This window comes from Dipodomys ordii, unplaced genomic scaffold, assembly GCF_000151885.1.
Source record: "Dipodomys ordii isolate 6190 unplaced genomic scaffold, Dord_2.0 Scaffold4, whole genome shotgun sequence".
NCBI lineage: Eukaryota > Metazoa > Chordata > Mammalia > Rodentia > Heteromyidae > Dipodomys > Dipodomys ordii.
Genome location: NW_012267220.1, coordinates 25815214 through 25887302, shown reverse-complemented (window position 1 = coordinate 25887302; position 72089 = coordinate 25815214). Strand labels below are relative to the sequence as shown.

Genomic DNA, 72089 nt, shown 5'->3' with positions numbered 1-72089 from the left:
TGATATAAATGCCTACCTTAGTGCAGTGGACAGTTACTATATATCCTTTCTCTGGAATACTATACATTTCTTGCCATTAGGTTTACAGAGCATTTTTTAAGATGTGAAAATCATATTAATGATTTGAAAGTTTTTGAAATTAATAAACATTAAAGTATTAAAAATAATATATGGGATAACTGAGATAATAAAACACTTAACTTACAAAAAGACCAGAAAAAATGCACTCAGTTGTTACCCATGATAAACTTTAGGACTGAAGATACATCTCAGTGGAAGAGTTTTTGCCCAGCATGCATGGAATTCTAGGTTTCTTACAGCGTGTGCGCGCGCACACACACACACACACACACACACACACGCACATCTCAGTGGAAGAGTTTTTGCCCAGCATGCATGGAATTCTAGATTTCTTACAGCGTGCGCGCGCACACACGCGCACACGCGCGCGCACACGCACTGTCCCTGAACTTTTTTTCTCAAGGCTAGTGTTCTACCACTTGAGTCACAGTTAGGACCTTTTAGATCGTCAGTTGGAGATAAAGTCTCACAGACTTTGCTGTCTGGGCTGGCTTCAAACAATGATCTTCAGATTTCAGCCTCCTGAGTAGCTACTATTACAGTGTGAGACACTGGTATCCAGCTATAGTCATCAGTTTTATTTTATTTCAGATCTTTTTCTGAGCATTTGCTTCTGTATGGTGACTTTCTAATTTCCTCTGATTTGTAGGTTTTTTGTTTGTTTTGCTTTTTGTGTGTATGTGGAGGAAATAGGGAAGAGAATTGGAATAGCAATACTGACAACAAACACAGTGGCTTTTACATGCTAAGCAAGCCCTCTACCATTGAGATGTACTCTCAGCTATTCATGGTTGATTTTAAATGACAATCTTCCATATCTGCCTCCCTGAGGAATGGGGCACTGGCCCTTTAAATCCTCTAAGTCTCTGAGACATAAGAGCAATATTAAAAAAAAACAAAAACAAAAAAACAGATCACCTGTTTGCACCTGTTATAAGTAATCAGTGACCAGAACACATTCTCCTTAGGTTTACTTAGCCCATTCTTCTTTAAGTGGTGTGCAAGTTGCTTTTGGAGCACATGCACACCCAGCTGCTATGGTGCTACAGGAGTGGAAAAAATACCTGCCAAATGGGCTAAGTACAATATGCTATCTAAACCTTGCCCTGGAAATTCCAAAATAGTTACAACAGACAGACTCTTCTGTTGTAGGGAGCCATATTTATGATGTGTACTACTCCATCTTTCCCCAGAATCAGTTTTGAACTAGTTTTGGAACTTTTCTGAAATTCTAAACTATTGAGAGTTGAAAAATGAGTCTTATAGAATTTCAAGATTTTAACAGGTCAGTTGTTAAAAAAAATTGTAGCTTTTGGGGATGGGAAGATAGCTCAGTGGTAGAGTGCTTGCCTTGCATGCATGAGGCCCTGGGTTTGATTCCTCAGCACCACATAAGCAGTAAAAGCAGAAAGTGGTGCTATGGCTCAAGTGGTAGAACACTAGCCTTGAGCTGAAGAGCTAAGGGACAATGCCCAGGCCCAGAATTCAGGCCCACGACGGTCAAAAAGAAATTGTAGCTTTAGAAGGCCAAATAAAATCACAGTAGGTAGGCAGTATCCTTCCCTTGGAGAAGGAAAACCAAGATGTTCATATAACCTCTATAAAATTAATAGTATATAACATAATTGCTTATTTTTATCTCAAGTATATCATTACTTAAGCATAATTTGTTTTTATATTTAATGGATATAATCTGGTGCCTATGGCTCATGTCCGTAATCCTAGCTACTCAGGAGGCTACAACCTGAGGATTGCAGTTCAAAGGTGGCCCATTCAGGAAGGTCCATGAGTCTCTTTATTTCCAGCTAACCACTCAAAAGGCAGAAGTAGAACTCAAGTGATGGAACACTAGCCTTGAGTGAAAAAGCTAAAGAACAACCCCATGGGCTGGGAATGTAGCTTAGTAGTAGAGTGCTTGTCTAGCATGCATGAAGCCCTGGGTTCAATTCCTCAGTACCACATAAACAGAAAAAGCCAGAAATGACTCTGTGGTTTAAGTGATAGAGTACCAGCCTTGAGCACAAATAGGCTCAGGGACAGAGCCCAGGAGCAGTCAAAAATAAAAAAGAACAGCACCCAGTCCCCAAGGTTAAGTCCCAGTACTAACTAGCACAATAATAATAATAATAATAATAAATAATATACTGAGTTTTAGAAAATTTGGTACAGAATAAAAACCTTCCAAAATCCCTATGATAATCATAGTCTTTTATATCTATATTTAGTCTTTTTTTTTATCATTCTGTGCCAGTGATCTGGCTGATCTCAAGTCCAGATGCTATCCCTTAGCTTTGCACTCAAGATTGACACTACCACTTGAGTCACACCACCACTTTCAACTTTTTGTGGGTTAATTGGAGAGAAGAGTCTCACAGACTTTTCTTTCTGGGCTGGTTTCAAACTACAGTCCTCAGAGTAGCTAGGATTACAGGCATGAACCACTGGTGCCAGGATTTTATATTTTGTCTTCTCATCATATAAACAGATGTGCATGTGTAATGTGCTCTATGTATCATGTACCTTGCTTTTATGGGGACTATTAAAATTTATATTTTACATGCCATTAAATAAATTCTCTAAACAACAAGGTCCTATTGTATTGCCTAGGCTGGCCTTGAAGTCCTGTATTCAAGAGTCCCTTCTTCCTTTGTCTCTCAAGTAACTGGGACTGTAAGACTACATTGTATTTCTCCTTTTGGATGGTTACACAGTGTTCCACTATACGCCTCTACTATGAATTTGCCTCACAAGTTTGGAGGTTTTGTGTTTGCTTTTCAGCCAGTCTCACTGTGTGGTTCAGGCATGTCTTAAGCTCTCGATTTTGGTTCCTATTAACTCGCTTTGCTGGGATAACAAGTGTCATACGTGGCTCAACCTCAAACACATTTTTTTTCTGTCAGTCATGGAGCTCAAACTCATATCCTGGGTGCTGTCCCTGAGCTCTTTTACTAAAGGCTAGCACTCTACCGCTAGCACTAGCCACAGCACTACTTCTAGTTTTCTGGTGGTTAATTGGAGATGAGTCTCACAACCTTTCCTGGCTTTATTTGCAATAACTAGTATATGTCTGAGACAAGCAGAAAAGGTCAGATAAGTTGATGTTAGGTGAAATGAACCCCAAGATAAGTATTCAGATGTTTTTGCTTTCATGCAGTTGTTCCTAACATATTTATAAGATGATTTCTTTCGGGCTGGGATGTAGCTCAGTGGCAAAGTGCTTGCCTAACTAGTGCAACGTCCTGGGTTTGATCCCCAGTACCAAAAAAGAAAAGACAAAAAAAAAAAAAGATGATTTCTTTGTTGCTTTGTATGTCCCTCCCCCACGGTATAACCCCTGTTTTCACTGTAGTTGATGTTGGTATAATTTGTGGATGGAAGGGAAAAAAACAAATCGTTTAAATAGGGATACAGGTGGACCCATTGCAACAATGAGATGTACAAATCGTTATGTCGAAAAATGAACTTTACAACTTTGGTGGGGGGGGGAGAAGGGATGGGAAGGGGAAACAAAGGAGGAGGCAACCATACTTGATAAGAAATGTACTCATTATCTTGCCTATGTAATTGTAACCCCCTCTGTATGGTATTTTTACAATTAAAAAAATAAAAATAAAAAAACTTTCCTGGTTTTGAACCAGATCTCATACTCCTGAAGAGATATGATTGTAGGTGTGAGCTACCAGCACCCAGCTTGGAACACATTTTTAATGTTTGGATCTAAGTTTGGTTTGGTTTGATTTGATTTTGGTCATCTTTGTATAAGTAGTTTTTCACATATATGTATGAGTACATGCTAAGATATAGAAAGAACCCAGGGACACATTCATTCTAATAACCGCAGGCTGCCCTACCATTGAACTACCTTGGCTCCTATTTGCTAAGAATTGTTTTGTTTCATTTCATTTCATTTCATTTTTTTCCAGTCCTGGGGCTTGAATTCAGGGTCTGGGCACTGTCCCTGAGCTGCTTTTGCTCAAGGCTAGCATTGTACCACTTGAGCCACAATGCCACTCCTGGCCTTTTCTGTTTATGTGGTACTAAGGAGTAGAACCCAGGGCTTCATGCATGATAGGCAAGCACTCTACAACTAAGCCACATTTTCAGCCCCTAACGATTTTTTTATTCATAGGTGTCAAATTACAGTCAAGAATAATGTATATTTTTACAGCTTGTGCTATGTAATGCCCAGTTGTTCTGTAAAAAGCTTTTACTAGTTAACAGTTCTATCACACCTTCACTACATCTGTGTATTATCCTCTTTTAAAGACTGTGAGGGCTGGGAATGTGGCTCAGTGGTAGAGTGCTTGCCTTGCATGCACGTGCTGCTGTGTTGGTTTCCGCATCACCACATAAGCAGAAAAAGCTGGGAGTGGCGCTGGGGCTCAAGTAGTAGAGTGTTACTCTTGAGCTGAAGAGCAGAAGGACAGTGGCCAGGCCCAGAGTTCAGACCCCGTGACTGACAAAAAAAACAAAAAGAAAAAAAAGGTTAACTTGCTTGGTAGTTACTTTGGTTTGCAGATTTTAAAAAGAATTTAATTTTTTCTTCTACCATGTATTGGTTAATTATAGTTGGTGTAACTTTGAAATGATAATTACAATCATGTATGTAGTAGTGAGGAATCAAACCCAGGGCCTCATGAATGCTAGACAAGCACTCTACCACTATGCCACATTCCATACTGTACAGAGGAGTTACAATTACATGGGCAGGATAATGCGTACACATACTTCTGGGCTTTGATGTTTTTCTGTTTGTTTTTCCTTTTGTCTTGTGTTTAAAAGGCATCTTAATATATGGAATTGCAAACCACCTATTCCATTTTCTATTTCTCACACACATTTTAAAATAATTTTCTGGGCTATTACTTGTATAGTCTTCCATACAGGTTTTTACACTAAAATATCTGAAAGTAGATTTTTTAAAAAAAAATTGTATTAGAATTACGCTAGCCCCAGTTTAATTTAGAAGAGAAGTGATAAAAATCACCATGTTATATCATCCCATTAATTTGGAACATTAACAGTGTTAGCATTTTGTTGTTTGAAGCATGAGGATCTGAAAAATATTATGCTGAATTTTTTTTCAGGTTCTCTTTGGAAAAGTGAAGAAAGTTCAGCCTTCTGTGGATAAAAACAAAGTTTCTTTGGATCCTTCTCCTAACTTTGATTGCCATATGTCAAAAACTGTACCTTCTGTGAAAGATACCATTGAGCTACAAGCCTACAACTCTGCAGTATGTTAATATCGAGGCTTTTTATTTGGAAATCATATGCTTAGTGCAGTAATCATTTTTATTTGAATATTCCATAAATTAATTACTAGTTTGTCTTTCAAGCAAAGTTTCACTTCAAGGCGACTATGGTAAACTTAAAAATTGCCAAGAGTACATTGAGATTGTTTCACTATGAAAAATGAGACATAAGATGATAGATAACATTAATTAGTTTGACTTAATCATCCATATAGTACTTTTTTGTCAAAATACCACATGTACTCCATAAATATATACCATTATGATTAATCAGTTAAAATAGGCTGTTCTGAGGCAATATCATTGGCTCTTTATACTTTGGAAAAGGAGCAAAAGAAAACTTTATAGATTAGGCATTTGGTGAGACAGCGTTTTCTGATCATATTTGGCTAAGATATTTTGTAGCTTTTTAATTTTTCCACGGAGGATTATGTCTTTTATACATGAGTAAATGAAGATAAATCTTATATAAATATCTATATATACTTCTATATATAAAAAGTACTAAGATGTTATAATTTTTTTCTACCAAGTTCAATATAATGGTCAGAGCATATGTAAAACATTTAACTTTGAATAGAAAATATTTAAAAGAATACATGAAGGGATGACATTGTCCAAAAAGAAACATGCTCTTTACCTAACTTATATAACTAACTTATGTAATAAAAAATAAAATTTAAAAGAAAAAAATACATGATGTCTGCATTTTGTAACATTGGTAGCCTACCAAGAATAAGTACTGTGGTCAGGGTAGGGGAGGAATTTTATATATATTTGACAAAACTAGTGTTGAAAAGTATAGGAGATTCATTGAAGTAGATAAAAAAACACATAACATTGTGCAGTTTTATCATTATTGAAATAGTTTATCAAGTCTTAACTGCCAAAATTCATCATCATTAATTTTCTTTTTAATTTTTAGGTATACTTCTATGAATATGATATCTATTCAAAGCCAGTAGATAAGCCAAGGCAGTGTCTACCTTATGCAGTGGTAACAGTAAAATTTATTGGTCAAAAAATAGATAATGGACACCTTACAACATCTTTAAAAGTCCTGACACCCAGACTCACTCAAAGACCTGGTAAGATTCATATCTTACTCTACTTCAGAAATATTTGTGCTGCTCTTGAATTTTCTGAATATTCTTTTCTAATAATGTCACTGATCTCTAAGCAAGATAGTGTGTTTTGCATTCAGTGTTGGTATTGAAAGATATAGAGTAATTCCTGCTATTACTGTAGCATATGAGTCTTTCCTGCTTTTCATTTGCTTATCTACTCATCTGGTGTGATATTTTTACCTCATCTGTATTTTCATGTATCTTCTTTTTTTTTTTTTTTGGTCGTGAGGCTTGAACTCTGGGCCTGGGTGCTATCCCTCAGCTCTTCAGCTCAAGGCAATCGCTCTACCACTTGAGCCACAGTGCTGCTTCCGGCTTTTTCTGTTTCTGTGGTGCTGAGAAATTGAACCCAGGGCCTCATGCATGCAAGCCAAGCACTCTGCCACTGATCCATCTTCCCAGCCCCTATCTTCATCTTTTGTGTATAGAGGTTTCCTTTTGAATATCTTCTGCAGTGCTTTAGTGGTCATAAATCACTTGTTTTTGTTCATCACAGAAGGGTTTTAGCTTTCATTTATGAATGATAGGTTTGCTAAATAGAGTTATCTAGGATACTAGTTACTTCAGCACTTAAAATATCTCATTCCATTCCTGCTTCAACAGTTTCTGTTGAGAAATCTGCTGTTATTCTGATGGACTTGACTTTATAGGTTGCTTGCCACTTCTACTTGTATCATCTCTTAAATTTGTATGTCTTTTGAAAAAAAGATAGTATGTTTTACCTATTTTCCATTTGTGGATCTATGATTACCCTCAATGCTTTTTTTATTTTTTTGTCAGTCATGGTGATTGAACTCAGGGTCTGGGTGCTGTTGTTGAGCTAAGCTCTTTTGCTTAAGACTAGTGCTCTACCACTTTAGTTTTCTGGTTGTTAACTGGTAGTAACAGAGTCACAGATTTTCCTTTCCAGGCTGGCTCTGAACTGGGATCTTCAGATTTCAGCCTCCTCAGTAGCTAGGATTACAGGCATGAGACACCAGTGCCTGGTTCAAATGCTTCTTTTTTTTTTTTTTAAACTCTGCTGATGATTGAACTAGGGCCTCACACTTGAGTCACATCACCAGCCTCTTTTTTTGTATTTGTTATTTTCAGGCTGTCTAGGCCAGCCTGGGTTTTGATCCTCCTACTTGTGCTTCCTTGTACACAGGTGTGCACCACCTTGCCCAGCCATTAGTTTAGATGAAATCTCATCACTTTTTTTGTTATACCCAGGCTGATCTTGAAGCCCTGCTGTCTGCCTCACAAGTATCTAAGATTATAAGAGTTAGCCGCTACGGCCAGAGTTTTTTTTTTTACTTACTTTGATCAATATGTGTTCTATAATTCTTCTATGTTGATAAGTATATCAACAGTTTATTCATTTTTAGGAGTAGATAAGGGAGTATACTGTTCTATATAGATTTAGATATACATGTACACATATGTATAGATGTATATAGATGCATATATGTATACATATAAGTACTTTTTATGTTTTTTTTAATATTACGGAGCCAGCATTGCTGTTTGAACTCAGGATATCATGCTTGCTAGGAAGGCATTTCTACCATTTGGGCAAAGTTTTGAGGATTTAAGCTCTGTATTTCCTTTGTTTAAGTTGTTAAGTATTTTATTCCTTTTGATGCTATCATAAATAGAATTATTTTCTTAATTTCATTTGTGTATTCATAACAATATGATTAAATTTTGTGTATTGAGCTCTGATACTTTGTAACCTTCCTGAGATCATTATTAGTAATCATCTTGTTAGTGTATTGCTTGAATGTCCTGTATACAAGCTCATGTCATCTATATAGTTTTATTTTTTCTTTTCAACCTGGATGCCTTTTATTTATTCATTTTTATTAGTTTTGCTTTCTTTTTGCATAATTGCCTTAGCTAGTATTTTGAGTGAGATACTGAATTAGTGAAAGCACTTACCTTTATCTTATTCCTGAATTTAGGGTAAATGAGCCATTCTTTTTACCAGTAAGCATAATGGCAATTGTTACAGATTTGCCCTTTATTGTGTGAATCAGGTCCTTTTGTTCCTAGTGTATCATGTAATTTTTATCATGAAAAAACATTGGATTTTGTTAAATGTGTTCTTTGTGTCTCTTGAGATAAACGTGTGGGTTTGGGTTTTTATTTTATTAATGTGGTGAAATAAATTGATGTTCAGAAAGTAAGCTTTTCATTCCTGAGATGATCCCATCCAGTCATGGTATATAATTCATCTCATATGTTGCTGGAATCTGAAGTTTGCTTGCTGCAATTTTGTTAAGGATTTATGTGTCTATAAGAGATTACTGGTTTATAGTTTTCTTGTTCCACATGTTGCGTACAATGTACCTTGACCTGTCTGTCATGTATTTAGTTTTCTTGAGATACCTTTGTCTGGTTTTGGTGTCTGGATAATATTAATTTCATAGGATGTTGAGAAATATTTTTTATGTGTTTGGAAGAATTGGTACTAATCCTTCTTTGAATATTTGATAGACTTTACAAGTAAAGGCTTTCTTTTTTTCTTTTTTTTTTTGGGTCCAGTTGTGGGGCCTGAACTCTGGGCCTGGGCGCTGTCCCTCAGCTTTTCAGCTCAAGGCTAGCGCTCTACCACTTGAGCCACAGCGCCACTTCCGGCTTTTTTCTTTTTGCTTACGTGGTGCTGAGGAATCAAACCCAGGGCCTCAGGCATGCAAGGCAAGCGCTTTACCACTGAGCCACCTTCCCAGCCCATCTTTTTTTCTTTTTTTTAAATAAGTTTATTTTGAAAATACTGTACAGAGGGGTTACAATCATATGAGCAAGGTAATGAGTACATTTCTTATCAAACATTGTTGCTTCCTCCTTTGTTTTTCCCCTACCATCCCTTCCCTCCCATCTCCACCACTACATTCCCCCCCTCCCCCTCCCCCAGTAAAGACTTTCTGAGCTAGTATTTTTTTTCAGTGATGTGTTAATAACTAATTCAGTTTCTTCACTATATGTGGGTGATTGTTGGTTTTCTGTTTCTTCATGCATCAATTTTTGTATTTTCTGTTTTTTAGCAATCTTATCCATTTTATTTCACTTACCTAATTTGTTAGAAAAACAATAGTTTATAATATTCCTTTATATCCTTTTTTTCCCCCATAAGGTCAATAGTAATAGCCTCCCTCTCATTCCTGACTCTTAAATTTGAGTCTTTTCTCTTTCTTTTGGTCAGCCTGGATAAAAGCCTGTCAGTTTTACTTACTTAAAGAACAAACTCTCAGTTTGTGCTTTTTCTGTCATATTATCTGTTTCAGTAATTTTTTACCTAATTTTTATTTTCTTTCTTCTGCTTGCCTTTTCTTTTTCTAGTGTCAGAGGGTTTAGGAGGTTAGGTTACATTTTTAGATCTTAATGCAGATAATTTTCAAGCATGAAATTTCATGAACTAAGCATTGATTTTAGTCACCTCCTCCAATAAGTTTGGCTCTATTGTACCTTCATTTTTATTCATATGAAAGTATTTTATTTTTGTTTCAATGTCTCTGTTTTTGACACATTCATTTTTAGAACTGTCATTTCTTAGTATTTAAGAATATCATAGGTTTCTTTATCAATTTCTCAGTTATTCCATTTTGGTTAAATATATAGTTTGAATTTTATTTTTGCTTATGAAGTATTGGTTCATAGCCTAACATAGGATCTTTCCTGGCTGATGTTGGTGTGCACTTGAAAAAAAAATAGGTGTAAGCTGGGTACTGGTGGCTCATGCCTATAGCCTATAGTCCTAGATATTCAGAAGGCTCAGATCTGAGGATCATACTTCAAAGCCAGGTTGGGCAAGAAAGAACATGAGACTCTATTTCCAATTAACCACCAAATCTAGAAGTGAACCTATGGTTCAAGTGCTAGCCTTGAGGGGAAAAAAAGGTTCAGAAACAGCACCTAGGCCTTTAGTTCAAGCTCCAGGCCCAAGTACAAAAAAGTATTTTCCTCCCAAAGGTTATAAAAAATATTCATATGCCCTGCTAGTAATCTTATGAGTTTTTTTGGTGGTTTTTTGCATTTGTTGTTGTTTTGTTTTGTCTTTTGCCAATCCTGGGGCTTGAACTCAGGGCCTGGGCACTGTCCCTGAGCTTTTTTTGCTCAAGGCTAGTGCTCTACCACTTGAGCCACAGTGCTACTTTAGGCTTTTTTCTGTTTATGTGGTACTGAGGAATTGAACCCAGGGCTTCCTGCATGCTAGGCAAGCACTCCACCACTAAGCCACATTCCCAGCCCATGAGTTCGTTTAATAGTGTATTTGATTTTTATATAAGGAAACATGGGATCTGTATATTGTTTTATTACCATATTCCTACTATTAAGTATACTCTTCTACTATAGGTTACTATAATTAATAATACACAGTTAAATGTAAAATTTTTGTTAAATTTTTTATTTTTAAATAATTGTACAAATGGTTTTCAATTTAACATGTCAAATTTGCAAGTACAATGTATCTTTATATATATATACAGAATTTAGAAATCTTCTACATAGGTATTTACTGTGTAAAATAACTTTGTGGTACTGCAGTGATAAGTTTATAGCTTCATATATTTCATAAATCTTTTTTTTTTCTTTGGGTCCGGTCCTGGGGCCTGAACTCTGGGCCTGGGCACTGTCACTCAGCTCTTCAGCTCAAGGCTAGCGCTCTACCACTTCAGCTACAATGCTACTTCTGCTTTTTTCTTTTTGCTTATGTGGTGCTGAGAAATTGAACCCAGAGCCACAGACATGGAAGGCAAGCGCTCTACCACTGAGCCACCTTCCCAGCCCCATATTTCATAAATCTTGCAATGTTTTTATCATTGGTTTCTGTTAATACCATCCTAGTATTGAATATTTTCCAGGCATTTTTATGATAAATTGTTGTTTATTAGTTGAATATGCATTTTATAATTCCCTTATGAAATACATTTTTATAAATCTAGAAAAAATTTGCTTATATTATCTAGTGTTTATTTACATACACAAATGTGGTACATCCCTAATCTAAAATATAAAATGCTGGGGCTGGGAAGGTGGCTCAGTGGTAGAGTGATTGCCTCGCATGCTTGAGGCCCTGGGTTCAATTCCTCAGCACCACATAAGCAGAAAAAGCTGGAAGTGGCGCTGTGGCTCAAGTGATACAGTGTTGGCCTTGAGCTGAAGAGTTCAGGGACAGCACCCAGGCCCAGAGTTCAGGCCCCACGACTGACAAAAAATAAAATATAAAATGCTGAAAAGTTGGAGATTTCTGGAACCTCCTATCCCTTTATCTCATACTTTATTTTTACCTGGTAGAGGGAAATGAAATAAAGTGTAATAACAGACCAGAGACAGTTTTGTCTACTAAAATATAGATGCTGCTATTAGGATATCAGAATTTTGCAAATTAATACAAAAAGGACTAGTATTTGAGAAAAAATGTTTTCCTATTTAATATTTGTTAGAATACATTTTTTTCTTGATAGTAGTGTGGTTTCAACTCAGGGCTTCATATTCCTAGACAGGCATTAGCACTTGAGACATACCTCCAGCCCTTTTTGCTCTGGTCATTCTTTTTTTTTTTTTTTGGGGTCCGGTCGTGGGGCCTGAACTCTGGGCCTGGGCGCTGTCCCTCAGCTCTTCAGCTCAAGGCTAACGCTCTACCACTTGAGCCACAGCGCCACTTCCGGCTTTTTGCTTATGTGGTTGAGGAATCGAACCCAGGGCCTCATGCATGCAAGGCAAATGCTCTACCACTGAGCCACCTTCCCAGCTCCTTGCTCTGGTCATTCTTAAGATAGGGGCCTCACTTTTTTTTGCAGAGGCTAGTCTGAACTACAGTCCTCCTAGTTACATTTCCCACCATAATTTGGATGACAGATGTGAAACAATATCTAGCTATTGTTGAAATAATATTTTACAAACTTTTTTTTTCCTGTTGTGGGGCTTGCAATCAGGGCCTGGACTCTGTCCCTGAGCTCTTTTGCTCAAGGCTACCACTTTCTACCACTTTGATCCATAGAGCCACTTCAGGTTTTCTGGTGGTTAATTGGAGATAAAAGACTCACGGACTTTTTTGCCTGGGCTGGCTTTGAACAGCGATGTTCATATCTCATCCTCCTGAGTAGCTAGAATTACAGGCATGAGCCAGCACTGCCCCGGCCTCACCAACTTTTTATCTAGTTAGCCTTGAACCACATGTATACATGTATTACATGTATAACACCCACACTTAACTACAGAAATCACTTTTTATAACAAATACTTTTAGTAAAGTTTAGACTAGGGTGAGGGGAGTTTCACACTGCATTATTTGTACTTTATTCTTATTCATTGTCTTATATCTGCTTTTCTATTAAGAGCTCATTTAGCCAGGCCCCAGTGGCTCACATCTGTAATCCTAACTTCAGGGACCTGAGTTCTGAGGATCACAACTCAAAGGTAGCCCAGGACAAAAAGTCTGTGGGACCTTATGTTGTTGTGTTGGTCATGGGACTTGAACTCTGGGCCTGGGCACTGTCCCTGGGCTCTTCAGCTCATGGCTGGCATTCTGCACTTTGAGCATAGTGTCACTTCCAGTTTTCTATTGGTTAATTGGAGATGAGTCTCACAGACTCTCCTACCTGGCTTTGAACCACAGTCCTCAGATCTCAGCTTCCTGAATAGTTAGGATTACAGGCAAGAGCTACTAGTGCCTATGAGACTCTTATCTCCAATAAACTACTCAGGAAAACCATAGTGGCACTGTGGATGAAGTGGTAGAGTGATAACTTTGAGCACAAAGAGTCCCAGGGATACCACCCAGGTCTAGAGTTCAAGCCCCAGGACCAGCCAAAAAGAAAAAAACTCATTTTAATTACAGCTTAGTTATTAGATGAACTTTCAGTTGAAATCAATTTTCTTGTGTTAAGAAATTGTATAAACAGCCAGGTGTCAGTGACTCATGCCTATAATCCTAGCTGCTCAGGAGGCTGAGATCTGGGGGGGGCACAGTTTGAAGCCAGCCCAGGCAGAGAAGTCCATGTGAGACTTTTACCTCCAATTAACCACTAAAACCAGAAGTGGCACTGTGGCCCAAGTGATAGAGCACCAACCTTGAGCACAAAGAGGCTCAAGGACAATGCCCAGGCCCTGAGTTCAAGCCCCACAACTGACAAAAGAAAGGAAATTGTATAAACATTTCTTTTTTGTATTATTTCCACAGAAAGAACATGCTCTCTGAATAACTGTACAGTGGCCAAAAGAATTGGAAAAGGAAAAGATGCTACTGTCATTTTTGAGCACTTTGGAAAACCTGTAGATCCATTTGTTGATGAAAGCTGCTTATACAGTACATTAAATTCAGACATAAATCTTCCCAACTCAGATCCTTCTAATTCCTATGGAAATGTGCAAAATGGAAATATTTCTAATTTTGACACATATAGTGGACAATCAGAGAACAGTTCAGAAATCAGAGACACTTCTCAAGTACCTGATTCAAGTCTGTCTTTTATGCCCAGAGAAAGTGGTAATGAAGACCTTTTGTTAAATTTGACATACCTTAAAAGTATTTTAAGTAGTATTTCTACACCTGTTCTTCCACAAAATAATACTGCCTCAAGTACAGTTATTACTTCAAAACTCATTAAAGACCCACGATTGATGAAGAGAGAAGAAAGCATGGGAAAGCAGAGTAATATTACAGGCTTAAGTGATGGTGTACCAATTGATAGAAATTTAGATCACGTTAGTTCAGAAATAAACCTGTCATCTATACCAACAGTTTCTGCCTCATCTGAAGTTGTACCTAGTGGTGATACTATTCTTGCTAATTGTCTGGATACTTCTTGTTTCACATGTTCTTTTGAAGGTTCACAATCTCAGGCTCGCAGCATGATGTCAGAGAACTATGATTGTATACCATCTAATAAGAATGTCATAGTAGAACAGTATAGCGATCAAGGAAAAATTTATTTCCCAATTTCTTTGTCAAATGTAGTTTCAGAAGTTGAGAACCAAAATCACAGTGAGGAGAAAGCACAGAGAACCAAAGAGAGAAGCACACAAAACAATGAATCATATAACTATTATAAATCAGTGAATACTTGTACAAGAGAATCTAAGGATCACATCTCTCAGGAATCACAGGCTTATAATTTCATTACTATGCATCAGATTGGTCATCAGATATCCACAGTTGCCCCACTCCAAAAGAAAGGAAGCATAGATGAATACATTGAGAACACTGGAAAAATAAGAACCTTCATTGACTCAGAAGATAGTTCCAAACATGAAGGAAGACAAACCTGGTGGAATGAAACTAATAATTATCTTACTAATGAAACAAAAATCAGTCCAATTGATAATTGCCTTTCATTGCCCCAAGAATACAAGGAGGATGAGAGGCTTGATTCGTTAGTGGACAACCATGAAAATACATTAATAACTGAAGAAGTAGAACTGTCAAAATCTCCCATCTCTACCAAAAAAGATAAGGATAAAGTAGATGACCTAGCATTGCAGTTAGAAAGTAATAGTACTCCAAGTATAGAATGCCATTCCCCAAAGCATCTTCAACACTTTTTAGAGTATGACAGTGGGATTCATCAAAGTTTTACCATTGCTCAAAAGCTGATAGAACTGAAATTGGAAGAAAGAGATCAAAATTGTTTTAATATTATTACGGATGCTATCCAGGAAGCAAAAGACATTCCCCAGATGAAAGAACTACTTGTTGATACAGTTATTTCATCTGCAGTTGAAACTGCTCTTGACAGTTCAGAACGTAGCACAACTGAAGAATGTATGTCTGTCCAGAAGAAAACTGAAAATGAGACAGTGTCATTAGAAAACATTCAAAAAGACTGCAACGAAACTCTTAATATTGAAAATGAATACCAGGATCATATTCTCTTTTGTAATGCTAACTTAAATGATGACATATACCTGAATATTAAATTTATAGAACAAGGCGATAATGATAAAGAAAATCAAAATGAAGCTAGAGAAGAATATGTTTCATGTTCAGAAAACAATATAGAGCTGTTATATGAGAGTGAGAAGCAGGGTTTTCATACACACAATTTTTTCACTAATATTAGTAAGAAGGTAGAGAATAAAAACTACCAAGTAGAAATGTCAAGTCCTAAAGAATTTTCTGCATTTAATTTGATTTGGAGAAAAAGAGGTATATCAGCAGAAACTGGTTTACTAAAGAACAAAGATGATGTAATAAAACAAAAAGATACACAAAATATTGGAAAAAATGTAGAGAATTTGGCTTTCACAACAGTTTCTGAAAATTCAACTGCTTCATTAGATGTCTCAAATGCTGCAGTACAAGTAACTAGTACTACTATTTCTACATTAAGCACAAATCATGAAGATCACCAGAAATTCCTGTTGAATGAAACTTGTATTTCTAAGAGTCCCGATTTTGGTCTGTTTGTAACACATAAGGCTTCTGATTGTGAAATTTATATGGATAAAGGTAATTCACAAGATTCCTTTTATCCAGCAGTGGATGAGAACTTATTTCTTCAAAATTTTGAATTGGAAAGTGAGATTGAAATAGAAACAGAAGAGTATGATGATGCTTTTCTATTTCAACAAGGTATACATAGCCATGGAAATGTTCTTTATGATGAGATTGAAGATGCATATGAGATACTGAAGTCTCGTATTGACTGGGAAGGTCTCTTTGGAAGCAGTTTTGAAGAGCTAGAGGCTTCCTTCACAAGAGAAAATAGTGAGCAGCCTTATTTAAAGAAAAATGGTTGTGTTTATTCCTCTACCCCAAAAGCCACAAGGGAGCTCCTGAATCCAGTTCTCCCAGATCTACAAATTAGAATTACTAATAACTTATTTAGGCCAGGATTTAATCATACTGATGATTCTCTTACAATTAATGATAATTTTTACAAATGTATAAATGAAGTTACAAAACCAGAAATATATGAAGAAAGAACTCCAGGATTTGAAATGTATTCCCAGTCTTTGGATGAAAATTCAAGTTACTCCTGTGAAAATAAACTTGATGATTTAATGCAAGATTCAAGACTTGCAAGTAAATTTCAAATCTCTTATTCATCTAACTTGAGTCACAGCATTCATGTGAATCATGCAACAGAAAAACCAAACAGTGAATTTTTGTCTACTGAACATTCTAACATCATACCAGTAATTGAGAACAAATGTTCCTCTACAAATTCAAAAAATTATGACTTTACTGATACTAGAAATAAAGGCATGGAATCAAGAATTAGCAAAAGAAAGCTAGCAAATAAAGATTTACGACACCATGAAATTTGTGGTAAAAAGAAGAGGCAAACTAGCCAAGACTCATCTGAACATTTCTCTTTATTATCCCAAGGACGAATTAAAACATTTTCACGGTCAGAAAGGAATATTAGGAATGTCCTGGATATCCTAAATAGTGAAGCATCTTTATGTAAAAGCAAACGTCTTTCCAGGAAACTAGACAAAGCTGTTCTTCATTTAAAAAAAGCTCATCGAAGAGTTCATACATCTTTACAACTTATATCTAAAGTGGGAGAAATAAAAAAGGGCCCATTACCGAAAGCATATGCAATAATTTGCAATAATTTCTGGGAGAGTTGTGACCTTGAAGGTTATAGTTCTGAAAGAAGGTTGTATTCTAAGCACTTTTTCTCCAAAAGGAAATGTGACAAACAGGGAGAAAAAAGAGCTATAGGATTTGACACTGATAAATCATTAGTCCGGATGTCAAAGCACAGGTCTAATAAAACAAATGGAGACAGAATCCTGGAGTGCTTTTCAAAGAAAAGAGTGGCCAGTAGTGTGTCCAAAAGTCACACCAGTGTTCACAGAGAACTTTGTGATCAAGAACAACATCCTGAGTCACAGTTGCTCCTCTCCTCTACCTCCCAGAGTACAAGTCAATCAGAATGTGATGATAGCAGAAATCCAGCATCATCAGATCTTCATCCCTTTTCTGAAAAAACTGAGTATCTGCTTTACCCAGATGAGAAAATAACTGAAAAAGAACATGTTGACAAAAAGTTATCCAACAATAAATATGAAAGTCTTGAGAACCATTCAATACATGGTAATATGAATGATGCAACTGAAAATAATTCTGAAACCAATGCAGAAATAAATGAAAGTTACTCAGTGTCTTTAAGTTGCATAAAGGAAAAAAATGGAAGCTGTGGTACTGACAAAAATTGTGATACAACTTGTATAGCTCACACAAAGGTGAAAGCTGACATTAAGGTTACTTCACTCTTAAAGTCAGAAATGAAGCATGTTTTTAATGCTGATGTCTACAAACAAGATGACCTTACTTTATCTGGTTGTAAAAGAAATGAAGTCATCTTTCCTGTAGTAGAATGGGCAGCTCCTAATGAGAGTTCCACATCAAGCATTATTACAGGAATTATGGATCCACTAAATCTGAGCTTGGTAACAGGAAAAAAGAACAGTATTCCTCAGTTTTTATCTACCACTCCCACAATATATAGTGAAGGAGAATCTTCAACGTCTGCTTTGAATAAGCAGATAATGTTTGCTACAGATCCTATAATGACACCACCTAATGTATCCCACTGTCAGAAGATATGTGATAGAAACAGTCTTGTAAAGACAAAAGAATTCTCAAGTAATTGTTTCCACATAGACATGAATGAAACAAATGTTCCTCCTGAGCATCCTGAACTGGATCTAATGCCAGTAATTGAAGAAAATAAATATGAGAAAAACATGAAAAAGCTATCTTCCAAAGATGATCTGCCTTTAAAATGTAATGTAAAGGAGTCTTCAAAAACATGTGTTGCACAGAATGATATTCAGGACACAAAATTTAGAAAAGAACAAACAGAAAAGGTAATTTCAGTTTACAAAAGCAACATGTATGAAGGATCACCTGTTAGGATTGAAAATCAAAATCAAAAGACTAAGCCATCTCACTTAAGTTTGAAAACAAGTAAATCGACTGATTCTCATCCATTACTTATGAATAAAATTCCACAGGCAATCTCTTTGAATAACAAAGATTCTCATCAGCCTAAAGGAAATAAAGAAGGGAAAACTAAAGCCAGTAATGACTTTCAGTCTGACTGTATTTCCAAACCAAGCATTTTAAGAACTAATCATATGCCTATTCCACATACCCACTCTGAAACCTCGAAAGTAGCTATTCTTCAGAAGACACCTATATCATATATGAGTCAGTCAAAAGAAAAGCACTCAGATAATCATACGTCTTTTATAGCAGAGCTATCTCAAATTTTGCAGAGGGCCGATGAAGCATCATCTTTGGAAATGCTTGAAAAGGAAACTAAAGTTTGTCAAGATATTCTCCCTTTATTTGTTGAAGCTTTTGAAAGAAAGCAAGCATGTGCACTTGAACAAATACTGATTTCAAGAGAATTGCTTGTAGGACAAAACTTGTGGAATAATTGTAGGCACAAATTAAAACCATGTGCTGTTGACACTTTAGTAGAACTTCAAATGGTGATGGAAACCATTCAATTCATTAAAAACAAAAAAAGGCTCTTAGAAGGTGAACCAACATTCCGAAGCTTGCTTTGGTATGATGAGACATTGTACAGTGAGCTACTTAGCAGACCACGTGGCTATCAACTGCAGTCCAATTTCTATCCTGCTTTTCAAGGAAGATTAAAATATAATGCATTCTATGAGTTGCAGAGTTACCATAATCAATTAATTGAGTTGCTGGCAGAAACAAAAAGAGAAAATAGTTCATACTATGCATTCTTAAAATACAAACGACAGATAAATGAATGTGAAGCCATAATGAAACACCGTTCTGATTGCTTCGACTTTACTCTTTCTATTCCATTTACCTGTGGAGTTAACCTTGGAGATAGTTTAGGAGACCTAGAAATCTTAAAGAAAAGTACTTTAAAGCTGATTGATATTCATGGGGACTCTCCTAAAGTTCACTCATATACAGGAAAACAAGACCATTTCTGGATTATCATAGAAATGATTGCCTCAAAAGTTAATTTTATCAAAAACAATGAGGAAGCAAGTATAAAAACTTCTCTTTATGGTTTGGAACATATCTGTTTTGATGCTGCGAAGAATCTTGTTTGGAAAGCGAAGAGGTACTCTTTCAGTAAAAACTCACAAAAGAACAAAGAGGTGATCCTTGAAATGAATGAATGTGCTTTTTCTAAGCTACAGAGTATATATGATACCTTGTCTAATGGCTTAAACAATGAACCAACTTCCAGTATTGGGCTTGATGAAGATACTGTAATTTTTTCCAGAAAGTCAGATGATGTCATTATGACAGAAAACTCTAGCCTTAACAGTACTTTGTTCTCACGCCCAGATATTTGTTGTATTAGTGAAATACTGGATCAAGCTGAATTTGCAGACGTAAAGAAATTACAAGAACTCACTTTGAGATGTACAGATCACTTAGAAATTTTAAAAAAATACTTCCAGATACTGCAAGAAGATAACATAGATAATATTTTTATCACAGAAGAAAATATTTTGGATGTACTGAGAAATGACAACAAGGGGGCTATAATTTTAAAACCTGCAGCCATTGAAACATATATTGAAATTGTCATGCTCTCAGAAACAGTTCACTTTCTTAAAAACTCAATGGCAAAGAAATTAAATAACCAGAGATTTCGAGGTATGCTTTGGTTTGATCTGTCACTTCTTCCTCAGCTGATTCACTGCCAAGAAAAGATGGCTTCATTCTCATTTCTTAATGAAGGTGCAACAGGTTGCCTTTGGAAAGTGATAGAGACTGCTATTTCTGGAGTTATGGAAGACCTGGATATTATCTATAAATATAATGGAGCTGTTAATTGTTCATATGCTCTTCACTTGTTCTCAAGAGAACTTAATGAGCTTTCAGAAATTAAAAAGCTTGTGGTAACATCTAAGTATTCCATTTCCACATATATTGACTTTGTGCCATGTATAGCATCCATAAATTATGGAAACACTGTGACAGAGTTAGAACATAACTACAGTCAGTTTTCTATGTTACTCAAAAGTACAATGTCTGTCCCTCAAAAAGATTTAGGAAAAGTAGCTCATATTACAAAAGTCATGAAAACAATTGAATATATGAAGATTATATGTGCTAAAGATGCTAAATTAACCACTTCATTTATTCTTCACCAAATACTACATAACAGAAAGGATACATCCCAACTAAAGAGAAAAGAAAAGATAAATGTTGATATTACAAAACGTGAGGAAAATATCAAACCCAGTACTTCTTTAAAAACCCCCTCAATTTCAGAGTGTCTAATGAAAACCATGTCACATCCCACTAAAAAACGACCTATTGCTATAGATAAATGTGAAGACTCTCAGGAAAATGAGACTACTACTAAAGTTTCCAGTTGTAAAAAGCAAAAGGTATGAATATTTTCAAATGAAATCCAGTGTTTTCTTGGTTTTTGTTATTTTTGAAGGTACTAAGGTTTGAACTCATTGGCTTTACAGTTATTAGACAGACACTCTCCCACTTGAGCCATGCTCCTAATCTTCATTCATGCTGAGTCAGCCTGAACCATGATCCTCCTCTTTAGTATCCCATGTAGCTGGGAATATAAGCATGTAAAAATCATGTCCAGGTGCTGGGAAGGTGGCTCAGTGGTAGAGCGCTTGCCTTGCATGCATGAGGCCCTGGGTTCAATTCCTCAGCACCACATAAGCAGATAAAGCCAGAAGTGGCACTGTGGCTTAAGTGGTAGGGTGCTAGCCTTGAGCGGAAGAGCTGAGGGACAGTGCCCAGGCCCAGAGTTTAAGGCCTCACGACCAGACCCAAAAAAAAAAAATCATGTCCAGCTTCCTACTGGTTGAGAATTTTTTGAGAATTTTTTTCCCCAAGCTTGCTTTGAACATTGATAGATGTCTACCTCTGAGTAGGCATAAGCCACCACTGCTGGCTTATATTTGAGAATAAGTTCACTCTCACAATTTATGGAATATAGATGTTGAGAATGTTTTACATGTTGGCTTGCTAACTTACTTTGCTAACTAAAGTATTATATAAAATAATTCCTACTTAAGCAGAAATGATATAAATCAGATACCCTGAAAAGTCTACTTTCTAAATGTAAATTTTAATGTAAAAACTGGAGAAATTAATAACCTTCTAGGAAATAGTATGAATGTGATTCCTGGAAATGATTGGATACTTAATGAGTAGCTGTGTATAACAAGTCTTTGCCCAATTTCTTAAACATTAAAAAGTGGCAAAAGTCTGTGTAGTTGACCATTATCCAAATAATAAAACAGAGCAGATTTTTTTAATTAGATGACTATCAAGAAGTTAGTAAAAGTCTTGTATAAATTTTAACAAATTTAGCCGGGCGCTGGTAGATCAGACCTGTAATCCTAGCTACTCAGGGGGCTGAGATCTGAGGATTGCAGTTCAAAGCCATAAAATCCATGAGACTCTTATTTCCAGTTAACCACCAGAAAACTGGAAATGGTGCTGTGGTTCAAGTGGTAAGTGCTAGTCTTGAGCTGAAGAGCTCAGGGACAGTGCCCAGGCCCAGAGTTCAAGCCCCTTGACTGACAAAAAAAATTTACATAGCATACACATATTTTACCTCATTCTTTATCAAAACCTTAGAGTATCTGCACTATTATTTAGTTAACGAGTACTGAATGTTATTTATTGTATGGTGTTCAGGATCAAACCTGGGACTCACAAATGTTAAGCAGGCACACTACCTCACTATATCCACAGCTAATTTTTTTCAGTGATCAAGGAGATAACAGGACTGAAAACTAGCAGTCCTGCTAAACTATACTGAGAATCTTTTTATCTTTTAAATCACTGAAAAATTACATTTCAGATAGAACAACCTTCTTGAGTGTCAGGGGAGGGTGCTAGAAATTGAATATGAAACCTTGACTGCACACAATTGTTGGGTTTTTTTTAAATATCATTTACAAAGGATATATATTTCAGTACAACATGTATGTATTAAATATAGGCCTAAAATGTTTGAGCTTTGTTCTTTACATATTGAAATACAAGGTCATCTGAAATACGGTTTTTTTTTCCAGTGTTATAAAAGATAAAAAGGACTAGTATTATAGGCTGACACCTGTAATCCTAGCTACTCAGGAGGCTGAGATCTGAGGATCACAGTTCAAAGCCAGCCCCGGCAGAAAAGTCCATGAGACTCTTAACCTCCAGTAAACCATCAAAAAACTATAAGTAGAGCTGTGGCCCGAAGTGGTAGAGCTCTAGCCTTGAGCAGAAAAGATTAGGGACAGGGTCCAGGCCCTGAGCTTAAGCCCCATAACTGACAAAAAGAAGAAGAAGAAACACAAAAGGTGAAAAGATTCTGAATATAATTACAAGTGATGTCTGCCACCGATTAGATAGGTGCTATTTTATAGAATAAGAAAGGAGTTAAAGGAGGAGGGTACAATTTTATAAAATAAAATGGAAACTCAGTGCAGTTGATCATTTATAATCCAAACTTATTAGCACTAAAATTATTTCATTATTTTCCTATTTGGGAATATTTGTATATATGTAATGAGATTGAGATATCATGGGAATGGAACCAAAGTAACCAAACACAAAATTCATGTATACTTCATATACTTTATAGCCTAAAGGTACATTTTTTTCAATCTTTTAAATTTTACTCATTGAACAGAAACCTTCATTGTTTGATAGTTTTCACTTCCAATATCATATTCAGGATCAAAAGGTTTTGGAATTGAGGTTTTTGAATTAGAGATGTTCAACTTGTGTTTGACAGAATTACTTAAAGAATTGATGGACTCAGTTACTGTGTACTAACAAGAGAGCATCATAAGAACTCCAAGATTAGCTGGGTGCCAGTGGCCCATACCTATAATCCCAGCTACTAAGGAGGCTGAGATCTGAGGATCATGGTTCAAAGCCAGCCCAGGCAGGAAAGAAAGTCCGTGAAACTCTTATCTCTAATAAGCGGCAAACGGCCAGAAAACCAGAAGTGGTGCTGTGGCTCAAGAGCACTGGCCTTGAGCTGAAGAGCTCAGGAACAGCACCCAGGCCCAGAGTCCAACCCCCATGTCCGACAAAAAGAAAAAAAAAAACTCCAAGATTAGTTTTATTTTTTATTTATTTATTTTTTGGGGGGTCCAATCGTGGGGCCTGAACTCTAGTCTTTGGTGCTGTCCCTCAGCTCTTCAGCTCAAGGCTAGCGCTCTGCCACTTGAGCCACAGCGCTACTTCCAGCTTTTTTCTTTTTGCTTATGTGGTGCTGAGGAATCGAACCCAGGGCCTCATACATGCAAGGCAAGCGCAAGTGCTTTACCACTGAAGCCACCTTCCCAGCCCCAAGATTAGTTTTATAATAGAGTTCAGAATATTGTAAATTTCTTTAAAAACAAAATTATTGCAAACATGTGAAATATGGAAAGCAAAGAGTCACTTTTTAGGAAAATGGAGGGGACTTGTATAGTTTCTCTTAAGTAATATAGATTTTCTTTGTGTCTTTTAAACATAGGTTAGCATGAATGATGTAACAAAAATCAGCAGAAAAATAGCAGCATCTAGTTCTCCAAGGTAAGAATTATCAGCCAGAAGTACTAGTTGTCATGTCCAAAACGAACTTTACAACGTCGGTGGGGGGGGGGGGGGGGGAAGGGGGGGGGGGGGAGGGGGGGGGGGGGGGGGTGGGGGGGAGGGGGGAGGCTGGGAGGTGAGAAGGGTAAACAAAGGAGGAGGCTGCAATGCTTGGTAAGAAATGTACGCATTATCCTGCCCATGCAATTGTAACCCCTCTGTACAGTATTTTCACAAATAAAAAAAAAAAAGAATTATCAGCCATCTCTGAATTAAAACTAAACAAATTTGGTCAAGTAGTAAGGGACAAGAGTAATTATTCATGTAACTGCTGGATCAACCATATAACTTAAAGGACATGGGATATGAAAAGAAGAAATAAAGTTTGTTTCAGATTTTCAGTGCATTTTTGGCATTAACAAATGAATAGTATTGTAAAAGAAACATAAAGGACAAGTGCTTTTTTTTTTAACTTGTGGGTTTTACACACTAGCAAGATTTCAAAATGGGTTATAGAAGTACAAATTGCCAACTAAAGCAGGGCACCATTATTAATGTACATTAATTAATGTACACATTTGTATGTGTACATACAAATGTACACATACTATAAGTATACTATTTTCATAAGAGGATGTTTTAAGCTGGGTGCCTGTGGCTCATGCCTGTAATCCTAGCTTCTCAGGAGGCTGAGATCTGAGGATTGCAGTTCAGAGCAAGCCTGGGCAGGAAAGTCCATAAGACTCTTATCTCCAATAAACCACTAGAAAAACTGAAAGTGGCGCTGTGGCTCAAGTGGTAGAGCCCTGGCCTTGAGCTGAAGAGCTGAGGGACAGTGCTAGGCCCAGAGTTTAAGCCCCACAACCAACAGAAAAAAAAAGGTGTTTTAATATGGCAAATTGATATTTCAAAGGCCAGTTGAATAAAACCAGGACAGTATTACTTGTATACTCCTAATAATTTGGGAAAATGTCAATCTTAACCCTGCTCCTGAAAATAAAAATACCAAATACATATTTCAACTGTATATTTAAAAATGTTTGTATGTATGTGTTAAATTTATAGGATTGCAAATTTTCAGTCCAAGAGTGAAAATGAACCAGGATCAAGTTTGAAAAGAAACTATGTATCTTCAAAAAAAGATGAACTGAAAAAATCAGTATCTGGCTCACTTTTACCTTTAAAGAATCTACAAGAGAGTGGTACATCAAAGTCAGAAAGCAAAATAGATTTGACAGATAGTTCATCTGATGTTTCAGAATACCTCGCTGGACAACAGGAAAACTTAAATTCAACAGTGGTTTCTGAGGCTTCTCTCCATTCTGCCAGGGATATATATACCAATCTGGATTTGAATGATACAATCTTTGAACATCAAGACAATAAGATAATAAATTTATCTATTAAAGATTGTACAAGTACCACGTCTCCAGAACCCATCTATATTCAGAACAAAATTCCTGTTCTACAAGTAAAGAAAACACAGCCTGTAACAACTGAGTCTCAGCATATGAAGGATAGATTGAATCCTAGTACAGTACCTTTTGGAGCACCTAGGAGCTCAATTGATGTTAGTCACACAGCAGAATACTCTTTTTCTGAACGACAAGATGAAGAACATCCTAAAACTCTGGATCAGACAGCTGACACATCCTGGAATGAACATGCACAATCTGAATGCACCTCAATATATAATTCTTCTGAGTACTCATTTGGGACTTCATATCCGTACTATGCTTGTTATGTTTATCAATACAGCAGCAGCAATGGCAGTGCCATTACCCACACATACCAAGGAGTAACGTCATATGAAGTACAGCCACCACCACCTGGAATTTTTACTACAATTACAAATACTGTTCAAAACACACATTCTAGTCTTCAGTACTCCCAGTATTTTAGTTACTTTGCTGAGCAGCCACAAGCAAATGCATTTGTATTAGAAAATGGATACTTTCGACCTCAGATGCCTATTTCTTACAATTTTCAACAACCTGCTTTTTCACAATATGCTTCTTATCAACCATTACCACAAGCTGTGTACCGATACCCTCCTAATGCAGGTGCACTTCCACAAGTTCCTTGGACGTACGGTGAGTTTTAATGTTTGTTTTGATGAGCTTTTACTTTTAACTTCATCTGTTTCTATAGATGAATTTTAGTTGTAAATTTAATATTCTGTGTAGAATTACAGAATTGCTCATATTTCAGCAGAGTTTGTGTTGTTGGAAATCTGGCCATCAAAAGATTATTAAGAAAATAAAAACTGGTAATACGTCTTTGCTAATATATCCTTCAATAAAACCCAACTTTAGGAAATAATTAAATAATTACAGCTAAATCCATATAGTTACGCAACCACTAAAGGATTTGTAAACATTTTTGTATATGTATATTGGTCCTAGGGTTTGAACTCTGTGCTTGAGTTTCTTTTGCTAAAGGCTAGCACTCTACAATTTGATCCACAGCTTCTCTTTTAGCTTTTTTTAAAGTGTATTATTGGAGATGAGAGTCTCAGTTTTTTCTGGCCAGGCTGGCTTTGAACAACTATTCTTAGATCTCAGCCTCCTGAGCCACCAGTGCCCATCTTTTTAAACATTTTTAATGACAGTTTTTAAAACTGCATCATATAAACTTGTATAAGTAAAGAATTCCACGTGGCTGGGAATGTGGCCTTAGTGGTAGAGTGCTTGCCTAGCATGCATGAAGCCCTGGGTTCAATTCCTCAGTACCATAGAAACAGAAAAGGCCAGAAGTGGCACTGTGGCTCAAATGGTAGAGTGCTAACCTTGAGCAAAAGAAGCTCAGGGACAGTGCCCAGGCCCTGAGTTCAAGCCCTAAGACCAGAAAAAAATATCATCTCTCACATAGTACCTGCATCCCCAAAAAAGATCAAAGTCCCATTGATCCATTTATCACTGTTTTCTCAACACTGTATTCAACACTGTTGTATTCACCTGAAAATGGAACTAAAAGAAAGTGCTTAATAGAGCCATGTGTGGCAAGAACATTAATGTCCTTTATTACATTGAATTCTCCCAGGATACCTGTAATAGAGATACTGTATTTTTACACATGAGGCTACTTAATCCTTGGAGAGCCTTAATTAATGCAGGATCCTGTTGGCTAGTAAACAGCAAATTAATTTGAATTCTGATATATTTGGCTCTAAATCTCAGGTTCTTTCCAGTATACTATTATACATAACTAGTACAAATTATTAACTTATCTTAGATCTTTATGGCTTTTTTTTTTCTAGATTCATGGCAAGAGAAATCCTTTCAGCCAGGACATTGAAGTAAAGGATATTGAACACATTTTTCCAAGTATTTTTATCTAAATATTTTTTAATTTGATGTTTTTAAATATATGCAAATATTGTATATAAATCATACAGCCCTTTGTATAAAGTGCAATAATGTTCACATAAGATAATGGGGAATTTTAATTCCTAACATCTGAAAAAAACAAAATTATATTGGCAACTATAAAGGAAGTTAACTCAGCATCATTCAATATTATTAAGGTTAAATGTCAGTGGTAAAAATCTTCAAAGCAGAGTTTTTATTTTTTAAAACATTATTATGTGACTTTTTTGAGATGAAAATTAGGAATTCTCAGATTAGTTTCAAAGTAATAATTTGATTATTCTTGACACTGTTCCTGTAATTTACAATTCTGTATATAGTTAGCTCTTTTAATTTCAGTATCTTATTTTTACTCAGAAAAAAAATTTGGTTGCATATTCTCAGTGTTTCCTGAGGTAGAGATATTTTGAACCTTTACATAGGAAACAATTTTAGTTGATTAATATTGAAATTGAAGCACTTTTTATGTCTCCACAAGAGCCCTCTCCACAAGATCTTTTGTATTTGTATTTCACAATTTGAATGGTTCTTTTAGCACATAAATAGAGAATATGTTTATGCACACTTAGCCATAATAGTTCTTCATAAATAACAAGTTTTTAATGTTCTGGTTTTATTTTTTATTCATTTTCAACATTCTGCAAAAACGCTTTAGTAATACTATTTACCAGACAACAAGATATAGGCTGTAACTAGTGTTGAGTCCTGTCTTGTCCATACAGAACTTTGTTAAGAATCATTCCTGTTTTAAAATCTCAGAAAAAGCCTTCATAACTGAGTAAATGACAGCTACCCCATAAATATCATAAGAATTTTACTTTGGCTAAATCTAACCAGTTAGCAAAAGTTTGCAATGCTTTTCCCTACAACTTCTTGTTGGAGGAATGCATTAAGAAGAAATGCTTTATATTATCTGGCACAGGTCTCTTCAAAGAGAGTATAATGAAAATAATCAAGATTATTGTTTACTACAGACTCATTTTCAATTCAGACTCTTGAGAATCAACAGGTTGTCTCTTCAGTCACATTAGCCAAATAGCATGGAATTCAAAAAACTTAAATTTGCCAACATATGCAGAACTTTGTAAGGAGAAAATTAAAGCAAAACAGTAACTGAAAGAAGTGGGAAATAAGATGACAGAATTATGGCAGCCTTAAAATAATGTAATTTTTCACTTGTTGTATTTGAAAATAATCTGTCAAAGCCAGAACTCCTGAACCATGGATGAAAGTGGTCATGTTATCTGTTATTCAAGAAGTGACTTTGTCTCAGCCATTTAGTTTTTTTGGTTATGGAAAGATCACAGTTATTTATTTAAAATGTGGTAAGCGAAAAGTTACACACTCAGATACTCTTTAACAACTTTTATATTCTATTGATAATGCCTTTGTGATATTTGTATTTCACAGGTTTTAATTTCTTCAAAAATTTGTTATCTTAAATATCAGTTGCATTAAAAATCTGCTCTTTGACAAATTATGAAAAACTAGAGTGTATTCCTGTTTTTCCCTCAACGACATGTTTTCTAAAAATACAAGTAGAACAAATAAAAATTGATCAAACAGTATAAGCAAAAAACCTGCTTGTTTGTAAATTCTGTTTTGGAACTTGAAGAATTATTTGAATAAACTAAATTTTCTCCAATTTTTTTGTTTCTTAAAAAATCTTTTGTTTGCATATACTCATTATGTAAAAACCCACAATGGGACTGTCTTCTTTAGATAAATGTCAGAGGACCCCTTTCTCCAATTCCTTACCTTCCCCTTCTTCCTTTCCCTCACACCTACAAACTTTACGACTTGCCTATGGCAAGCCAAAGACCTCATGTGATCTAGTTCCAGTCCAGAAAGACTATAATAGGCATGGAAGTAAATTTCACATCAGAAGTGATAATGTTGGGGGGAAAAACAGAGACTAAGAACCAAGTAATGAAGTAGAAAAATGACTTGTTTGGGGAAAGCTTCTTTGAGGAAATAAGTATCAATGAATCTCAACAAATAGAAGGCTCTTGAGACCATTTTTCCAATGAGAAAAGCCTTCTAAAACAGTATTTTATACAGGTGAGATTTAATATCGGTATAAAAGTATTTTAAGCATAGTTTTGGTTTTCGGTGGTGCAGGAATTTGAACTTTGACAGTATTGGGCTACTGCACTTGTTAAGCACATCACCTCCACCCCTTTTTGCTCTGGTATTTTTGCTCAGGGCTAACCTGACTTGGGATCTTCCTATTTACATTTCTTTTTTAGCTAGGATGACTCATGTGGCCATGACCAGCTTTTGTTTTTTTCTTTCGCCAATCCTGGGGCTTGAACTCAGGGCTGGGGCACTATCCCTGAGCTCTTTGTACTCAAGGCTAGAACTCTACCACTTGAGCCACAGTGCCACTTACAGCTTTTTCTGAGTGATGCATGGGTTGGATTTATGGCAGGCCTGCCCCCTGGGCTTTTCATAGTGTCCCATGCCAGAGCAAACTGTAGCCCTGAACCATTGCCTGGCCTCTACTTCTGACCTACTGGCACAGAGAGGAAAAAGAAAAAGTCTCCTGGACTTTCCTGCCCACATTGACTTCAAACCTTGATCCTCAGATCTCAGCCTCCTGTGTAGATAGAATTATAGGCAAGAGCCATTAGCACCCAGGTCATCATACCCAGCTTCTGATCAAGATGGAGATCTTGTGAACTTTTTGCCTGGCAAAAAAATGAAAATTCTCCCAGTCTCTATGTCTCAAGTACTTATATGCATGAGCCTCTAGTGCCCAGCCTTGTTTTTTGTTTGTTTTTAACTCATATCTGGTAAAATCATTACATTTAGTCTTTTAATGAGTCTCTGATCTCTTAGTACCATTAGAGCCTTTTTAATTGGCTTAAGCCTGTAATTCTAGCTACTCTGAAGGCTGAGATCTGAGGATCACCGTTTGAAGCAAATCTGGAAAGGAAAGTTTGTGAGACTCTTACCTCCAATGAAACTACCAAAATAGCTGGAAGCAGAGCTGTTGCTCAAGTGGTAGAGCTCTAATCTTGAGCAAAAGCAGCTCAGAGACAGTACCCAGGATCTGCGTTCGTTCAAGCCCCAGGACCAGCACGCACACACACACACACACACACAAAATGTGAAGGAACAAAATGTACCATGTTTTGTTTTGTGGCTTTTTTTCTTCTCGGTATTGAGGACTGAACTTGGAGACTTGAGCTCCTCTACCACTGTGTCATTCTGCCTACTAACACTTTTGGTTTGCGTCTTAGTTTTGAACTAGTCTTGCTAACTTTGCCTGGTCAGAACTCAAACACATATCCTCCTACCTTTTCTTCTGTAAAAGAAAAGGATTCTTTGACCAAAAGTCAGGCAAACAGAATAAAATTAAGAATATTTCTGGTAAATCTAGAAGTGACATATCATGATAATTAGCACTGGAGACTGATGGGTATTTTCCACAGAAGACACACAGACACAGACACACACAGACACAGACACACACACACACAGACACACACACACCAGAAGCAAAGAGGAAAGCAATTTTAAGAATTACGGGGTTTTTTTTGTTTTTGTTCCAGTCGTGGGGCCTCAACTCTAGGCCTGGGCCCTGTACTTCAGCTCAAGGCTAGTGCTCTACCACTTGAGCCACAGCGCCACTTCCCGTTTTTTTTTCTTTTTTGCTTATGTGGTCCTGAGGAATCGAACCCAGGGCCTCATGCATGCCAGGCAAGCACTCTACCACTGAGCCACCTTCCCAGCCCAAATTACGGGGGTTTTTTTAGCTGTAACACCTGATATTGCACTCAAATCTTTGTCCTGTCTACCATCATTTGACTTTCCCTGCTACTGCCAGACTGCAGAAGCTGAAGGGAAGCCATCATGTTATCCCTTCCTCCAATAGAATTTTTTTTGTTTTTTGTTTCTCTAATCGATCATGGGGCCTGAATTCTGGGCCTGGGCACTGTCCTTCAGCTCAAGGCTTCTCCTCTACCACTTGAGCCACAGCGCCACTTCTGGCTTTTTCTGCTTATGTGATGCTAAGGAATCAAACCCAGGGCCTCATGCATGCAAGGCAAGCACTCTACCACTGAGCCACCTTCTCAGCCCCTGGTATTCTTTTTTTTTAATTTTTTATTTGTATTACTTTCACAAATAAAGTCGAGTTCTGTATATTTCATTGCACACATACAAATACACATATATACAGTATGAATTCCAGCCTTTTTTTGGTCGGTCCCAGGGCTTGAATCTGGGCCTGGGTGCAGTCCCTGAGCTCTTACGTCTTTTATCTCCAGAAAAGCAGAAATGCTGCTGTGGCTCCAGTGGTAAGAGTGCTGGCCTTGAGCTGAAGACTCTCACGGACTTTTCCTGCCCAGGCTGGCTTTGAACCATGATCCTCAGATCTCAGCCTCCTGAGTAGCTAGGATTACAGGTGGGAGCCTGTATCCATCCTCCTTTAACCCTTCCTTATCAGCTTCTAGTAATCATTCACTATTTTACATTCAGATCAACTGTTTTTAATCTTCTTCATAAGAACATATAATACTTGTGTCTGGCTTAACACCCTCCAGTTCCATGGATTTTGCTATCAATGGGAGAATTTTATACTCCTATAAATGAGAAATACTCTATGATATACCTGTTCCTCTGCATGCGCGTGTGTACGTGTGTGCGGGGCGGGGGCAGAGGGTAGGGGATGGGGGTAGTTGCTGAAACGGTGGGTTGGACTCTGTCTGTTTCTTCTGCTCATGGCCTGGATTCATCACTTGAGCCACTCCTCAATCCATCTTTTTTTTTTTTTTAGTTAATTGGAGATGGAGTCCCTTGGACATTTCTGCCTAGGCTAGCTTAGAACCATGCTCCCTAGGTCTCAGCTTCCTCAGTAGTTAGGAATACAGATGTAAACCACCAGCACTTGGCATATGCCAGGTTTTCCTTATCTGTTGATGGATTCCTAAGCTGATTTCATATCTTAGTTCTAGGACACATGAAGCAATGAACCATGGACGTAAGAGCGATCTGCTGATTTTATTCCCTTTAGATATACACCCAGAAATCAATAGCTATCATATCATAGATCTACTTTTAGCTTTCCAAGAAACTTCCAGACTATTCTCTGTAATTATTAATCTTCCCTCTCACTAATAGTGCATAGGGATTTCTCTTTCTCCACATCCTTACCAGAATTTTTTTCTTTTGATGATATTCTTTTGGAAACAGCCGTTCTAACTATGGCAAAATGGTGTAGTTTTGCTTTGCAACTTTCCATGATGACTCATGATAGCTTTATTTCCCCACACATTTGTTAGTTTTTTTGTTTTTGTTTTTGGGTCGGTCGTGGGGCTTGAAATCTGGGCTTGGGCGCTATCCCTGTACTCTTGAGCTCAAGGTGAGCACTCTACTGCTTGAGCCACAGCGCCACTTCTGGTTTTCTAGTGGTTTATTGGAGATAAGAGTCTCACGGACTTTTCTGCCCAGGCTGGCTTTGAACTGTGATCCTCAGATCTCAGCCTCCTCAGTAGCTAGGATTACAGGCATGAGCCACCGGCGCCCGGCTCATTTGTTGGCTTTTTGCATTATTTTTGTTTTGAGAGGTGGGCTATTCAGATTATTTGCCCATTTTTAATTTGATTACTTGTTAGTTTTTGCTACGTTTTTTGAGTTTTATGCTCTGTGTATTGACACAGACACACATTGAGTGTGTCTTCACACTGGGGCTTTACCTTGTGCTCTTGCTCAGCTTTCTTGCTTACTCCTGGCCCTCTTCTACTTGAACCACACCTCCAACACAGCTTTTATTGGTTGGTTGGAGATAGTTTCCTGGATTTGTTCTCGTAGGCTAGCATCGAACTGTGATCCTCTAGTCTCAGTTTCTGGAGTAGCTAGGATTACAAGCTTGAGCCACAGTTGCCCAACACAGAAGCATTATTTTCAAACTTAACTACTTGCCCTAGCCCTAACCACATCTTCTAACATTTTTTTGCCAGTCCTCAGGCTTGAACTCAGGGCCTGAGCACTGTCCCTGAGCTGCTTTTTGCTCTACCACTTGACTCACAGCACCACTTCGGGCTTTTTCTGTTTATGTGGTACTGAGTAATTGAACCCAGGGCTTCATGCATGCTAGGCAAGCACTCTACCACTAAGCCACATTCCCAGTCCATCTTATAACATTCTTCGTTTCAGAACTTTTTTTTCCTACTCTGTTTTCTCTAGCAACTGGAAAAATATTCTGAGCTTCAGCCTTAGACAAAATTAAGCCTCCTTTATACCTCTGTAGTCTAACATCTGGAGAAAGCTCAACAGCTTTGCATTTTTACAGGTACTCCTGCTCCTCTGGTGGTGTCACTTTGTCATATTTTTTGGCTGGGGGGAGGTGTGGGGGGTCCGGTCATGGGGCCTGAACTCTGAGCCTGGGTGCTGTCCCTCAGCTCTTCAGCCCACGGCTAGCGCTCTACCACTTGAGCCACAGCACCACTTCTGGCTTTATTTCTTTCTGCTTATGTGGTGCTGAGGAATCAAACCCAGGGCCTCAGGCATGCAAGGCAAGTGTTCTATCACTGAGCCAACTTCCCAGCCCCACTTTGTCATATTTGACTCACTTGGTTTGCTATTTTCAAAATGCTTGGAAGCAGTTCTCTCCTATTCCTTGCAGTATGCCTGATTCCTCTTGTTAGTGTTTGTTAGTCTGGAAAGACTAACAATGTCTTTTACATATTAATCAGTAATTCCTTCCAACTTCTTTCCCCTTCTCAAGGCAATTTCAAGGGTTTTTGGTTGGTTGGGTTGGGTTTTTTGGGGTTTTTTTTGTTTTGTTTGTGCTTGGAAGATTCAGAATTTAGCCCAGATTACTACTCTTCTAAAGCTCTCTGTAATTGTTCTCTGTGAAAGATAAAGCAACTATCATGTTACCACCTGTGCTAACATGAACTTTTCAAACTTAATCTTCACAATCTGCAGAGGTTTTCACTGATGAGAAATCTAATGTTGAGGCTTGAGTGATTGCCTAATGTCAAAGCTGGAAAGTTGGCAAAGCCCAACCCAAAAACCCTTTTTCTTCTGATACAGCTTCAGCTCACAGAGAAAATATGGATATTTCATATATGTTCTACTCCATAAGTATTTCTTGGGAAGCTCCATAAATACTTGTTGGCTCAAGTGGTAGGCTGAGTTCAAACCCTCAGTATATATGTGTGGATACATACATTAATAATGAAGAAATCACTACTCGATGCAGTTAACCATTAAATTATGGTCAAGAATGCTGAAAGGAGGGCGTTGATGATATACCTGTCCACTGGAGAACACCAAGATCATGCGTTCCAGAATAGCCTATGCTTACAGTGAGACCTTGTCTCAAAAAAGAAATAGCTAGACTGGAGGCCTGGCTGAAGTGGAAGTGAGTACTAGCTGTGAACAAACTAAGCAATAGAGTTCAAGTCCCAGTACTGGTTGACAAAAGACTTTAAAAGCTAGATATGGAATTGAGCACAGATTATTAATAACCACTTTGTGGCCTGTGGCCTACAGGCAGTGCGAAAACTAAACAAAAATCTGGGGTTGGGTTGTGGCTCAGGTGGTGAGCGCCAGCCAATAAGCAGAAGGGTCAGATCCTCAATTCAAGTCCTGGTCTGAGATAAAAGAGAAAGTAAAATACCAGTGCCTGCTAGACTAGTGAGATTCTGTGAAGGAAAATGCCAGGTTTCCTGATTCCTTGTCTAGAGCCATGAAAAAAGGCGCAAAGGCGGCCAGGGAGAAGGCGCCCATCGGATCGTTTCTCCGCCGAGCCACACGAGGGCGCTGTTGTGCTCCGTGAAGGGCCCTCCCCGGCAGTGCCGCCCGAACCCCTTTTCCAGGCGGAAATGCCGGGGCGATGACGGAAACCCGGAGGGAGGGACGAGAAGCGGCGAGAGCGCAGGGACGAGGGCCTCGCGCAGGGGGCGGGCGGGCCGTGGCGGTGGTGGTTGGGCGCTCGTCGTCTGGCGAGAGCCCTGCTGAAGAGTCGCTCGGTGCTTCCGCACTGCCCGGCGCCCTCACCGACCCCCGGGGCGCACAGCCCGGCGCGGCGAGCTCTCCGGGAGGCCGCGCTCCCGGAACCGCCCGCTGGGCTTGAGCGGGGCGCGGGGCTGGCCGCCGCGCTCCGGGGCTCGGCGGTCTCGGGCCGGGAGCTGGCGCTGGCGGCTGGGGAGGCAAGCGGCCGCGGGGGCGGGGGCCAGGGCGGGCGGAGAGGGGGGCGGGAGGCGGCGGGGCCGGGGAGCGCGCCGCCATGGACGACATGACCTTCACCAAGGAGCTGGACCAGTGGGTCGAGCAGCTGAACGAGTGTAAGCAGCTGAACGAGAACCAAGTGCGGACGCTGTGCGAGAAGGTGAGCCGCGGGCCGGGAGGGTGCGGAGCGCGGGGCGGGCCGCGGCGACACCCCTGCTCCTCCCGGCCTAGCGGCCCCCGCGGGACCGCGGGCTCGGGTGACCCGGCGAACCGGCCCAGGAGCGGACGCGGGCGGTGAGCACAGCCCGGGCCGCCACGCTCACGCTGGTTCTCCCGGGCCCGGACCTTCGGGCCTCGGGCGGGCGAACTAGATATCTGAACCTCAAAGTCGTTAACTTCATTTGTTAAGGGCGGATTGCTGTCTGGTGGATGGGGCCTTCCGAGATCCCCGAGTCAGAGAGTTGTCGAAAAGTGGGCGTGATGGCAGGCTGGGGTGTGTGTTTTTGTTTTGTAAATAGAGGTTGAGTTAGGGGGAAGCCAGTGGTGATTGGTCTTGGTGTGGAGTGGCTTTCGGAAGGAGTGTTGATTTTCAGAAACACTGGCCAGTCTAGAAACTGTGCTTGAAGTTATAAATGCAGTTTATTATTTTTTTTCATACAGAACAGCACTTTTCCGAGAAGATTTCTATTCTTACTGTATGTGAGGTCTTTCGTTTTCCAGAGAGTAATAAGATGGTGACTGGGTACATCGTTCTTCAAGGTGTGATCCTAGCGTTCAGATTTCAGTATAACTTCGTTCTCGCAATCTTCAAGTCTAGAGTTTTTCTCGTTCTCCCGACCACTTTGAGCCACAGCTCCACTTCCGATTTTCAGGTGGTTAATTGAAGATAAAAGAATCTCCTGGACTTTTCCTGCTCCTACTAGCTTTGAACCGCAACCCTCGGATCTCAGCCTCCCGAGTTGCTAGGATTACAGACGTGAGCCACCGGAGCCCGGCTCATTCATTTCTTAAATTATATGTTAAAAATGTCTTCATAATTACTTTTAATATATGTGCTGCCGAAGCGAGCACTATATTTACGTTTCAAAGGCTCACTGGAGTCTACGAAGAAGAGGGTATTTATTTCAAGTCATGTTCTATAAAATTTCCTTAATCATAATGTTTGGAAGTCAGATTTGCCCCAGAAATGCACTGAAGAAGGAAAGATTTTGTTAAGCCGTTTTAAAATTATTCAGCTTTCTTAGGATGAATGAGTAATAACTGGAATTGTGGCTTTCATAAATGGAGTGTTGATCAGGGTCTTTATATATTATAAATAACTACTTAACAGTTCATATCTGTAAATAGAACTGCCAGTAAAATGTTCACCTTTCTGAAGCAAACTTTCTTGTCACTTTGACTGTCATCTGATCTATAAATTTCAAAAGCTTTAACATTTACCCTTTATCTACTTTAAAATAAGCACACAAGTCTTACCCTGTTCAGCTATTTAAAAAATCCATCAACCATTTCCTAGGACTTTGTTACAGGTGTGTTTCACACATCCTAACAATGCATCAAGTTTTTTCCCCCAGAATATCTGCACTGATCTCCACAAAGCATTACCCACCCATCACCTTTGTCTTCTATCCTTTTCCATGGAGTTGCCAAGGGATGAAGACATGGGTAGTATTTTTCTCTACTCTTCTGAGTATTACTTCATTTTGCTGTTTCTAGCATTTCTGTAGTATCTTCCTATGGTCTGACCTTAGTCCCTACTTCCATGTTTTACAAGATATAGGTGTAGGTATAGCCTGTCTGAATTCAAATCATAATCTACAGCCTGCTAACGGAATTGCCAATGTGGTCTGCACCTCTGATTTTCTTATCTGTGAGACTATTCGCCAATCTCCTAGGTTGTTTGTAACAAAGGTGCTGCCCACATAAAGTCCTAAAGAAGTAATCACTCAGCCGAGCGCTCACGCCTGTAATCCTAGCTACTCAGGAGGCTGAGATCTGAGGATCGAGGTTCAAACCAGGCTGGGCAGGAAAGACCTTGAGACTCCTATCTCCAATAAACCACCAGAAAACCGGAAGCGGCCCTGTAGCTCAAGTGGTAGAGCGCTAGCCTTGAGCTGAAGAGCTGAGGGACAGCGCCCAGGCCCAGAGTTCAAGCCCCAAGACCAACAAAAAAAAAAAAAAAGAAGTAACCACTCAGTGAGTGGTAAATGAAGAAGGGTAAATGTTTTTTTTTGTTTGTTTGTTTGGGGGTTTTTTTGGTTTGTTTTTTGTTTGCGGGGGGGGGGGGCGTTGGTTGGAGATCAGGACTCAAACTTGGTACCTGATTCTTGCTTATTAGCTAGCATTCTACTGAACCACACCTCAAACCTGTAAGGGTAAAATTTATAGTTTTAGATGTCACTCTATTTCCTTATAGAAACGTGTTAGAGTTATGGAAATGGGCTATTTCTCAGCACATTTTTGTGTTGAAGACATTCAGCACAACATATTGGATTTGTAGCAATGTTGTAACGTAACTTTAGCCCTAACTTGTTAATTCTAGCTCTATACCTTTCTAGAGCAAGAATGGTGACAGATATGAGGAAGGTAAATGAAAAACTAAGGCAAACTTAATTATATAAATTTTCTACTTTTTTTTTTTTGTCAGTCCCAGGGCTCGATCTAAGGGACTGGGCGCTATTCCTGATCTTCTTTTTGCTCAAAGCTAGCACTCTACCACTTGACCCACAGCTCCTCTTCTGGCTTTTTCTGTCTATGTGGTACTGAGGAATTGAACCCAGGGCTTCATGCATGCTAGGCATGCACTGTACCACTAAGCTGCATTCCCAGCCTATAAATTTTCTACTTTTAAATTCCTTTTGACTATTACTTTTTTTGGTGTCAGTCCTGGGGCTTGAGCTTCTTTTACTGAAGGCAAGAACTCTACCACTTGATCCACAGCACCCTTCTGGTTCTTTTGGTGCTTAATTGGAGATAAGAGTCTCACAGACTTTTCTGCCTGGGCTGTATTCAAAATTGTGTCCTTTAATCTCAGCCTTCTGAGTAGCTAGGGTTGCAGGTGTGAGCCCCAGGCAGCTGGCTTGACTACATTTTTTAATAGCATGATTTGTGGATTCTTTTTTTCTTACTTTTTTTTTGGTTGGTCATGGAGCTCAATCTGGGCCTAGGCACTATCCCTGAACTCTTCTGCTCAAGACAGTGATCTACCACTTGAGCCACAGAGCCACTTCTGTTTTTCTGGTGGTTAATTGGAGATAAGAGTCTAACGGACTTTCCTGCCGGGCTGGCTTTGAGCAACCATTCTCACATCTCAACCTCCTAGCTAGCTAGGATTACAAGAATAAACCACCGGCACCTGGGCTTGTGAATCTATTTTTTGATACTATATAGAAAGTTACATTATAAGGCTATAGTATTTCCCTTGGAATTAGGTTCCTGTTTTAATTCAAAATTGCCTCTCTCTCTCTCTCTCTCTCTCTCTCTCTCTATATATATATATATATATTTTTTAACCCAGAAACTCTCTGCAGAAATCAAGATACTTGAGTACTTAGTCTTGCCTTATGGACTGAGTGACAGAAAAAGACTATGAATGGTGCTTTGTGTCTGGCTTATTAGGCTCATGTCTGAGAAATGCCTATCATCTGAGAAGGTTATTATTATTATTATTATTATTATACTAACTTAAATTAGCAGTCTAGATTTTGAAGCTGGTTGTAGATTTGACTCCTTCCTTACAAAGAGGGCTGAAACTTTGCTTCTGTAATCAATTCCTGCAACAGTAGCAGAAATAGCAGTTTTTAAAGATGATGTGCCTAAAAGCCAGTTTGGTGCTGTTGAGGACATTTTGTTACTAGAACTATATGTAACTCTTTGTCCCTTAGCTTTTTTGCTCAAGGCTGACGAATATTCCATCACCAGAGCCACGGCTCCTCACTCTTTTTGGTGGGTGGAGATAAAAGTCTCTGGATGGGCTGGCTTAGAACCTTAATCCTCAAATCTCATTCTCCTGAGTAGTTAGGTTTACAGGCAAGAGCCACCAGTGCCTGGTAGTTTTGTTTTTTAATTTTTTGAGCTGAGGGTCTCTCCATGGTGTTGCTGGGCTAGGTTTCCTACGTAGCTGGAACCAAAGGTGCATGCCATTGCTCCCAGCTAAAAGACTCTTTTAGTGGACTAGTCAGAGAAAGCCTTCTAGATTGACTACAACATGATTTAGGTTTTAATAAAAAAAGAAGCTTGTTAGGGGCTGGGTGTGTAGCTCCACTGTGGAGTACCTGGGTTCAGTGATTCCAGCGTCAAACAAAAACACTTTGCAGAAGTTGAAGGAAGCAAGTCCCCAAACTGTCAAATTCAAGGGAACTCTCTCACTTCTCACTTCCATACCAGTTGCAACTTCACACCTAGGTTCACTGATTGCTAGGAACTTTCTCAGAAGTCCTGAGTTACGGTACATTTCTGTAATTGGGGGAAAACCCATTTTGGGATAGGCTATGGAAGGAAGGACAAAGAGCAGAGGTCAGGAGGGCTGATACTTTATATTTTCTATAGAGGCATGGGACTTACCATCACCCAAAGCTCTTTAAGACACTTGTTAGATTGCCGGTCAGTCACTTATCAAATGGAACATTCTAGTGCAAAGGCCAGCCATACCCTTTGGTAAGGTTAATTCTCCACTACATAGATAATTTTTATGACAAATTATGGGTGCAAGAACTTTACTAAAATACTAAAACACATTAAGAAAACAGATTTTTTTAAAGATTCACATTCATAAATGGCTTTGCTGAATGGCAACTCTTTGTACAACTACTAAAAAATAACATATATAAAGTCTAGGTACAGTATAAAATTAAAGAAAACAGATATGTTAGAATTAGTGTGGGTAGGTACAACATGTGTTTTCTCATTGAGTTTGGTATACTCTTTAATCCTAAATTTTGTCTTTTTCTGATTGTGTAGTTTCTTTGAGAATTGAATGGTTAAAATTTTTTCTAGGGCTGGGAAGGTGGCTCAGCGGTAGAGCACTTGCCTTGCATGCATGAGACCCTGGGTTCGATTCCTCAGCACCACATAAGCAAAAAGAAAAAAGCCGGAAGTGGCGCTGTGGCTCAAGTGGTAGAGCACTAGCCTTGAGTTGAAGAGCTGAGGGACAGCACCCAGGCCCAGAGTTCAGACCCCATGACTGACCAAAAAAAAAAAAAAAAGAATTGCTAGTGTGCAGGTAAAGAGTTAATACAGCAGTTCTGAGGCAGCTGTTTGTGGTATATCTTACTGCAAGGTCTCCCTCACCTGGTGTCTAGAAAGTTGGATTTGGGGTGGGTTCCCACTTTCTCTACTGATCTACTGTGCCTAAACTGTTGGTGTCGAGTTTGAAATTTAGGTACAAGGTAGACAAATGGCACCTATGTGACAGCTCCCAGTTTACAGGTCTTGAGCACTGGGCCTCTATGGGCTTTCCTCGTAGCACTGCACTCATGTCAGCCAACCAGGCAGTGAGTGCATTGGACTTCTTGCACTTAGTTCTCTCAGAAGTGCCCTTGTGCCTTTGACCTTGTGCTCTTCCACTGTAATAACTGAAGCCCTGAATATGTGTATATACTATGTGAATGTGTTAGTGAAGCAGTCTGGTGATCCCAAACAAACAAAATTTTTACATTGAGATTTTAAAATGTCATGTTAAAGGGTGAATATGATCAAATTATTGTGCATGCATGTATGAAGATGTAAAAATTAAGCCTAGGGTTTTGTATAATGAAAGGATAAGAATGGAGATAAGAATGTTCAGACAGTTGTTGGAAGAATGATGATAGCCTGGAATTAGAAGAAAAGATGGACACTCAAGTTTGGAAGGATAACAGAAATGAGGAAGACTATACATATGAACAGATAGCAAAACATTTTAGAACACTGGATAGAGTATCTCTGTTGGAATGAAAGCCCTGGTCACTGCTATTTAGAGTCGCTTCAAATTAAAAGACACTGGGAATGGGGTTGGGATATGACAGTGGGAGAGCACTTGCCTAACATGAGAAACCAAAGCCTTGGGTTCCTCCTCTACACTTGGGGGAAGCGGGGAGGCATAGCTAGGTGCAATCAGAGGACAGAAAAGCCAGTTCTTACAATCAGCACATAAGCGTTAGTGTGATTTTGTTTTTCAAATGTCAGTATTTTAAATCAGCAGATATTTTAAATCAGCGGATTAGTATAATGGAATGCTGGTAGCTACTAGAAAGTAAGTTCAAGTGAATAGGAGACATTGTTTTATAGATAATCTCTTTTCATACTGACATGTAGATCAACAAAATGGATCAACAAAATATAGTGATTCTTTTCCAAGGATTTAAAAACCTTTGTACTAGTTGGGGGCTGGTGGCTCAAGCCTGTAATCCTAATTACTCAGGAGTCTGAGACCTGAGGATCATGGTTCAAATCTAGCCCAAGCAGGAAAGTCTGAGACTATCTCCAATAAGCCAGAAGTAGTACTGTGGCTCAAGTGGTAAAGTGCTCACCTTGAGCAAAAGAAGCTCAGGGACAGCACCCAGGCCCTGAGTTCAAACCCCAGGACCAACCCCCCCCTCAAAAAAAAAAAAAAAAGATCACCTTTATATTCCTAAACTTATTAACCATCATGAAGCGTTTGTTTGTGTGAGTTGTACTATTGATATTTAACATATTGGCAATAAAAACTGAAAATGTAGGGAGGGGGATCTTTAAAAATAATAGAAGAAGAAGTCTGGGGCTGGGAAGGTGGCTCAGTGGTAGAGCGCTTGCCTTGCATGCATGAGGCCCTGGGTTCGATTCCTTAGCACCACATAAGCAAAAAGAAAAAAGCCGGAAGTGGCGCTGTGGCAACAAGTGGTAGAGCACTAGCCTTGAGCTGAAGAGCTGAGGGACAGCGCCCAGCCCAGAGTTCAGGCCCCATGACCGGACCCAAAAAAAAATAGAAGTCTGAACATTTTGAAAACCATTTCTGTCAGCAAAACTTGATAGTCACAGTATTATGAGGGAAGAAACTATTATAACCACAGAAATGTCTTCACCTAGACTTAGAAAATTAGCTTTTGAGCTGAGTATGATGGTTTACACCTGTAATGCCAGCTATCTGAGTGGTGGAGTCAGGAAGCTTGGGGGTTCAAGGTCAGCTCAACTAATAACAGGCTGAGCATGGCGACTTGTGTTTTCTTCCCAGCAGTGTAGGAAGTATAACCGGAAGGATTGAAGTTCAGGCCAGCCAGGTATGTAGCTCAAAAACAGCAAAAGCAAGCAAATAGGCACTTACACATTAAAAAAAAAAAAAAAAAATAGAGGAGTTGGAGAAGGAAAAGGAAAACAAAATGAGTTTTCGGAAGAAGGCAGTACTGCTTTTTTGTTTGGGCTGCTTTTTCAGCTTAAGGCTGGAACTGTACCACTTGAGCCATAGTTCTACTTCAGCTTTTTTGGTGGTTAATTAGAAATATGAATCTCACAGGCCTTTCTGCTCGAGCTGGCTTGAACTGGCTCAAACTCTGGGCCTGAGTGCTGTCCTTCAGCTCTTCAGCTTAAGGATAGCAGCACTCTACCACTTGAGCCCCAGCACCATTTCTGGTCCATTTCCGGTTTTCTGGTGGTTAATTGGAGATAAGAGTCTTATGGACTTTCCTGCAGGGCTGGCTTTTAACCAAGATCCTCAAATCTCAGCCTCCTGAGTAGCTAGGATTACAGGCATGACCCAATGGCTCCCTGCTCAAACTGATTTTGAACCACTATCTCCAGATCTCAGCTTCCTAAGTAACTAGGATTACAGGCTTAAGCCACTCACGCCTAGTGGGGTTGGAACTAAAGGCCTCATGCCTACTATGCAGGTGTACCACCCCTCGAGCCACATTTTCAGCTCTGTACTTTTTAAAATACTTTATGACTGATTAGAATCTACGCAGTTTCAGTAGACCATAAAAATGATGTTAAATGAATACCACTACAGGGTTATGATTCTGGAAAGGAGCTTTTTTTTTTTCTTCCTTATCTTGACAAAGACAGCTGACTAAAATTCTCATCAGTGTTGCGCTGCACTGACATGCTTTTTGTTCATCACTTCTCTAGCACATAGGAGATTTGTAGGGAAAGAAAAGTGTCATGATATAGTTTATATGAGGAATCTGTAGATTTTAAAACTGGTTATATGAGCCAGGCATAGTGGTACATGCCTGTAATCCCAACACTTAGAAGACTGAAAGAAGATTACAAATTCAAGGCTAAACTGGATTGCACATCTCAAACATTTTTTAATTAAATACATTTTCAAGTTACAAGAGCATAATGCAAAAATTTGACATTAAAAAGCTGAGTTTAGGTCGGCACTAGAATGCTTGGTTAACATGCATAAGAAACTGGGTTTCTTCCCTAGCACTACAGAAACACAGAAAACAAGCTGTTAGACTCAAGAAATGCTTTTTGGTTTTGTTATGTTTTTTGCTAGTCTGGGGCTTGAACTCAAGGCTTGTACACTGTCACTCTGCCTCTCTGTACTCAAGGCTAGCACTCTTCCACTTGAGCCACAGTGCTACTTCCAGCTTTTTCTGTATATGTGGTGCTGAGGATTCAACACTCTAGCAGTAAGCCACATTCCCAGCCCCAAGAAATGTATTTTTTTAATCCAAGCATAGTATCAAGTATAAATTATCTTTTTTTCTAGTCATGCATTGTTAGGTGATTTTGTCATGGGAATAGCAAGATTAAATCAAGCACAAGAGAAAATGATGTAATCAAGAGACTTGGTGATGCTGGATGTACAAGGCTGCTGTTGTATTTTCAGTAAAATTTCCTAAGTACTAAAAGAAGGAACACACTCTAACAAAAAAAAATATATATATATATATATATAATACATAAGCCAGTAAGTAGTCATTTATCATCAAGGATTACATACTGTGCTTTTTTTTTATAACATGATAGGTTTGCTTCACACCACCATTGCCACACTAACAGAACAATGAACCCGGATGTTGTCACAGCTGTGTGTTATTAGTCTCCATTATAATTGTATGGGAGCTCTGTCTTTACAGTCTGTTGTTGACCTCATTAGGTGGTACATGATGACAGTATGTCTAACAGTGTACAATAAAGAGATATTATTAGAGATCGTTACAAAACTTGATTAAAAAAGGAAACCTGTGACTTTAGCTAAATATAACTGACAATATGCAAAATTTATATAGTCACAATCTCAGTAAAGAAATATTTGGGGAAAAAAGGGAAATCTGAATGATGATTGGTACTATATTCATTCATGGAAATACTAGCCTAAAGATGACCTTTAACCACTACTTAGAAGGATAACATTGGAAGGACTGAAATTTGAGGCCAGCCTGGGGCAGAAAATTTGAAAGACCCCTGTTAGTGAAGAGCTGAATACTCTCTATGGCATGTGCATGTTGTTCTAACTACACAAGAAGCTTGACTTTGGTGGATCTCACCCAGTTATATGCCCAGGAACGAAGAGAGACCCTGTCACAAAAATAGCCAGCAAAAATTAGGGCTGGAGATACGGGCAAGAATGCCTTTCTAGCAAGTATGAAGAACGGCATTTAAATCCCAGTAACTGCTACCCCACAAAGAAAGATGTCCATTTGTCCTAAATTAATGTGTAAATTTAGCACAGTCTCAATCCTAATCCCAAAAGGATTTTCATAGGACATGACAAGTTCTAAAATTAAAATTCCTAAGAAGCTATTTTTGAAAAAAGAATCTTTTATTTCTGACAAGTTTCTTTTTCACATTGATAATAATGAGAGGCTCACATATTTTTTTAAATTACACCGTCAGCCACATACTAGCATGTGACACTGTCTCTTAAAGTAGAGGAGCAGCTCAGCAGAGTTAGGCCCAGAGTGAGTACCAGGCAGGTGCAGTTCAGAACACTTGGACTCCAGCCAGCACAGGGTGCTGGGCCAGGACACCATCGGGGTGAAAACAGTACAGTACAGAGACAGCACGTTCAGAAAAACTCCACATACCAGGTTTGGTAGCTTATACTTCAAATCCCTGCTACCTGGCAGGTAGAGGAAGATCACGAGCTGAGGCCAGCAAAAAGAGAAATCCTGTCTGAAAAATAAAAAGGTATGGCTCAAAGTGATGGAGCATGCACCTACCTAGAAACAGTGCCCTGAGTTCAAACCCAAACGAAGGGAGCAGGAGAAGAGAAGAAAAGAAGGAAAAGAAAGACAGTTAAGGGAACTTGGAAGGATGTATATGTCTAGTACATGTAAGTCTAGAAACAGCCGCTTAGCAGAGGTGATATTACAAATCACTGAGGCATGGCTGGCCCTATATTATTAGGAGTAATTAATGCTGTGAGCCAGAAAGGTAAGGAGGAAGGAAAGTAGGTAATGAGTTCCAAGCCAGGCTAAGCTCCATATTGATTAAAAGATGTATCAGAGGTGCAAATTAAAAGCTACTATTGGCAAGAATATTAGTTGACAAAGATACATATAGAGCAATAGGAATTTGAATTATGCATGCAGAAACTTAAGAATGTGTGCTTTGGGGGGGGCGGGTGAGAGGGGTTGAACTCTGTTCCTGAGCTTCCTTTGCTCAAGGCTAGCACTCTACCCTTAAAGTCACAGTGCCACTTCTGGCTTTTTCTGTTTATGTGGTACTGAGGAATCCAACCCAGGGTTTCATTCATACTAGGCAAGCACTACTAGTAAGCCACACTCCTAGTCCAAGAATATGTGCTTTTTTTTTTTTTTTTTTGTGGGCTATGGGGCTTGAACTCTGGGCTTGGGCACTGTCCCTGAGCTCTTCAGCTCAAAGCGAGCACCGCTGTGAGCCACAGCGCCACTTCCAGTTTTTGATTGGTTTATTGGAGATAAGAGTCTGATGGACTTTCCTGCCAGGGCTGGCTTTGAAGAAGATACTCAGATCTCATCCTCCTGAGTAGCTAGGATTATAGGCATGGGCCACCGGTGCCCGGCCAAATGTGTGCTTTTAAATGCTCTTAAAAGCACCATCTATCCCAAAAATGTTACTCCCATCAGTCCAACTCAACTGGGTCCCACTTGAAGTTTCCTCATGAGTTTTGACTTTAATGGCCATGTCATTTTTGCTGTTTGGTGGTTTCTTCCTGTCACTTTACATGTCCCTTGTAGTTCCACTTCCTTTGTGTAATTTCGTTTCTAATTCATCACAACCTGCAAACTTGATAAATCATTGGAATTTTGCATACTAAGAAATGCTAGTCACCAGTGGCTTACACCCGTAATCCTAACTACTCTGGACGTGGACATGAGGAAGATTGCATTTCAAGTCAGCACAGGAAGAAGTTTGGAGTATTCCTCTCAGCCAATATCTGGGTGCCATCATGTAGCACCTGTCATCCCACCTAGAAAAAATTACAAATAGGTCCACCCTGAGAGAGGAGTAAGGAGGAAACAAGGCCTTATTCTAAAAATAAAAGCAAATAGAGGTTGAGAGATAAGACATGGCTCTGGTTCCAGAACCTCTGTCTGGCAAGTGCAAGTCCCTGAGTTCAAACATGAGTATTCTCACACACACACAGTAAAGCAGCCTACCTAACAGAAACTTTTAGCAATACATATACTTTTTTAAAAAAATTTTCTTCCTGTTTCTGAGCTCTTTTTTTCTATTAAGAAAATTTTCAAGACAGGTTAGCTGTTAATGGTTTGCATTTAACTTGCCAGTATTAATACATAAATTCTGCACTTTGGTGCTTCCTGATGGTATATTCCAATTCAACACCATAAAGTAATTATAATAAAGTAGTTGAGAGGTAGAGATGGGGGTAGAAAATTTGCAAGTTAGCTTTTGAATCAGAAAATGTTTATGTAAGACTGGTTCAGAATTGTTTTCTTATTGATCTTTTTTTGGGGGGGAGGTCAGTCGTGTGTCTTGAACTCTGAGTCTAGGCACGCTGCCCCTCAGTTCTTCTGCTCAAGGCTAGCACTCTACCACTGTAGCCACAGCACCACTTCCAGTTTTCTGGTGGTTAATTGGAGATAAGAGTCCCTCAGACTTTTTTGCCCAAGCTGGCTTTTGAACTGCAATCCTCAGATCTCAGCCTCCTGAGTAGCTAGGATTACAGATGTGAGCCACCGGCTCCCAGCTCATTGATCTATTTTAAACTTATAAACTGCCAGTTTCTTCCAGCAGATACTGGGGTGACAGATAAAGAAATGACCATGAGGTGTCATTTCAGCAATGTAGGACAAGGAAGTGAGTGAGTTTAACTGAAAGGCATGGTTAAACTGAACATGTGTGGGTCTGTTACTGCTTTTTTGAGGTTAGGTTGCCCCAGGGCTAGCTTAAGGGAACAGATCAAAAGGGCAATTCCATGAAATAGAGAACAGGATACCAGAAAACAGTAAACTAACTACACACAATCATTCATTTCTGCCTTTTGACAGGATTATGGCAGAAGGTCAGACACAGCCATCACACAACCGGTGGTTTTCCAATAGCATCCAGCATGTTCCACATGCTGAGCCATAGTTCCCATAATAAGATTTAAGCTGCCTCGTGCCTATAATCTTAGCTACTCAGGAAGTGGAGATCTAAGGAACGCAATTTGAATCCAGACTTTACAGGAAAGTCCATGAGACTCTCATCTCCACTAAACTACCAAATAACCAGAAGTGGAACTGTGGCTCAAATGATAGCACACTAACACTAGTCTTGAGCAAAAAAAGCTAAGGGACAGCACCCAAGCCCCAGGACTGGCACACTAAAACAAAACACCTTTATTGAGATAATATTCCAGCTGTAGCATGCAATTCACTTAGACTACATGATTCAGTAGCACTGAATAAGTACATCCACATACCTTTACCTCCATTACAATATTGAAAGGTGTCCATTTACCTCAAAGAAAACCACATCCCTAACCTGGTAGACCCTAGACACTCGGCCTGCCACTTCCCAGGCTCAGGCAACCATAATCTTTCCACCCCTGTAGATTTGCCTGTTCTGGACACGGCACGTAAATGAAACTGCACATTATGTGGCCATTTGTGAAAGGCTGCTTCCTTTTTTTTTTTTCTGTATCAGCCAACATTTCTACTTTATTCAATGATAAACAAATGGCAGGAGTAACACTAAGCAACTCCAGAACAACGACCAGTGAACAATTTAACCCTCAAGGATTTAAGGACTCCAACCCACCTGTCCTCCAGCTCCATATTGGTGGGCCAGGCCCCCTGGCTAAGGTAGACACCTAGTCAGCTACAGAGAACTGTAGGGGCCAGCCAGGAGCCGGCCATGAGAGCCAGGTCCCTGTGGAGAAGTTGTGGGGGAGAAGTTGCAGGCAGCATCTCAAAGACAGTGACAACGACTCCCTTCCCTTTTCTTTCACACACAATCCCCCCACCCCTCAGTCTTTTTTTAACTGGAATTTTCTTTAGATTCTGGATTGCTAGTTGTTAACAAGGTACCTCCATTACAATTCCAAATGCCACCCCCAATAAGGAATTTAAACGTGATCAACACAATAGGAGCATAAAGGACAGGCAGCAGGACGAGCCACCCTGTGCTACTATGGACAGCCCAGGCGTTGCCCGAGCAAGGGAGAGAGACATCTACTGGCATCGGTGCCCAAGGACCCCACTTGCAGGGCCCCGGGGCTAGGGGGCGAAGGGAGGGAGCTCAAAAATTGAGCCTCCCTACTTCCCAGACAGCTACAGCTTGGGGACATAGTCATCCCACGGCCTGGTACCACGTGCCAGCCACCGGGGAACCCAGGTGGTACTTCTTGTGGAAGGCCACCACCTTGAACTTGCCGTGGTGGTCCCCGGAGGGGTTGCTGAGAATGGGCTCGTCCACTTCAGAAGTTTCTCCTGCTCGTCCGGATGGAGCCTGTGCCACTGGGATGCCCGGAGCCCACATAATCGGAGAGGACGGTCCCACTGCTGACATCGTTGGCTTCATGTTGACCACCAGGAAGTGGTGCCACTCCCTGTATTTGGGATCCTTCCTGCTGGGAGCATCCGGGTCGGTCAGGACCAAGGTGTACAGTTTCCCAGAATCACAACCTTCCCACTCACTGCTGCTGGGTCTGTTCTTAACCTGGGTGGATGTCAGCACTTTGCCTAGATCGTCCACCTCCACCCCCATGTAGGACACCGGCAGAGGGTGCTGGGTGGCTCGTCCACTTCCTGCAAGCTCAAACGCCTGTACCACTTGGCTGAGGTTGGCAGGCATGGCGGGGCTGCAGGCCGGACTATGGGTGGACTCGGCTGAGGGCGCAGCCCCAGGACACACATGGAGCAATCCGAAAGGCTTTATTGCTGGTTAATACTCCATTTGGTGGATATTATTTTATTCATGAATTGATGGGAACATTTGGGTAGTTTCTGTGTTTTGGCTATTACAAATAAGGCTGCCAGGAAATATGTAAACGACTTTTAATTTACTTTTAAATATACATATCTAGGAGTGGAATTTGGTAAAATGTATAGTAATTTTTAGTTTAACTTTGGAACAACTGTCACATTTCCATAGTAGCTGCACCATATTATATTCCCATCAGTAGCATATTCCCATCAGCTGTTTCAGTATGATCCCCTCTTTGTACACATTATTAGCCATTTCTATTACAGCATATTAGGAAAGTGCTTCCCAATTGTGATGAGTTGTTTTATGTTTTCTAAGGCATAATTAAGTCTTTAAATTTTCTTTTTTTTTCCCCTTCAGATCTCAGTTTAGTCACCTTTTATCACCTTTAAATTTGTGATAAAATTTTTTTAATTTTGATTTTATTTTTCCAACAGGCTAAGGAAATTTTAACAAAAGAATCAAATGTGCAAGAAGTTCGTTGTCCTGTTACTGTCTGTGGAGATGTGCATGGCCAATTCCATGACCTTATGGAACTCTTTAGAATCGGTGGAAAATCACCAGACACAAACTACCTATTCATGGGTGATTATGTAGACAGAGGTTATTACTCTGTGGAGACTGTGACTCTTCTTGTAGCATTAAAGGTACAATTAAAGACATTCTCTTTTTAAATTTATTCTTTTCTTTTTGAAATTATGCACTAAACTTCTCTGCTTCTGACAAATGTATCATTCCCAAGTTGTGCATAACTGAAGTCTTGAAATTATATTTGACTTAGTTATTTATCTTTGGTATTGAGTTTAAGATGATTGAAGTCTATGCTGGCCTGGGAAAAAAATGAGTCCCTATCTCAACCAGAGCAAAAAGGGTGAGTAAAGGTGTGGCATGTTACCACACCTTGCCTAGCAAGTGTAAGAACCTGAGTTCAGACCCTAGCACCACCAAAAAAGATTCTTACCTTGAAAAGGTTATCTCTGTTTGTGCCTTTCTGTTCCATGCCTTACACATTTATCACCTTACACCTTATTATAGTAGGTAACTTTCATTTCTACCTCCAAGATCTAATCCCTAAATCACCTCGCATATACAGCCGGATTAAATCTCTCTTTTTAACAACTATATCTTACTTCTGTGTCCCCAGCCTCTTCAGTGATTCCATATTGCTTATAGAATCACAAACTCCTTGGCTATCTTCTATAGTCTAAATTTACCTGCCAGTAGTAGATAGCAAAAATGTTTTGCCTCACATCAAAGAATTTTATTATTCAGTGCACTAGACTCTCTGTTTATTTCCTGGTCTAGTGTACCCATAAAATTATTACTTTGCAAGCCCCACAACCAAAAAAAAGTATAAAAGATATTTTAAGTATAAAAGACATTTTTACGTATAAAAAAAATTATTACTTTGTCTGAATTTTTCTGCTCTTACAATCTCTCTCTGTCTGTCTTCCTCTCTTTCCCTTTCCTCCCTCTTCCCCCCACCTCTCGTCAGACAAGGGGCTTGAACTCAGGTCCTGTGCACTGTCCCTGAGCTCTTTGCTCAAGGCTAGGGCTCCACAGTGTCACAAGCCTGGCTTCGAACCACGATCCTCAGGCCTCAGTTACCTGAAAAGCTAGGATTATAGACATGAGTAACCAGTGCCTGGTCTGTCTCTAAATGTCTTATTCCTGTCAGTCTAAACTAAGTCTCTTCATCATGAAGCCTTCAGTCATTTTGGCCGTTTTCCTTCTACTTCTTTCAGTTTCTTTTTATTGTTTATATATCTTTTTATATGTCTTTTTATTGTTTATATATCTCTTTAACAACACTGGTCCCTAAACAACAGAAACCATGTTTTATACTTGTATGACTCTGGTAAGCTTTATAAAACCAAGTTTAATGTAGATCATATAAGAAATGCTTAGTAAATTTATGTGTATTGAAGTGTGCATCTGTAGCGTTATGGTCACTTAGTAGAATCTGATGCTTTTTCATACTTGTTGCCAGTTACATTTTTAACTAATAAACTCCTTACACACATAACCTGGAGTGATTTTTGTCGATTCTGAGGCCTGAACTCTGGGTCTGGGCGCTGTCCCTCAGCTCTTCAGCTAAAGCTAGCGCTCTACCACTTGAGCCACAGCACCACTTCTGGCTTTTTCTGCTTATGTGGTACTGAGGAATCGAACCCAGGGCCTCATGCATGCAAGGCAAGCATTCTACCACTGAGCCACCTTCCCAGCCCTGGAGTGATTTTTATTTAATGCTTTTAATAATTTTGTGAATGAAGCATGATTTCATGGTGTAGAATTTTCTGGTACTTAAAAAGTTTCAGATTTTGGAGTTGAGATTTTAGAGTTTTACATTAGGAATATTCAAAGTATAGTATCTTAGTCATTATGTTCTGTTTTGTTGTAAAAGGAAATATTTAGTGATAGAGCACAGTTTAAGAAGTACAATGAAGCCAGGCGCCAGTGGCTCACACCTGTAATCCTAGCTACTCAGGAGGCTGAGATCTGAGGATCGCGGTTCAAAGCCAGCCCAAGCAGGAAAGTCTGTGAGACTCTTATCTCCAATAAACCACTCAGAAAACTGGAAGTGGCACTGTGGCTCAAGTGAGAGTGCTCACCTTGAGCTGAAGAGCTGAGGAGAGCTGAGGGACAGCGCCCAGGCCCAGAATTTAGGCCCCAGGACTGGCAAAAAATAAAAGAAGTACAATGATTGCCCAGCATGTATGTGGCCCTGGGTTCAGTCCCCATTTGTGGAGGCGGTTAGTAATATATTTGAAACTTTACTCAGATTTAGCAAGTCGGTTTTTGTCGAAGATGGGGATTATGGGTTTTGAAGGTGTGTGTGTACGTACTTGAACTCAGGGCCTCGTGCTCTCTCAGTAGGCTTGCTTGTTAACTCACAGATGAGCCTCTATCACTTGAGCCAGGCCTCCAGTCTGGCTGGTTAATTGGACATAAAGTCTTGCATACTTTTCTATCCTAGCTGGCTTTGAACTATAGTCTTCCAGATCTAGTATTCTTGAGCAGCTAGGATTACAGGCATGAGCAGCCAGCAGCTGGCTTTGGTTAATAAGATTTGGTTTGAAGGAGTCTTTTACTCTAAAAAATACATTTCACCTAGTGGACCAAAGAGCCAGTGAAGAAAGTGGATCAGAAGGTAATGTTCTTAGCATTACCAGTGAAGATATGATTGTGCCTGGGCTTCTTTTTCATATCTTGCAGGTTCGATATCCTGAACGCATTACAATATTGAGAGGAAATCATGAAAGCCGACAAATTACCCAGGTTTATGGCTTTTATGATGAATGTCTACGGAAGTATGGAAATGCCAATGTTTGGAAATACTTTACAGATCTGTTTGATTATCTTCCACTTACAGCTTTAGTAGATGGACAAGTGAGTATGTGTGTGATTATGTCTTCATGGGGGAGATTAAATGTATGAGGGTCTCCATTTACATGATCTTTGCTTCTGCATCTTTTTGGCCTTTTCTTAAAACTAAAAATTTCAGAACAGAGAATCGGATAAGCTTTGAACAACAAAATCCACCATTCTCAAATACCTTTGTAAATCTTTTAGCCAAAGAATATGCTAACCTGTTTCTTATAGATTAAATAGCATAAACAAATGCTTATGATTGATGTATAGTGAGTGGCAAGGCAAGATACTGTATCTTTTCCCCAAGAATTGAGTGTTTCTATCCATAGTAAGTATGCCAGATATACAATAAAACATTGAAAAGTATAAGAAAAATTCTGCACATTTAGGGCTGGGAAGGTGGCTCAGTGGTAGAGTACTTCCTTGCATGCATGAGGCCCTGGGTTCAATTCCTCAGCACCACATAAGAAAAAAGCCAGAAGCAGCGCTGTGGCTCAAGTGGTAGAGTGCTAGCCTTGAGCTGAAGAGCTGAGGGACAGCACCTAGGCCCAGAGTTCAGGCCCCACGACCAGACCCCCCCCAAAAAAAAACAAAACTGCACATTTACTATTTTAGTATCTGGAGGTTTCACTGAACAGGAAATAATTAAATTCAAATATAAAACATTAAGAACTACAGTTCTTAAATTATAAAAGTCCAGAATAGTCAAAAGATACATTAGCCTTTTGGTCTGTTGGTCAGGATATACTTTGGTTATAATCATGGTTTTGGACACTCCAATAATTAAAAAGAATAATACTTTCAGATAATAATGCCTAGATTTGTCAATATGAATGACAGCATAAATTTGTTTTTTAAAATGTGTGTGTGTGCCTGCACGTGCACACACTACTCCTGGGGCTTAAATTTAGGGCCTGGATGTTGTATTTGAACTTTTCTTTTTTTTTTTTGGTCAGTATTGGTTCTTGAACTCTGGGCCTGGGCGCTGTCCCTGAGCTCTTCAGCTCAAGGTGAACACTCCTCCACTTGAGCCACAGTGCCACTTCCGGTTTTCTGGTGGTTTATTGGAGATAGGAGTTTCATGGTCTCTCCTGCCCGGGCTGGCTTTGAACCACGATCCTCAGATCTCAGCCTCCTGAGTAGCTAGGATTATAGGAGTGAGCCACTGGTGCCCTGCCTTTGAGCTTCTTTTGCTCAAAGCTAGCACTCTATCACTGAGCCACAACTCAACTTCTAGCTTTTTTGGGGAGGGTGCACTTTCCTGCCTGAGCTGGCTACAAACCTCTGTCCTCAAATCAGCCTCCTGAGTAGCTAAGATTACAGGCATGAGCTATCAGCACCTGCCTTAAAATGTTTAATTAGCTTTTAAATGTTTAAAGCAATATTGTCTTAATTAGCATTAAATTTAATGGACAAATTATTTTAGAAAGGTAGCCTATTTTTCCTTACCTGTCTGCAGCCTCCAAGTCATTCAATCTGTTATCACTGTCCATTTAAGAAACAAAACAGCCAGTGTACACTGCATTCCTGTCAGGTTTTCGGGGTTTTGGTTTTTGTCTGTCATGGGGCTTGAACTCTGGGCCTGGGCGCTGTCCCTCAGCTCTTCAGCTCAAGGCTAGCGCTCTACCACTTGAGCACAGAGCCATTTCTGGCTTTTTCTGCTTATGTGGTGCTGAGGAATGAACCCAGGGTCTCAAGCATCCAAGGCAGCACTCTACCACTAAGCCACATTCCCAGCCCCAGGTTATTTTTTAAATGTTGCTACAGAGACCTTATATACTTCAGAAATTAAGTAAACTAATAGGTATTCAGAATATCTGAACAATATAAAAGTGCCTAATGTACATAAAGTTTTGGGTATATTGGTACCCCAAAAATCAGGTCTGAGTATTTATAATAGGCCAGGTCCATTAAATTTTTAATAAACATAATAAATTATTCTAGAGCTTGGGAAAAGATGGAAAGTTTCGAAATTGCAGCTGTAGCTACATGTGGTGATGCAGACCAGAATCTCAGCACTTTAGTGGTAAAGGCAGGAGGGTTGAGAGTTCTAGGCCAGACTAGAATACACAATGAGATGAGGTCTCAACAAGCAAAACAATTCTTCAGCTGTATGTCTAGTATTAACAGCAACTCAGCATACCTGGCAAGCACAGAAAGACAAAATTAGCCAAAGTCATTTGAGAAAAATCTAATATCCATTATCTAAATTTATTACAAAGAACATCTATGACATTAATAGTATAAAGATATTTTCATAGACTAAATTTTGAGCAAAACTTAAGTGGCCTTCTCTTTAAAAAGTTAGGAGAGCATGATAAACAGGACTCTTGGCATTCACACACAGTGAGACTAAAGGAAGAAACTCTTAGGGGAGGAGCCCAAAGGTGTGATGCCTCTTAAAATACTACTTATCGAAAGAAATTCTAGGAAATAGAAAGCATGTTATGTTTGTTCTTTATTCTGTCATTGGGAGGGCAAGGGTTGTGCAGAAGTGGAAGGAGGAAAGATGAACAAATGTAGGCATGGTACTTAGTAGACACTATGTTGAGAATGAACTATGCAACTTGAGGGCAGGGAAAGGAAGGAGTAACTGGGAGTAAGTGAAGGAAGGGGTGATAGTGTCCAAAAAGTAATGTAATCATTATCTGACAGTAACTTCTCTGTACAATGCCTCAGTAATAAAAATTTTAAAAAAAATTTTAATTAGGGGACAAAAGCTGAGCGTAGTGTACACCTATAATCCTAGCCCTCAAGAGGCTGATACAGAATCATGAGTTCAAGGCTAGCCTGGTTATATAGGAGAAATCTGTCTCAAAAACAAAACAATAGCCAGGCACTCAGTAGGCTGAGAGCTGAGGATTGAAGTTCAAAGCCAGCATGGACAGAAAAGTTCCCATGAGATTTTTTTTTCCCCCATGAGATTCTTATCTCCAATTAACCACCAGAAAACCAGGAGTGATGCTGTGGCTCAAAGTGGTAGAGCACTAGCCTTAAGCCCAAGCCTGAGATCAAGCCCCATGACTGACAAGAAAAAGAATCAGAAGAAAAATGCTCACTAAAATTTGTATTCTCTGATTTAGAATCTCTAGAGGATAAAACATGTAGCTACAAAATAAAAATATGTAGTTACAAAAGGCAAAAAAATAATAATAATTTTGTTTTAGAAGTCCTAGCCAGTGTGCTGTGTAATCAAAGGAATTAAATGAATACCCTGAAAGGAATTTGGGGTTTTTTTTTTTTTGCAAATAATATGATTATATATACTCTGAAAAATCTGAGAAAACTGAAAAACTTTTGTAACCAACAAGTAATTGCCTCAAGAGAAAGCATTATAAAAAAAAAAAGAGAGAGAGAGAAAGCATTATATATCAGCAGTATCAGCCAGAAATGTGACGATGATAGGTTACAAGATGGTGGGAGGTGGGGGGAGTGTCTGGGGGGGGGGGAACTATTCTTCAGAAAATGGGAGAAAACAATAAAACACCTAGCATAGGCCTAGGGACAGCACCATTTGTTACATTACTTGCCTAGCACACAGAAGGGAGGTAAGGCTGGTAAGGAGAAGGGAGAGGAGAGGAGAGAGACAGAGAGACCCATACCTTGTATAACAAAGTAAAAAGATAAGAATATATTTAAGTGTTAACAGTTCTGTTGGATGTAGGTTTACCTTTCCATTATATTGTAAAGTTATCACAGTGAATACTTTGAAAATAAGAGCTCTTAGGACTAATACTTGTAACTATCAACACTTCATTAACTCAGCAGTTAGAGAAACTAAACTGCATATTCTTTTTTAATTTCTAAGATATTCTGCCTCCATGGTGGCCTCTCTCCATCCATAGATACACTGGATCATATAAGAGCTCTGGATCGTTTACAAGAAGTTCCACATGAGGTAAACTTTTTTTAAAATAAGAAATACAGCTTCATTGTAGGAAAACTAAATTAGTTAACTATAACAGCTAAAACTCATATACTTAATTTTCTTGAGCAGGGCCCAATGTGTGATCTGTTATGGTCTGATCCAGATGATCGTGGTGGATGGGGTATTTCACCACGAGGTGCTGGCTATACATTTGGACAAGACATTTCTGAAACGTTTAACCATGCCAACGGTCTCACACTGGTTTCTCGTGCTCATCAGCTTGTAATGGAGGTGGGTACTTCTTATATAGGATGATCTTTATTTTAGATAAAGATGTCTGTAGTAACACTTCATGACTAATAAACATTTTCTCATTACCAGATGAAAGGCGAAACTTTCATTTATTTTAACAAATAAGTTCTAGTTAGATGGGACGAAATTATAACTCACTATTGGAATTGAAATGTGAGAAGTTATGGAAATAATACCCCAAGTTCTTTGCTCAAATCCTTCATTTGCAAATATTTTGCTATATTTGCTTTATTTTTCCCTCTCTTTTCTCCCTCCCCTTCCTTATACTTCCTTATGAACCATTTGCATATTTGTTGCACACAAAAGATTTTCACTGCCGGGTGCTGGTGGCTCATACCTGTAATCCTAGCTACTCAGGAGGCTGAGATCTGAGGATCTCAGGTCAAAGCCAGTCCAGGCAGGAAAGTCTGCAAAAGTCTTATCTCAAATAAACTACTAGAAAACCAGAAGTGGCCCTGTGGATCAGGGACAGCTCCCAGACAGTTCAAGCCCCACAACCTATAAAAAAAAAAAAATGCCGTGCGCTGATGGCTCAAAGCCACCCCAGGCAGAAAAGTCCATGAGATTCTTATCTTCAGTTAACCTTCAGTGGTTAGAGTGCTCGCCTTGAGCTGAAGAGCTGAGGCCCAGAGTTCAAGCCCCACAACCAACAACAACATAAAGCATTTTTTACCCCCAAATTTCCATATATATATTTTTTTATCTGTAACCTCTCATATAACCACATTATAATTCTCACAGTGAAGATATTTGTACTAGTATATTACTATAATTCTGCATGTGTTCATGATTAATGCAAGATCAAGTTATATTCATTGTCTTTTGATATGGAAGTGACCCCCACAAATTTTTCTTGTTTTGTATGATGTTGAAAATTTGGAATAGTAGAGGCCATTTATTATATAAAAAAGACTCAGACTGGGAAGGTGGGCTCAGTGGTAGAGTGCTTGCCTCACATGCATGAGGCCCTGGGTTTGATTCCTCAGCACCACATAAGCAGAAAAAGCCAGAAGTGGCACTTTGGCTCAAGTGACAGAGCACTAATCTTGAGCTGAAGAACTGAGGGACAGCCCAGGCCAAGTTCAAGCCACATGACCAACCAAAAAAAGAAGACTCAGTTGAGAGTTGTTTCCTTATGAATACAGATTAACAAAATGCATTTTTTTGCAGGCCTACCATATAGACTGATAACTTCTTATTGCTTCTAACCAAGGGGTAATAAAATCTTGTCCCTTTGCTGGTTATATAAAAGGTCATCTCAGGTATTGTGTCTGACTTCTCCATTGCAATGAATCAAATCAGTAGGGAATAGCTTCAGGTTGTTGTTTTTTTTTTTTCAATCTTCACCAATGCAATAGAGGCAAAAGAGATAGGGAAGCATGACAAGTAACAGATTCATAAGTGAAAATAACTGTATCAGTAACTATAAGAAATGTAAATGGGGCTGGGAATGGGGCTTAGTGGTAGTGCTTGCCAAGCATGCATGAAGCCCTGGGTTCGATTCCTCAGTACCACATAAACAGAAAAGGCTAGAAATGGTGCTGTGGCTAGAGTGCTAGCCTCGAGCAAAAGAAGCTCAGGAATAGTGTGCCCAGGCCCTGAGTTCAAGCCCCAGAACTGGCAAAAAAAAAAAAAAAAAGAAAGAAATGTAAATGGGCTAATAAGATTTTCACTTGCCTAAAAGACTCAAGACTTCCCAAATTGGAGCATACATAATATCCTAGCAATCTAGAGGTAGGGGGAAATGGCAAGTAGATAATTACCCAAATATGACTAATAATATGGGTCAGAATAGGCTTCAAGGTAAAGGGCATCATTCAAAATATTTGCCAGGTGCTGATGGCTCACACCTATAATCTTAGCTACTTAGGAGACTGAGATCTAAGGATCAAGGTTCAAAGCCAGCCCAGACAGGAAAATCTGAGGCTCTTACCAGAAAACTAGAAATGGAGCTATGGCTCAAAGTGGTGGAATGCTAACCTTAAGTAGAAAAGCTCAGGGATAGAGCCCAGGCCCTGAGCTCAAGCCCCATGACCAACAAAAATAAATCAGAAGCTGGTGGCTCATACCTATAATCCTCCTTGCTCAGGAAGCTGAGATCTGAGGGTAGAGATTTGAAGCCAGCCTGGGCAGGAAAGTCCATAAGACTTACCTAGTGGGGCTGGGAAGGTGGCTCAGTGGTAGAGCGCTTGCCATGCATACATGAGGCCTTGGGTTCAATTCCTCAGCACCACATAAGCAAAAAAGAAAAGAGCCGGAAGTGGCGCTGTGGCTCAAGTGGTAGAGCGCTATCCTTGAGCTGAAGAGCTGAGGGACAGCACCCAGGCCCAGAGTTCAGGCCCCACGACTGGAAAAAAAAAAAAAACTTACCTGGTTTCCTAGGGAAAAAAATATTCAAATTTGCATTTACCTTAGTAATTTCAGCATATTTAAAGCAAAACTTGAAAACTAGGCATAACACAGTGGCACATACCTGTAATCTTAGCATTTTGGAAACTCAGGCAGGAAGATTATGAGTGCAGGACCATCCTGGATATTTAAATTTCAGGCCAACCTTGAGGCACAAGGCAAAATGAAAAACAGGTCATCTTTGTGGGGGAAATTTAAATATGTACTGTAACTAAGGTCTTAATACAGAGTAAGAAAGACTACAGTTAAAATATGGACACCACTTAACATAAATGGCTACATATCTACAGAAAATATTACAGTTTTTGAGCTTAATTTTTATATGTCAGGATCCTTATTATATTGAGATGTTCATTTTTCTTTAATGTTGCAGGGATACAATTGGTGCCATGATCGGAATGTGGTTACTATTTTTAGTGCACCCAATTACTGTTACCGTTGTGGGAACCAGGCTGCTATCATGGAACTAGATGACACTTTAAAATATTCCTTGTAAGTAGCCTTAAATTTTAATTGTATGTAATCACTTTTAGAAGAAAAGTTTAAATTTACGTATTAAAACCAGAGGTAGAAATGTTCTGCTTGTAGAATAGTAAAAGGAGAAATGTGTCCGTTTTTTTTACCAATTAGAGGAGAAATAAAATTTTTAAATGCTTTCATGGTGTTAGCATCTCATGCATGCACTCTACCTCTGAGTTACACTTCCAGTATAGAAAATTGTTTTTTAAACAATTATTAAGCCAGGCGCCAGTGGCTTATGCCTGTAATCCTAACTATTGAGGAGGTTGAGATAGAGGTTCAAAGCCAGTCTGGGCAGGAAAGTCTGTGAGACTCTTATCTCCAATTAACTACCAGAAAACCAGAAGTGGTGCTGTGGTTTAAGTGGTAGAGCACTTGCCTTGAGCTGAAGTGCTCAGGGACAGTACCCAGACCCAGAGTTCAAGCCCCACGACTGACCAAAAAAGAAAAAAGTATTTTTGAACTTGTGGCTAATAGTTTAGGTTCAAAAGGACCTAAACTGCCATTCTGTGATATCATTCCAAAGGGAAAGCAGCAGCATACCCCACCTGGGTTACATACAGAAATTCCTTCCCCATCCTAGCTTCTAGAGTAGCTCTGTTCCAGACATGCCAGTATCCTGCCAGAGCTCCCACTCACACATTGGGAAATAGCTCTGAAAGCAGGCTGTGCCTACTCCCAGTAGCAGCACAAACTCTGCTGAAGAGGCCAGAGAGGCACATAGGAAGTCCCCTCTGCTCAAGGGGTTTCACCTTACTTAGAACCAAAGGTAGAGATTAGTGGATGTTATGCCTGACTATGGTAATGCATTCCTGTAATCTGAGGCTGGGGCAAGAGGATCTTTGGTTTGAAGACAGTCTGGATTACATAGCAGACCCTGTTTCAAACAAAACAACGAGTCATTTATCATATAGATCCCAAAATATTTAGCAACAAGCAAAAGGCCAGGCAATGAAAAGCTCAGCAGATCAAAATCAGAGGGGAAAAAAGCCCCCTAAAGGTTCCTATAAGATCACAGTAACTGTGCAACAGATACTAGCTTTGCTCACTCAAGCCATCAGAGTGGAGTGTAAGGTATTGCTTTTAACAGTCCTAAGCCAGACATAGATTAGACTGAATAGGAGAAGCTAGGAAGAATCAGGAAGAATTTTCCCCTAGGATCTTTTGTTGTTGTTGTTGTTGATTGTGGGGCTTGAACTCTGGGCCTGGGCGCTGTCCCTCAGCTCTTCAGCTCAAAGCAAGCGCTCTACCACTTGAGCTACAGCGCCACTTCCGGTTTTCTGGTGGTTTATTGGAGATAGGAGTCTCACGGTCTCTCCTGCCCTGGCTGGCTTTGAACCATGATCCTCAGATCTCAGCCTCCTGAGTAGCTAGGATTACAGGCGTGAGCCACCAGCGCCCAGCTCCCCTAGGATCTTTAGTCAACACCTTTATTTCAGATTTGGAACATCCAGAACTCAGAGAATAAAACTCTCTTGAATCATTCAGTTTTGGGTACTTTGTCAGCAGCCCTAGGAAACTAGTATATACTCAGCAGTGAGTAACCATTACCAAGGGCTTGTATACAACCTTCAGTCAAACACTTACCAGTACAGTAAATTGCTCTGACTCAAGAACAGTTGTTAGAAAACTAGACTTAAAGTCAAAAACTGAAGCTGGGTGCCAATGTCTCATGCCTGTAATCCTAGCTACTTAGAAGGCTGAGATCTGAGGATCGAGGTTCAAAGCTAGACCGGGCAGGAAAGTTCGTAAGACTCTTATCTCCAAATAACCATCAGAAAACTGGAAGTGATGCTGTGGTTCAAGTGGTAGAACACTGGCCTTGAGCTGAAGAGCTTAGGGACAGGGCCCAGACCCAGAGTTCAAGCCCCATGACTGACATTAAAAATTATTAAGTGATTACATAAATTTCACAAATCTCACAGTATTGTGGGATAGTGATATGTCACAGACAAATTTTTACCTTCACAAGGCAAATTGTCATTATCATGGTCTATAAAGTTTGTGAATTCTATCAACTTTGACAGCACAACTATTTCTTCCAAATAAAAGTTTTATAAAAATGAAAAATCTGGCTGGGAAGGTGGCTCAGTAGTAGAGCGCTTGCCTTGCATGCATGAGGCCCTGGGTTCAATTCCTCAGCACCACATAAGCAAAAAAGAAAAGAGCTGGAAATGGCGCTATGGCTCAAGCCTTGAGCGCTAGCCTTGAGCTGAGGGACAGTGCCCAGGCCCAGAGTTCAGGCCCCACGACCGGACCCCCCCAAAAAAAAACCTAAACAAAAATAAAACCTCAGTATTTTTCAACAAATTTGTCATGAAAGAAACTTACTCAAGTAGTTTAAAGGATATCTGAAAAACCCACCTCTAACTTAGCACCATCATGGTGAAAGAGCTCTTTTCCTCTAAAATTAGGAATGAGAGAAGCATGTCAGTCATGCCGCTTCATCAACTGATACTACTAGTATTGCTAGTACGTTCAGACCACCTTCATCGACTTGCTCCAGCCACATGCAGTGTAGTAGTGATGGGAACCACTATTTCTATCCCATGTCTTGCTCTTTGCTCATTTGTACTCTTGCAAAATCAAAAGCTTTAATGATTTTCTTTCTCTTGTCATTTGTAGTCTTCAGTTTGACCCAGCGCCTCGTCGTGGAGAGCCTCATGTTACCAGGCGCACCCCAGACTACTTCCTGTAAATTCCTTCTGAGAAAACCTTTCTTTGTATGTGGAAGTATACCTGGATTTTCAGTGAGTGAGTGAGTGTGTGTGGGTGTATGGGTGTGTGTGTGTGTGTGAGAGAGAGAGAGAGAAAGAGAAAGAGAGAGAGAGTTTAATACCAAACAAAAAGACAACAGTAATCTTTGTGTTTCTGTAACAAATTGTGATCTGTCTCGGCATTAAACCACATCATGGACCAAAATGTGCCATACTAATGATGAGCATTTAGCACAATTTGAGACTGAAATTTAGTACACTACATTGTAGATGGGTCAGTCTAACAGTTTGCCTGCTGTATTTGTAGTAACTATTTTTCTCTGGACTGTTCATACAGAAAAGGTAACTAACTGCTTAATCTCCTTTTGCGCTTATTTGTAAATTTTAGTTATAGTGTTTAACTGGCATGGATTAATAGAGTTGGAGTTTTATTTTTAAGCAGAAATGACAAGCTGACTTCCACTTAATCCATTAACCTTATTTTGTTGAAATGTATAATTAACTAAAGAAGAGATTCTTCTTCTTGGGAGTATGTTGTCATAACATGAAAAAGATTTCCCTCCATTTAAACTAAATTACTGTTTTATGTTGATCTACATATTTCTGTATATTTGTCATGACAGTGCTTGCATCCTATTTGATGAACTGAGCAAATAAACTTGCCATTTAAACAAAAACATTGATTTATTGTAGTATGCATTGAATGGAAGCTTCACTATTTGAACTTAAGAGAATTTTGATTCGTAATCATTATATTGAGGGAAATTAAATGTAATGTTTTAGCCTTGGAATGGGAATTTTCTAGACCTAGATTTAATTAGAAATAAGAATATACATACATTTATATACTTTTAGTATATTATATACTTCATTTATATACTTTTAGAATATTAAACATTTTATTTCTAAAACTTGATGAAGCGGTTCATGTTACTTCACATTTTCAAGAACAAAATATCAATTGTGGGCTGGGAATGTGGCTTAGTGGTACAGTGCTTGCCTACATGCATGAAGCCCTGAGTTCAGTTTCTCAGTACTACATAAACAGAAAAAGCTAGAAGTGGCCCTGTGCCTCAAGTGGTAGAATGCTAGCCCCGAGCAAAAGAAACTCATGGACAGTACTCAGTCCCTGAGTTGAAGCCCCAGGACGCAGAGGGTAGCGGGGAGCCAGGCGCCGGGTGCTGGTAGTTCACACCTGTAATCCTAGCTACTCAGGAGGCTGAGATCTGAGGATCAAGGTTCAAAGCCAGCCCAGGTAGGAAAGTCCATGATACTCTTGTTTTTGTTTTTGTTTTTTTCGATAGTGGGGCTTGAACTCTGGGCTTGGGGCTATCCCTGCGCTCTTCAGCTCAAGGAGAGTGCTCTACCACTTGAGCTGCAGCGCCACTTTTCATGAGACTCTTATCTCCAATTAGCCGACGAAAACCGAAAGTGGCATGGTGACTCAAGCACCTCCCCCCCCCAAAAAAAAATCAAGATCAATTGCATACTGGAAAGAAATTTTGGGGGGGGAGGGATCTATTCCTGGGGCCTGAACTCTGGGCCTGGGCACTGTCCCTCAGCTCTTCAGCTCAAGGCTAGCGCTCTACCACTTGAGCCACAGCACCACTTCCGGCCTTTTTTCTTTTTGCTTATGTGGTGCTGAGGAATCGAACCCAGGGCCTCATGCATGCAAGGCAAGCTCTCTACCACTGAGCCACCTTCCCAGCCTCTGGAAAGAAATTTTTTAAGCCAAAGTATATATTATCTGTTATTATCTCTACCTTTTGATCTAAAAACAAGAATAAATCAATCTGAGAGTTTACTGTAAGTAGTGATTGTACTACTCAAATGTATAATACTTTTGTGTGTGTGTGTGGTGTGGGAATTTCAGCACAGGGACTTGCCCTTGCTAGGCAGATGCTGTGCCACTTGAGCCAGGTCCTCAGACAGAGCTTTAACTATCTTTCAAATATGGCCTCAAGTTTTTTGCCTCAGCTGACCTGAACCACAATTGTGCTTACATCTCTTCATAGCTAGGATACCAGGCGCATGCTACCAATCCCAGATTATTGCTTGAGATGAAGCCTCACTAATTTTTTGCCCTGTCTGGCTTTGAACAACAGTCCTACTATTTATGTCTCCTGAGTAGGTAGGATTGTGGGACTGAGCCACTATTATCCTCCTCATCTCTACCTCTGGGCAGAGATTTCAAACGTGAGCCACCACTCCCAGCTCCTATGCAGAATATGGATAATGTTGTTTGTTTGTTTGTTTTTCCGGTCGTGGGGCCTGAACTCTGGGCCTGGGCACTGTTCCTCAGCTCTTCAGCTTAAGGCTAGCGCTCTACCACTTGAGCCACAGTACCACTTCCGGTTTTTTCTTTTTTGCTTATGTGGTGCTGAGGAATCGAACCCAGGGCCTCGAGTATGCAAGGCAAGCGCTCTACCACTGAGCCACCTTCCCAGCCCAATAATGTTGAGGATTGGAATGAAAGACAAAAAGGGGAAATAAAGAACAATTGGTTGTTTTTTTGTTTTTTTAGTTAGATGAGGCTGGGAAGGTGGCTCAGTGGTAGAGTGCTTGCTTGGAATGATGAGGCCCTGAGTTCGATTCCTCAGCACCACATAAACAGAAAAAGCTGGAAGTGGTGCTGTGGCTCAAGTGGTAGAGTTTTCACCTTGAGTTGAAGAGCTGAGGGACAGCGCCCAGGCCCAGAGTTAAAGCCCCACAACTGAAAAAAAAAAAAAACCCTAAAAAAATTAGATGAGAAGCTAAGTATAAATATCTCAAAGTCATAACCAATGTTAATGGACTAAATTCTGTTGTTCAAGGACAAATTAGTTTTAAAATCTAGTATATAGTTCATGACTCAGAAGGCTACTCAGAAGATTAAGATGTAAGGATTGTGGTTTGAAGCCAGCCTAAGCAGGAAAGTCCATGAGACTCTTATCTCCAATAAGGAAAGGCTTATCTCAGAAAAGGCTGAAAGTGGCTCAAGTGGTAGAGCACTAACTTTTAGCAAGGAAGCTCAGGAACAGTGCCCAGGCCCTGAGTTCAAGCCCCAGACCAACACAAAAACAAACTTCTTACTTTAATTATTTCCGTGACGACCTCATTGCTTAATTCATTTAAATCTTCCCAAGTTTATCTGAGAGGTAAGTTCATTATTTATGATACTCTTTCAGCTCTTCTATTCAAATTTCATTTTGCTTTTAACCAGCAATTTTGCATTTTAAGAACTGTTTTACCATTGATTTGTGATGTGTAATTTCAAGAGGGAGTAGTCAGTGCAACTTTTAGTTTATAACACATAGCTATAGCACAGTGACTTGTGTAAACAGGTAAAGAAAAGATAAGCCAGGAACATAACAAGTCCAGCGTAGGTATCTTAGTATATAAGCAGACTCTAGACAGATTAAAGAGAATGTCACCATGTAAAAAGAACAACTAACTCACATTTCTAAACCTGTATGCACTTACTAAAAGAGCCATAATGTGTTTGTTCTGGTCTCGGGTATGTCTCCCAAAGTTGATGTGTTGGGAACTTAATCCATCTCACCCTCACCCTCAGTGCAACAGACTTGAGAAGTGAGACCTTTAAGAAGACCTGAGGCAGTCAAGAGTGGGAAATACAGCTGAGCAGTAGAGTGCTGGCCTGGCAGTCAAAAGGCTCTAGGCTCAATCCCTAGCTCAGGAAAAAAAGTCTAGACTGAGTGCCAGTGATATGTAACCCTAGCTACTCAGCAGACTGAGATCTGAGAATCAGGGTTCAAAACCCTGGCAGAAGAGTCTAAGAGACTTTTTAATTAGCTACCAATCTCTCCAATTAAGCCAGAAATAGATCTGTGGTAAAGCACTTGAACAAAAAAGCTCAGAGACAGCACCTAAGACCAGCACCAATAAGCAAAAAGAAAGCTTAGAGATTACAGCAGTGGGTTCATTATGTGAATGGATTTGTTAACACAAATTCAGTCTTCTCTTGCTTCTTGAGCTCTTTGCTCTTCAGCTTTCCACCATGAGATGATGCAGAAGGTACCTTATACCTGATTCTAGCCTCTTGATCTGCCCTCCAGAATGGTAAGAAAATACATGTTTTATATGAGGTACCAAATATGTTACCTTATTACAGTAGCACACAAGGTATATGAGTATGGTTTCTGTGACAGTAATACCTGAAGATGTGGGGTGACCGTGCAACTAGTTGAGTCTGGTGGAATTTGAGAAAAAACTGCATTAAGAGTACTTTCGATGAAAGTTTAGAAATAGAGGGAAAGACTAGAGACTAAGGTTGAAAAAAATAATGATAGTAAAGGGCATTCTGGTAAGCTCTCAAATAAACAACATGGTTTTCTGTGCTGAAATCAAGGCCGGCCATCTTTGATGCTAACTTGTAAAGGACAGTTGAACTGTGTTGATGTCCAAGGTGTTTTTTGGAAGGCAGAATTTAAGCATAATGAACTAGGATACCTGGTGGAAGAAACTTCTAAGCAAAGTAATGACTGCATGGCTAATTTGTTTGAGGTACTAAGAGGTTGAACTCAGGGCCTTGTACATGCTAGGCAAACACTATACATACCCATACCCCATCCATTCTCTCATATTACATGTTTAATATTGCTTTGGCTAGGACAACTAGTATTTTGTGTTAGCCATTGATGGGTTTTTTGTAGCATTTATGCCTTATTACTTGCAGGAAGCATAGTTGCAAGTCTTTTTTGTTGTTGTTGTTTGATTGTTTGGGGGTTTTTTTGGAACCTGGGAGCTGTCCCTGCCTGAGCTCTTCAGCTCAAGGCGAGCGCTCTACCACTTGAGCCACAGCACCACTTCCAGTTTTCTGGTGGTTAATTGGAGATGAGAGTCTCACAGACTTTCCTGCCCAGGTTGGCTTTAAACCATGAGCCTCAGATCTCAGCCTCCTGAGTGGCTAGGATTACAGGCATGAGCCACCAGTGTCCAGCCTGCAAGTCTTTTTTAATCATTCTAAATGTTTTGTTTTTAAGACAAGGTTTTTCTGTGTTGTCCAGGCTGTCCTCAAACTCTCAAACCTCCCATTATTTGGGAAGCTGAGGCGAGAGAATTGCAAGCCTAGGCCACATACAGGTTGTTCATGCCTATAATCCTAGCTACTAAGGTGGCTGAGATCAGAGGATCACAGTTGGAAGCTAGACTGAGCAGTGAAGTCCATGAGACTCTTTATTTCCAACTAACCTCCAAAAAGCCAGAAGTCAAGTTGTGCTCTAGTGGTAGAATGCCACCATACATAGTGAGTCCTTGTCATAAAAGTGTCTCATAACAAAATAACAGATCATGATAGAGACCAATTTGGAAAGTTATCATAGCTTTCATGATGCTCAGCAACAAGCAAAAGAGCAGTGCAGCCAAAAGTTCAAGGGATAAAACAAAGGAAAAAGCCAAGGAAAGCCTTGCTAGGATCACAGTTCATTAACCTCTCATGTGGCTGGGATCACAAGCATATCCCTTTATACACAGTTTAACACTTTCTAACTGGGGATGTCTATTTAATGTAATTGGAATGGTTAGGTTGCTTTCTACTTGTTTTTCATCTCATTTATTGCCTGTGTTTCTGAATTCTTTCAGATTAATTGGATTCTATTTCCTGTGACTTATTAAGTGTACCCCTTTGTTACTTAAAGGTTTGTAGTATAGGGCTGGGAATGTAGCTTAGTGGTAGAGAGCTGGCCTAGCATGCCTGAAGCCCTGGGTTTGGTTCCTCAGTAACACATAAACAGAAAAAGCCAGAGTGGCACTGTGGCTCAAGTGGTAGAGTGCTAGCCTTGAGCAAAAGAAGTTCCAGGACAGTGCCCAGACCCTGAGTTCAAGCCCCAGGACTGCCCCCCGCCCAGAAAAAATCTGTGTTATATAAGTCTTACCCTAAAGCAAGTACACAGCATTCCACCTGTGCCATCAGAACCTTATAGTAGTACGCATACCAACCTGTGCTCTTATTGGCCCATTCTGATTTTGAATGCAAATAAATTTTTGTGTCTGTGTGAAGTGCTGGAAATAGAAGCAGAGTCTCACACATGCAGGCAAGTGCTCTACCGCTTGAACCACCCCCAGCCCTAATTTTCTTTTCTGAATTCAAAATGTCAATTCAGAGGATCAGTATATCTGCTAATTAGTCTAAAGTTTAGTCTTTCAACAGTACACTACTCAGGTTATTGGCATCTAAAGGAAATGATGTTGAACTACATATTAACAAAATAGTTGGCTGAGTAAACCTTTAGAAAGGGAAAAATTATGAAAATTCTTATTTACCCCAACAGTGATTTTTTTAGAGGTTTAAATAATGCTATGCTTTTATACAAACACCATTTCTAGTTCTTGATCTCACAGTGTACATGCATGTGTGTGCACACGCATGTAATGGTGTGCTTTGGTCCTGGGGCTTGAACTTGGCCTGGAGCTTGAGATCAGTTTTATAAGCTCACAGCCAGTGCTCCACCATTCTAATAAGCCCTCCACTTCTGGCTTTTTTTTCTGGCTAATTGGAGTTAAGTATTAGATTTGTCTACATAGATTGGCTTTGAACCTAAAGTCTCACATCTCCATCTACTGAGTAGCTAAGATTACAGACATGAGCCATCATTGCCCAGCACAACTTCTTTTTTCAGTCATAGTTTTTATGTAACAATCTTTTTTCACATGCTTTACTGAAGGATAGACTGGACCCTATGTTCTGTTTCCCCTTGGAAAGGATTATACCTTGCATGATGGCTTTGTAGGCTCAATTCGCTGGCCGGAGGCTGAAGAACAGCATTGTGTCATCCACGTTTGTCTTGTTAGGGAGGGAGCATCATTCTTTGCAGCTTCCTGTGTCCTCAGCACAAGCCCAAAACTGATGTATGACTTAGAACTTGGTTTTAGAATTACCATAGTTGCAGCTAGCAGAGCTGTTAACTGATCAGAGCTAGTTCCTCCCCCCCACCCCTTTTTTTTTGGTCAGTCTTGGGTCTTGAACTCTGGGCATAGGCACTGTCCCTGAGCTCTTCAGCTCAAAACTAGTGCTCTACCACTTGAGCCAGAGCACCACTTCCGGTTTTCTGAGTGATTTACTGGAGCCAAGAGTTTCTCAAACATTCCTACCCGGGCTGGGCTGGCTTTGAACCATGATCCTGAGATCTCAGCCTCCTGAGTAGTTAGGATTACAGGCATGAGCCACCAACGCCCAGCTTAGTTCCTCCCTTTTAAAGGAGAACTTCACATTCCTTTTTATTTAAAACTTTGTTTTGAAAAAAAGTATTTTCTTTTCTCCTCACAACAAAATCTCCCTAGTGCTGTCAACAAAAAAAAACTAAAAATGACTCTATATATTCCCTTAATAACAGACAGCTGTTATATCAATTAAACGCAAATGAGTAAAGTACCTATATGAATTCATTGCAATGAAGAGTGAACAGATATGGAGCCATAAGGGTAAATTCTCCAAGGATCTGTGGTGGCTGCAGGCTGATAGTGCTCTTTAAATGCCCTGTAAGTAATATCTCAGCAAATGCAAAGGCACTCACTCTCATTGCTGACTTAGGTCACTCTGAACCATTTTCATTGTACACCACTTTGAAAGTACCAGAAACATGTTTAAGATGTAGGCTTAAGGCTGAGGGGTGAAGCTCAGTAGTAGATTAATTGTAGTAGTAGATCAATTGTCTGGTATGCAATAGAGACCTTGGACCACCTCAAATCAGCCCCTTTAAGACCTTGATCTCTTAACATGTAATCATGGAAAGTTGTTTTTTTTTTCTTTGTCGATCATGCGCTATTCCTGACCTCTTCAGCTCAAGACAAGCACTCTTATCAATTGAGCCACAGCATCATTTCCAGTTTTCTGGTGGTTAATTGGAGAAAAGAGTCTCACAGACTTTCCTGACTAGGCTGGCTTTGAACCGTGATCCTCAGATCTCAGCCTCATGAGCAGCTAGAATTACAGGCATGAGCCACTGGTGCCCTGTTAGGGAAAAGCAAAAGCAAAAAGTGCCCCCAAGGACTTAGCATTTTTTTGGGGGGTGGTCCAGTCGTGGGGCCTGAACGCTGGGCCTGGACGCTGTCCCTCAGCTCTTCAGCTCAAGGCTAGCGCTCTACCACTTGAGCCACAACGCCACCTCTGGCTTTTTTTTTCTTTTTGCTTATGTGGTGCTGGGGAATTGAACCCAGAGCCTCATGCATGCAAGGCAAGCGCTCTACCACTGAGCCACCTTCCCAGCAAACTTAGCACTCTTATTACCAAGAATCTAAAGATTTTTAGGCATCATAATTCTTTTCTCTAAGTCCAGGGGGAAACACTCACTGCTTCTTGTAACCAAGGAAACAATTAAGCACGGCTATTTTTAGCCTTTTAGATGTACATCCAACTGTTGTTTTCTATTTTTAAGAAAGTCTACATTCACATACCAAGAAATAGTCCTAATGGTATTTTCAGGAAAGCAGAGCATTAATATCTGTAATCACAGCAGTCAGGAGGATGAAGAGCAAGATGACATTGGAAGCCAGTCTGTACTACATTACAAGATAGACTTCAAACACCGAGCTGGGTTCTGATGGTTCACACCTGTAATCCTAGCTACTCAGGAGGCTTGAGCTCTGAGGATCGTGGGTCAAAGCCAGCCCAAGCAGGATAGTCATCCAGTCTCTTATCTCCAATTAATCACAGAAAAGACCAGAAGTGGTGCTGTGGCTCAAATGGTAGAGTGCTAGCTAGCCTTGAGCAAAATGAGCCCAGGGACAGTGCCCAAGCCCAAGTTCAAGCCACAGGACTGGCCAAAAAAAAAAAAATTCAGGAGATGGGGGAATTTTATTCTACAAACATTAGGAACCACTATTAACTACTGAATTGTACAGATGGCAACAGATACTCCTTTTAACAGTGATAATCATTTTCTGTACTCAAAATCCTTGGAAATGGATATGGGTGGACAGCTAAAGTAAAACTTATGAAAGTGGCCAGAACAGGTGGAGCTGGAAGTGTTAATGTTTTCTGTTGCATTGCATTTTGAGTATATTTCACAGAATAATGGAAACTTACTGGGTCTGTGAAACACATCTACCATTTTGT

General features: G+C 39.6%; 2 protein-coding genes and 1 pseudogene across 2 annotated transcripts; 2 read left to right on the top strand and 1 right to left on the bottom strand.

Moving 5' to 3' along the window:
• Positions 1 to 13900: 13900 nt before the first annotated feature.
• On the top strand, positions 13901 to 28908 carry Tex15 (testis expressed 15). The gene is made up of 4 exons (XM_013024832.1): positions 13901 to 20800; positions 23908 to 23966; positions 25032 to 26059; positions 27226 to 28908. The coding sequence occupies exons 1-4, from the start codon at positions 13916 to 13918 to the stop codon at positions 27261 to 27263; spliced, it is 8010 nt and encodes a 2669-aa protein (XP_012880286.1). The 5' UTR covers positions 13901 to 13915; the 3' UTR covers positions 27264 to 28908.
• A 6637-nt stretch (positions 28909 to 35545) lies between these two features.
• On the top strand, positions 35546 to 63856 carry Ppp2cb (protein phosphatase 2, catalytic subunit, beta isozyme). The gene is made up of 7 exons (XM_013026587.1): positions 35546 to 35678; positions 50278 to 50487; positions 53057 to 53230; positions 57021 to 57110; positions 57210 to 57371; positions 60175 to 60293; positions 62946 to 63856. Exons 1-7 carry the CDS (start codon positions 35577 to 35579, stop codon positions 63016 to 63018), a joined length of 930 nt encoding a protein of 309 aa, XP_012882041.1. The 5' UTR covers positions 35546 to 35576; the 3' UTR covers positions 63019 to 63856.
• LOC105990980 lies at positions 49171 to 49770 on the bottom strand (annotated as a pseudogene).
• Positions 63857 to 72089: the final 8233 nt, after the last annotated feature.

Excerpts from the sequence above, each read along its gene's own strand:
- Ppp2cb (XM_013026587.1), top strand. The coding sequence starts at position 35,577 with ATGGACGACATGACCTTCACCAAGGAGCTGGACCAGTGGGTCGAGCAG. Across the intron at positions 50,488-53,056 it reads CTCTTCTTGTAGCATTAAAG|GTTCGATATCCTGAACGCAT; the intron begins GTACAATTAAAG and ends CATATCTTGCAG. Across the intron at positions 57,111-57,209 it reads TACAAGAAGTTCCACATGAG|GGCCCAATGTGTGATCTGTT; the intron begins GTAAACTTTTTT and ends TTTCTTGAGCAG.
- Tex15 (XM_013024832.1), top strand. The coding sequence starts at position 13,916 with ATGCCCAGAGAAAGTGGTAATGAAGACCTTTTGTTAAATTTGACATAC. Across the intron at positions 23,967-25,031 it reads GCAGCATCTAGTTCTCCAAG|GATTGCAAATTTTCAGTCCA; the intron begins GTAAGAATTATC and ends TTAAATTTATAG. Across the intron at positions 26,060-27,225 it reads ACAAGTTCCTTGGACGTACG|ATTCATGGCAAGAGAAATCC; the intron begins GTGAGTTTTAAT and ends TTTTTTTTCTAG.